This window comes from Silene latifolia, chromosome X, assembly GCF_048544455.1.
Source record: "Silene latifolia isolate original U9 population chromosome X, ASM4854445v1, whole genome shotgun sequence".
NCBI classification, from domain to species: domain Eukaryota; kingdom Viridiplantae; phylum Streptophyta; class Magnoliopsida; order Caryophyllales; family Caryophyllaceae; genus Silene; species Silene latifolia.
The window spans coordinates 29,510,529-29,580,977 of NC_133537.1; the positions used below are offsets into that span (position 1 = coordinate 29,510,529).

At 40.4% G+C, this 70,449-nt stretch overlaps 4 protein-coding genes and 1 non-coding gene across 18 annotated transcripts; 4 read left to right on the forward strand and 1 right to left on the reverse strand.

Annotated features, from left to right (window-relative positions):
- The first annotated feature begins 21,840 nt into the window (after positions 1-21,840).
- LOC141623176 (PI-PLC X domain-containing protein At5g67130) lies at positions 21,841-27,493 on the forward strand. Its single transcript, XM_074439260.1, has 9 exons — positions 21,841-22,145; positions 22,602-22,724; positions 23,032-23,169; positions 23,617-23,715; positions 23,843-24,146; positions 24,477-24,700; positions 25,111-25,197; positions 26,298-26,753; positions 27,250-27,493. Exons 1-8 carry the CDS (start codon positions 22,041-22,043, stop codon positions 26,484-26,486), a joined length of 1,269 nt encoding a protein of 422 aa, XP_074295361.1. The 5' UTR covers positions 21,841-22,040; the 3' UTR covers positions 26,487-26,753; positions 27,250-27,493.
- Positions 27,494-28,069: 576 nt separating this feature from the next.
- Positions 28,070-30,982, reverse strand: LOC141623177 (F-box protein At5g67140). Of its 2 annotated transcripts, none has more exons than XM_074439261.1 (5): positions 30,545-30,982; positions 29,870-30,016; positions 29,336-29,471; positions 28,642-28,740; positions 28,070-28,513 (listed from the first exon to the last, which is right to left on the reverse strand). In XM_074439261.1, exons 1-5 carry the CDS (start codon positions 30,652-30,654, stop codon positions 28,313-28,315), a joined length of 693 nt encoding a protein of 230 aa, XP_074295362.1. In that variant the 5' UTR covers positions 30,655-30,982; the 3' UTR covers positions 28,070-28,312. The 2 variants fall into 2 exon arrangements, with proteins under 2 accessions (XP_074295362.1, XP_074295363.1); XM_074439262.1 differs by lacking the exon at positions 30,545-30,982 and adding an exon at positions 30,151-30,283.
- A 1,708-nt stretch (positions 30,983-32,690) lies between these two features.
- Positions 32,691-33,454, forward strand: LOC141617115 (putative 1-acylglycerol-3-phosphate O-acyltransferase). Its single transcript, XM_074434290.1, has 4 exons — positions 32,691-32,827; positions 32,926-32,972; positions 33,157-33,275; positions 33,368-33,454. The coding sequence occupies exons 1-4, from the start codon at positions 32,691-32,693 to the stop codon at positions 33,452-33,454; spliced, it is 390 nt and encodes a 129-aa protein (XP_074290391.1).
- Positions 33,455-57,467: 24,013 nt separating this feature from the next.
- Positions 57,468-57,574, forward strand: LOC141624573 (small nucleolar RNA R71). The gene has a single exon (XR_012534378.1). It is a non-coding gene; the product is annotated as a small nucleolar RNA R71 (small nucleolar RNA).
- Positions 57,575-62,217: 4,643 nt separating this feature from the next.
- On the forward strand, positions 62,218-68,718 carry LOC141623174 (meiotic recombination protein DMC1 homolog). 13 transcript variants are annotated; one of them, XM_074439253.1, is made up of 20 exons: positions 62,220-62,411; positions 62,577-62,735; positions 62,830-62,875; positions 63,006-63,077; positions 63,175-63,213; positions 63,339-63,396; positions 63,494-63,539; positions 63,700-63,781; positions 63,867-63,962; positions 64,664-64,727; positions 64,857-64,920; positions 65,026-65,068; positions 65,342-65,426; positions 65,823-65,930; positions 66,014-66,132; positions 66,215-66,301; positions 66,523-66,588; positions 66,687-66,810; positions 66,951-67,004; positions 68,250-68,718. In XM_074439253.1, exons 3-9 carry the CDS (start codon positions 62,852-62,854, stop codon positions 63,948-63,950), a joined length of 405 nt encoding a protein of 134 aa, XP_074295354.1. In that variant the 5' UTR covers positions 62,220-62,411; positions 62,577-62,735; positions 62,830-62,851; the 3' UTR covers positions 63,951-63,962; positions 64,664-64,727; positions 64,857-64,920; positions 65,026-65,068; positions 65,342-65,426; positions 65,823-65,930; positions 66,014-66,132; positions 66,215-66,301; positions 66,523-66,588; positions 66,687-66,810; positions 66,951-67,004; positions 68,250-68,718. The 13 variants fall into 13 exon arrangements, with proteins under 13 accessions (XP_074295358.1, XP_074295354.1, XP_074295348.1 ...); XM_074439247.1 differs by lacking the exon at positions 62,830-62,875 and adding exons at positions 65,504-65,561; positions 65,651-65,726 and having other exon boundaries at positions 62,223-62,411; positions 62,577-62,685; positions 63,867-64,727; XM_074439258.1 differs by having other exon boundaries at positions 62,226-62,411; positions 63,651-63,781; positions 66,687-66,794.
- The last annotated feature ends 1,731 nt before the right edge of the window (positions 68,719-70,449 follow it).

Genomic DNA, 70,449 nt, shown 5'->3' on the forward strand with positions numbered 1-70,449 from the left:
CACCAGAGTCGGAGAAGAAGCCCTTCCCGCCACGGGGAGAGGAGCCGGACTAAGGATGCGAGGAGCCGATCGCCGCGTGTCATTCGACACGTGGTCAGACAGCCTCTCGATGCCTATGTCCTAGAGGTCCCGGTGCCTACTAAGCTAAAGTTGTCACCCATATCATACAAAGGAGAAGGCGACCCAACCGACCACGCCGAGGCTTTCGAGTCTTACATGTCGGTATGGGAGCAACCCGATGAGGTTTGGTGCCGAGTCTTCCCAACGACTCTGCATGGGATGGCACAAAGTTGGTATAAGGGGCTACCCGATGGGTCGGTATACTGTTATGCCGACCTAAGGGACACATTTTTGGCCCAGTATTCTTGCAATAAGAGGAGGGCCGTCGAGACATCGGATCTCCTGACTATCAGACATGAGGGAGGCGAGTCTCTCCGAAGTTATGTGAAGAGGTTCGACGCTAAGGTTCAGCAGATTCGTGAGCTGAACAGCGAACTGGCGGCCTTCGCATTGATGAAAGGCCTCCCGAGAGGAGACTTAAAAAACGAGCTCATCAAGTGCGGAGGCCTGAACCTAGACTCCGCCAGGAAGATGGCCGACCAAGCCATAAAGGTGGAGGACTACCACAAAACCCGGGTAGGCCCCGCCGAGGCCGGGCACTCGAGAGAAAGAGCCGCCGTGAGGACAACCGGATGAAGGACGCCGTGACAATAATAGGTCACGGTCTGACAAGTCTGCCGGGAAATGAGAACTCGGCGGGGCGCGGGGAGTTCAGGACCGTACTACCAAAAGCGGTTCAATGGTCACACCCCCTTGGTCGTATCTGCTGCCGAGGTCTTTGCCCTGAGCAAGAACGAGGGTCAGAAGTGGGAAAGGCCTCCCAAGGCAAGGGGGGACGGTGACACGAGCCAGTACTGTGAGTACCACGGCCACACCGGTCACTTAATCGACAATCGGCTCGGCATCCGAAGAATGCCATTGAAGAGCCGATCCGGAAGGGGAGCCTCAAGCAAATATGTTGCGGAGGCCAAAAGACTAATGCCGGCGGCTCAAATAAAAAATCCGTCTTTGAACGGATAGGAGTAATCCATGTTGTCATCGGGGACAACGAGAACGGTGGGTCCGCTCATGGGCACAAACGGCACACCGAACGAGCTATATCGGGCCATCAACTTTGTGCCCAAAACAGCGATCCCCGCTTCCAACATCCCCGACATGACTATTGGGAAGAAGGACTACGAGGGAGTCATCGCCCCTTTGGCGACCCACTTGTAGTCCACTTGGACATAGCCAACCACCTGGTCAAGAGGTGCCTGATTGACACAGGCGCCTACACGAACATCATGTTCAGGGAGTGCTTTCTCAACCTCGGTCTGAAGGTTGAGGACTTGAGCCCCTGCACCAATCCGTTGTACAGTTTTTCCGGGGCGGCACTGGTACCCCAGGGTCAATCAGTTGCCGGTGATGTTCGGCGAGGGGAATGCGGCTAAGAACGTCCCGTCGAGTTCGTGGTCATTGACGGCTCGTCCGCCTACAACGTTCTTATAGGCCGAGTCACTCTGAGCGAGGCCGATGCAAGTAATGTCCATCGGGCCTTGACACGATGTATGTCTCGGACCGGGGAAGCGCATAAGCTCGTCTCAAAGGACGAAAAGGACGAAGTAGTCAACGTCCGGATATCGCGAGAGGGTGCAACATGCAATCCCTCAAAGTGGCGAAGAAGTCGAAGAAGGGGAAAAGCCCATCCTTACAACAGGAGGGCGACCTCATGGATGCCACTGTCGGCATGGTCGAAGGAGCGGAGACCGAAGAAGTGGAAATTGACCCGGGCGCACCGTAATCGTCGGTGTCAACTTGGAGCCAAAATTCGGGCCGCTCTCCTAGACCTGCCGAGGAAGAACAAAGACGTCTTCGCTTACTCAGCAGCCGAGATGCCAGGGGTGAGCCGGGAGGTAATTGTTCACAAGTTGAACGTACTCTCCACCGCTCGCCTGTCAAGCAGAAGATGAGGAACTCCTCAGCCGAGAAAGATGAGGCCATCAAAGCCGAGGTAGATAAATTACTAGCGGCGGGCTTTATCATGCCTTGTACTTATCCTGAGTGGTTAGCTAATGTTGTAATGGTGAAGAAATCATCGGGGGCGTGGAGGATGTGTGTAGATTTTACCAATCTTAATAAAGCGTGCCCCAAAGATTGCTATCCCTTGCCTCGAATAGATAGTTTAATCGACGCCACGGCAAGCAGCTACACTATCCGAGCATCTTTGGACGCCTTCTCGGGTATCATCAGGTATTCATGGCCGAAGAAGACATGCCTAAATGCGCATTCATCACCGATAACGGCACATATATGTATAAAATGATGCCGTTCGGTTTGAAGAACGTCGGCGCAACTTACACAAGACTGGTGGACAAAGTGTTCCAAAATCAAAAAGGGCGAAACATTGAGGCTTACGTCGACGATGCTATTGTAAAAAGCAAGTCTGACAGCGAACACTTAGCCGATTTACACGAGACATTTTGTTCACTGAGAAAATACAAGATGAAACTTAACCCAATGAAATGCAACTTCGGTGTCCGGTCAGGTAAGTTCCTCGGCGTGCTTGTCAGCGCCAGGGGAATTGATGCCAATCCAGAGAAAGTCCAAGCAATCCTGGACCTGCCGGAGCCGAGGAATCGAAAAGAGGTTATGATGTTGACCGAGAGGATGGCGGCTCTAGCCCGTTTTATCTCTCGGTCAGCCGACAAGAGCACCCCATTCTTCAAAGTGTTGAAGGGAAATAAGGACTTGGTGGGGGGAGGAACGAGCACGGACTTTCAAGCAACTGAAAGCTCATCTTCAAACTCTCCCAACCCTGTCCAGGCCGATGCTGGGGGAGACGCTATATCTATACATAGGAATTACCTCGGCCACGGTCAGTGTCGTGATCATCAGAGAAGAAGACAAACAGCAACACCCAATCTACTTTGTCAGCCATACATTGTTGCCCGCCGAAAGAAATTACCCGCTGATTGAAAAAGCAGCCTTTGCTGTCGTCGTTGCCGCAAGGAAACTGAAACCATACTTCGACGCACATCCCGTGACGGTCTTAACCGACCAACCATTGGAGAAAGCATTGGAAAAATTTGAGCAATCCGGCAGGCTCATCAAATGGGCAGTAGAGCTATCCGGCTTCGGCATTCAATACAAGCCGAGGCCCTCGATAAAGGGACATGCACTTGCAGATTTCCTGGCCGAGTGCACATATCAAGAAGAGCAAAACCCCGGAGTATGGGAAGTATACACCGACGGGTCCTCCACGGCGAACACTCAGAGCCTAAGCATACTTATCATCAGCCCAAACGGGGACGAGTTTGAGTACGCCTTGAAATTTACCTTCTCGGCCTCAAACAACGAATCCGAATACGAGGCGGTGATAACCGGAGTCGAGCTAGCTAGAGCTGCCGGGGCGGAACACATCATTTTGAAAACAGATTCACTTTTAGTGGCTAATCAAATTAGAGGAGAGTACGAGACTCGAGACGACGGGATGGTAAGATACCTGGAAAGGGTAAAAGCTGACACTTCAAAATTGAAATCTTTCCAGATACAATGCATTCCCAGGTCTGAGAACAACCGAGCCGACGCTCTCTCAAAGCTTGCCAGTTCAACCATCAAGAATGTCAGTCGAACCGTGCTGGTGGACATCAGGAATGCCAAAAGCATTACTGAGACCGTCGGCATGGTGGGCGACATAGAGGCCGAGACGACGTGGATGACTCCGATAATGAAGTACAAACTGATGAATGAATTACCGGAGGACCGCAGTCTCTCACAGAAGATAAAGAGGATCGCAGCAAGGTACTTGGTGTTTGAAGGAGTATTATACAGGAGGTCCGTAATAAGGCCACTCTTGAAATGTGTCGGCCCAGCCGACGCGGAGCTAATACTGACAGAAATTCACGAAAACATCTGTGGTCATCACATGGGGGCAAGAACACTAGCCCACAAAGCTGTCCGAGCCGGCTACTTCTGGCCCACCATGCTTGAGGATTCCAGAGCCAAAACCAGAAAGTGCAACAACTGTCAAATGCATGCTCCGGTGATACATGCACCTTCCCGAGACCTGCAGCCGGTACTTAGTCCCCTTCCTTTTGCACAGTGGGGGATGGATCTGCTAGGGCCATTCCCAACGGCATCCGGAGGAAGAAAGTACTTGATTGTCGCCGTTGACTACTTCACCAAATGGGTTGAAGCTATAGCGGTACCTGCCAAGACCACGGCGGCCGTAAGAAAGGTAATCTGGGAAAATGTCATAACTCGTTTTGGGTTACCCCAAGTCATGGTATTTGACCACGGCCGAGAGTTTTGGAGTGACACAATAATGAACTGGTTGGAAGAACTTGGTATCAAATTTGCATACTCCTCCGTCCGCCACCCACGAGCAACGGACAAAGCGGAGGCGACCAATAAAACAATCCTCAACGGTCTGAAGAAGACAGTCGAAGACCTAAAGGGAAGATGGGCCGATGAACTTCCCGGCGTCCTGTGGTCCCTCCGGACCACGGAGAAAGAAGCAACGGGGTAAAGTCCATTCCACTTAGTCTACGGATCTGAAGCAGTCCTGCCAATTGAAGCAGCGGTGCCAACATTCAGAACGGCCACCTTTAACCCGGTTGAAAACGAGGAAGGTCTGAAAGCCTCCCTAGACCTGGTCGAAGAAAGCCGAGATACAGACGCCTCAACTTGGCGGTATACCAAAACCGAATGAGAAGAGCCTACAACCGAAGAGTCCACAAAAGGGACTTAAAAGTAGGAGATCTAGTCCTAAGAAAGTCGGCCGCCAGCAACAAAGGGAACATTCATGGTAAATTGACGGCTAACTGGGAAGGTCCCTACAAAGTGGTTGAAGAAATGAGGCCGGGTACATACCGGCTGACAGACATGGAGGGTGTGCCTTTGATGAGCCATTGGAACACTGACAATCTCAGGAAATACTTTGTATAGCGGCGGAGGTGTCCAAGACAATTGTTGGCACCCCGACGCGTGTTTATATCTAATAAAGAATCATCCAAGTTTTCCATCAAAGTGTTTATCCCCTCCGTAGTCATATCGAGGTAGACGCCACGGCCCAAGCCGGGCAGTCACCCCAAGAAGTAGATGCCACGTCAGTCACTACCAGCGCAGTTGATACTCGCGAAAGCGATCAACATACCTTAGGAACGTATAAGTACAGTTGAGACGCAATTCTAGCCGCCTCGGCCAACCGAAGGCCTGGCAGAGGAAGCGATCAATATGTCTACAGATACGAACGCTGTCGAGCCGTAACCTCTAGCCGCCTCGGCCAACCGAAGGCCTGGCAGGGGACACAACGGTCGATACGCTAACATGTTCACAGTGGCGGTTGGAAAACGCAAATCGGACACCTCGGCCAGACCGAGAGTGAAAGAGGAAGCGACCAACATGCCAACATGTTTAAAAAAAAACGTTAAACACAGTTGAGATACGCATTCTAACTGCCTCGGCCAGGCCGAAGTTAAAAACGAAAAAGCGCTCAATTAATAACGTAAGAAGACAAGTGAAGGATTGTGATCAAAGCCCCGGCCAAGCCGAGGGCCAATAAACAAGTTTTATTAAAAATGATTACAAGTAAGGAGAATACGACGACGACGGCCGTCCCCATAGGGATAAGCCAAAACACAACCTACCAAAGTTTTACAAAAAACAAGGAAAAGAAGAACAAAAGGTTACAGACATATCATTTGAAGCGCCAAAAGATGGCAGGGAGGAAAGGCTTAATAATTGGCCCCCGAACAGCTAAAGCTATCCGAGATGCCCGGTGAACCTGGTGACGACCGCCCGTCTCCCTATACTGTTCTTTGCTTGCCATCGGCGACGTTAGCAAAGATCGTCTTTGGTAGGCGACCCGGAAAGTCGTCTTGGCGGCTTCGGCCTCAAGCGACATCGGCTGCTCTCATTCTCTCAGCTTCCTCCTTGGCCGCCTTAGCCTTCTCAGCAAGGGCCGCCTTCTTCGCGGCCTCCTCTTCCTCCTTCTTCACCCTCGCCTCCTCAGCGGCCTTCGCCTCTGCGCCCTTCTCCTTAGCTTCGAGCTTGTCATCAAGCAGCTCGTCAAATTTTTGCCACGGAAAGGAGCCATCAAGAGGAAAGAGCTCCCCAATCACTTCCCTGGCGGCTTCTTCGGCCGGGTCCGTGATCGGGCGCACATGTTAGGGAGGATAACGGTTTGGAGCGTCTCAATGTCCTCCTCCCTGTGGGCGATGATAGCATCCTTATTAGGACCACCTTCCCCTGGGCACGAAACATGGCCTTCCATTCGTCCCTCTTCTTAGCATTAAAGTCGGCGGCTTTCTGAAGGTGGTCACGCCCCTCCGGCGACTTAGCGGCTTCGGCGCCGCGGCCTCGGCCTTGGCTCTCTCGGCGAGGCGCGCCTTTTCGGCGTCCTCCTAAGTTTTCTCTCAAAGACGGACCGCCTCTTCAGCCTCGGCCTTGGCCCTCTCACCTTCCTTCTTCGCAGCATCGAGTTCAAGCCTGAGCCGCTCGAGCTGTGGGGCAGCTTTAGCCATGGCCTTTTCTTGCTCCACAATAAGAGCACCGGCCGTATCAGTCCACTTCGACAAAGATCTGGCCAAACTCGGGCCCTCCGACCTAATCTAGACGGGGGTAGGCGGTAAAGGAGGAGACGACGGTGTCATTATTATCACCACCGCGCGAGACGCTTCTCGGGACGCCGTTCAACATTGTGTCCGGTGGACGGCGGCGGTTGATCTACAAAAATTCAATCAAAGCATCCGTGTCAACATACATGGACATACCGGAGAGCCTGTCATCGGGAACGCCTAATGAACCGAAGCTAAGTCGAGCCACGGGATAGATCCTGTACCGGGCTTGGCCTTCTTGGTCGGAGGACGCATTTCTTTGCCGGCCTCGGCGAGAGTGAGACGACGAGCAGTAGAAGCGAAGCATCGGCGGCGGTAGTAGGCTCTTTCCTCTTGCGGAAGAGAGGAGATTCCACCGCCAAGGTGACCACCTCCTCGGCGGTAATATCAACGACCTCCACCGTCTCTTTCTCGGATGAAGGGATGGGAGGTGGAAGCGATGTCGACGTCGTCGCCCGCCGAGGACTTTGTTTTCCGCGTTCGCCGCGGCATGTTACCAGCAACCTTCGCCTGGGCCGCCTTCACATCTAGGGCCTTCAGCTGCTGATCCATGAGATCATTCGGCGGCGGTCTGCGATCACGGGTCTGAGCCTTAGGATGCAAGTTAACAACTGTCTTGTCCTTGGCAAGTCCCATTCTCCTAAGAATATCTTCAGACAGGTCCGGGCCGAAATGGTCTTCAAAGGAAACGAAGCAAGGGTTAAGTAGAAGAAATAAATCAAAGTTCAAATAACAGAAACATTAAAAGCAGAGATGGGCCTCACACCGACCCCACTCACCCCATTCGAGGGCCGGTATGAGGCCGACGTGGTGAGCGGCTCATCTCGAAGAATGATCTGCGTCGGGGGCATCCATCCCTTCGGCGTCCCATTCTTCTCACCTCAAAAGCCTCATCGCCCGCTCCTCATCCGCATTAAGAGGGACCTGTGGCGTCCATCTAAAGCTTACTCCCGGAGACCCATTTGTCATGCTCGCCTTACTCTCGCACCACAAATTGACTTGGTCTTTGGAAGGACCGGGCGAGTGGATAATCCTCCGGAACCTCAACGTACACCCACCGCGCCTTCCGGTCCTTGCGGGAAGAAAGCTTATCAACGGAGACGTAACCGGCTCCGTCGCACGCTGTACCACCCAACGTGACCGGGCCGACGGCCGAAGGTGATGAAGCCGGCGGAATAAGTTAACCGTTGGGACCTCCCCTTGAAAAGGCAGAGCCACACAAAGCCGACTATAGTCCTAATGGCCAACGGGTGCAGTTGGGCCACGGCGACGTTCATGGCTTTAATTATGGCCATAACGTGTTCATTCAGAGGAAACCGGAGCCCATACTCCAGGTGTCTGATGTACACGCCGATCTGACCCGGAGGAGGGCAACAGACCGCCTGACCTTCCCCAGGAATAACAATACTATACTCCCTGCCGAAGGAGAAGTGACGTTCGAAAAAGTCAGGACCAGAACAACTGGCAAACTTGTGGGTCCAAGCACGGTCAGGGCAGACCTTACAGGCGTCGCCGTGATCCATGATGTACGGCCTCTCCTCATTAGGATGAGCCCTTTCCTCATCATCATCATCATCATCAACATCATCATCATCCTCCCAATCCTCCAGAGCTTTTGGATCAACTTCAGGAGAAGGAGACCTAGGGCCCCCAGACCTTATCGGAACGGCGGCTAGTGCCTCCTCTTCATCAAGACGCGACGGGGAACCCCCCGGCGCAAGGTTACTAGGTCCGACATCAGCAGAAGACATGTTCACAACAAAAACTTAACAATTAAAAGTTGGAAATTTGTTTGTTTACCTTGAAGAAAAAGTGCTACGCCGAAGTAACGATTCTGAAGATTAGAAGAGAAAGAAACCCTTGAAAATCTAAGAAAGAAATTTTTTTGAGAAGTTGAACTTTGTGCGAAAATTAAGGGGCATACTGCTCTATTTATAGAGCAAAGCCCACGAAGACAGACCAATCAGGGCAAAGCCCATGAAGCGTCAACCAATCAACAACGAGACACATGTCAAGCATGCAGCCATGGGATATCAATCGACAAACAGTTACAAAACTTCTCCAACACGCTCCTTGACAGAATGCCAATGGACATATCTTCTTCAACACGCCCCTTGGTATCTACTTGCCAAACGGCCCGCTGATTCAACCAAGCTTGACAACACCGGCTGGGGGCAATCAAAAGCACACGGCACTCACAACCTCGGCCTCGGCCAGCGCCACTCTCTTTTCCACATCTGATGTCCATTACACATCCATGTGGAGGGGAGATATGATACGGTACGGCCTAAGCAGAACCAAGCCGAGGTAGAAGAAGCCGGGGCACAAAAATTTTACCTTGCGCAGAATACGCTCAACACTCATCGAAGGTCCATACCACGGCATAAACTACGCAGGGGGCAAATTGATGGGGCATATTCTGCACCCGCTAACCGAGTTAACATATTGAGCAAGGTCAAAGATATCCACAGCAAGTCAACGACTTAGACAGCCTAACCGACGCAGCCTGTCGGCCTGTCTCTTGTGCCTCGGCTAGACAACTAGCAGTAGGGCACATATCCGCGTACTCATATCCAAGACCCCTCGGCATGGAGTCAACAGGGCCCGCCGGCCTGCCATGGGTCCCTCGACCGAGGGTAGATCAGTCTTTCCACCTGCTAGCCACTTGGCCACTACGTGACAAAAGGTGAAAGTCTATAAATACTCCTCAACCCTCATTGAGGAAGGGATCCGAAATATAACCTAAACACCTCATAATCTGGTAATATCTTCCTCATCTCTCTACAATATATACTTCGCCAAGTAACACACAACTTAATCCTTTTAAGTTTACTGACTTGAGCGTCAGAGTGAGTATGCTCGGTGCAAAGCCGAGCCCTTAGTTTGTTCATTGTTTCAGGAGACCGAAAAGAGGATTCAATCAAAGACATCATTCTACAAGCCACGAGTGGTAACAAATAACTGCTTCAGAATTACACCCGGAACAAGGTTAAATTTGAATAATCTAGTTTGAACATGTATTTAGATTAAAAGTTAAATATGCCAATCTTGTAAATAACAACTTTAAACAATTGTTCATTTTTTTTTATTGAAGGCTACGGCTGTTTTTCCAAAAGGAAAAAAATTGATTTTTTTTTGGTTTTAGGGTTTTTCAGCCGAGAAAAAAAAAATTTGTGTTTTTTTTTTTGCTGAAATGCCGAGAAAAAGGAGGAAAGAAAAATTCTGTTTTCTGTTTTACTCCAGCCGAGAGCAAAGAAAAAAAAATTGTTTTTTTGTTTTTATTTTTATTTTGCCGAGACAATTAAAATATAAAAGTTTTTTTTGATTTTGGCCAATTATTTATTGTGAAGCGGTTCATAATTCATAGATACCTAATTATTTTAAAGCAGTTTAAAATATTGATGGATTAAATTCATATTACAAGTCTAATATGAATTAAGATTAAATTTATAGTGAATAATTGAGGAATTGTCACTTAATTTAATCATTTAAATAGGTGGTTTGGATAAAATTAATCTACATAATTAAAGAATTATGTCTTCCATGTTTAATTTTTTTTTAGTTGATGCGTTTTTTTGTTGAATGAATCGTTTGAATGGTTTAATTTACGTATTTTTGCAATCGGTTTTAATTTGTAATACCTAGTGTGGCCTTAGTCAAATTATGTTTTCGTAATGATGGGAATATAATTTTCAATGTAATTTGAGATCTCGTATCTCCGTTTTGGTTTTCTTTATTTATTACGGTTTTGAAATTAGAATGTAAATAGGTTTATGTAATTTTAAATTGTAATTTTTGAGAAGACTAAAGATGGAGATTGGAGCTCACTCCCGCTACATGGATCAAGATGGAACATCAAGACAAGCTTCTTGGGTCCAAGGATGGATTCCAAAGTTGTATTAATGTTCATTTTGATAGGATAGGCCACACTAGGACTTTATTTTTGTTTTACGTTTTACCGTTCTTATTACTTTTCATTCACATGCTAGTTAATGCATCATATTCCGCCTAAAACCAAACCACCTACTAAAATGCATGAAAATTGACACATATAGGTTGTATGTTAGTTTTCATAGACATACAGATGTCACATGTTTATTAAGCCATCACCTTAGTTTATTCATTCACGCATGCTAGATATTAGTTCACTTAAAATGAATTAAAATAAAGTTGATGGGATCTTCCTCTAAAACGGAAATTGAGATTAGTCTTTATAAGGGTAAACAACTATGAATCCCTTCTTCGTCGGTAGGCATAATATGACCCCTTCTACGTTGGGTAAGTAGTTTGTGTTGACTTAGTTTATCTCAACATTATAGTCCGAAGAGTTTCTCGTGATTATGATGGACTAAAGATAGAATTTACAGAAATTTATCGACCAAGATTTCTAACAGTAGAATTAGCCAAAAGGTTGGCTTATCAATTTACAGATAATTGACTCTTGGGATCATTTATATAATTCTTGAGGAAGGTCAATTGTATAAATGCATGAGTCTTCGCGTTATAACAGTATTACATTAGACTTAAATTAAAATCGATGCACATGCTTATTATTTATTCTTCTTTTCGCAGTGTAGAACTCGTTTATTTTACTGTTACAACAAATGGCTGGAAATAACGAAATCCCAATGCCAAGTGCCACACTTGGACGCGAGTCCTGGCTGAAATTTTTTATGGACAACATGAATCAGTACACGCGACTGAAGAATGATGGGTCCAACTTTGCGGACTGGGAGGCAACACTACGGAATGCTGCCATTGTTGACGGTAAGCTCAAGTACTTAATCGAGCCAATACCGGAAACCAGTGCCCCAATGCGGGAGTTAACGAGTCACTTGCTTATAGTGATTTCGTTATGGAAGCGGGTGCGATAAAGAACGTACTCATCTTTGCAATGGAAACCAATTTGCAGAGACGCTTCATTGCCCAAGGTGTGAACAAGATTTTCACCATTCTCACTAACGAGTTCTCAAAAGCACCGAGGATCGTTACTTATGAGCATACCTGTCGCTTCTTTGATGCGAAACTCCAAAAGGGCCAACCGGTTAGCTCACACATTCTTAACATGATTGAGAATGTCGAGAAATTGGAGGCACTTGATTGTAAAATCAGTGAGAGCATAGTCATTGACCGTATGCTTCATTCTCTTCACGATGGTTTTGCCCTTTTCAGGGCGAACTACTACATGAATGACTTGAAAAAGAGTCCTCGTGAGCTACACTCCCTTCTCATACAGACCGAGAAGGATATGAAATTGAGTGGGAGCATGAAACAGGATGTTCTCACGATTTCCAACAAGGGTAAAGGTAAGGGCAAAGCTCCAGGGACCTAACTGTAGGTAACCCAAAATTCAAGAAGCCAGGAAACGGTAAGAGTGGGCCTGGTGAGACTAGTGGCTCACAGGGCAAGGCAAAGAGCAAGGGCGGTGACATTGAGTGCCACCATTGTCATAAGACTGGACATTGGAGGAGGAACTATCGCGTGTACCGTGAGGACATTAAAGCAGGCCGCGTCGTTCCTGTTGGTATGTCATCTTATATTCATATGATTGAGATTAACCATGCAAGTTTCGGAACTTAGGTACTTGATACTGGTTGTGGTTCTCATCTGTGTAATCATTTGCAGGGCCTAAGAAACATCACACCTCTCGGAAAGGGTGATGTGGACCTGCGAGTCGGGAATGGAGCTAGAGTTGCTGCTGTCTCGAAGGGAACATATGTAATCCAACTCCCTAGTGGTTTTGAGTTATTTTTAAATATCTGTTACTATGTACCCAGTTTGTCTAAGAATATTATTTCAGTTTCCGTACTTGATAAAGACGGATTTTCATTTTTAATAAAGGATAATAGCTGTATTTTCTCTTTCAATGAAATGATTTATGGCAAAGCAGTTTCCATGAATGAAATTTACATCTTAGATCAAACCACGGAAGTATTACACATGAATAATAAGAAATTAAAGGTTGGTGACAAAGATCAAACCTATCTATGGCATTGTCGAATGGGACACATAAATGAGAAACGTGTAAAGAAACTCGTCGATAATGGGACTATTCCCGCATTCGAATTTTCTACATATGGCACGTGTGAATCATGTCTCATTGGAAAAATGACTCGAATTTCCTTTAAAGGTGTTGGAAAGCGCGCTAGTGACCTATTAGGACTCATACATACTGATGTTTGTGGACCTATGTCAATTACCGCTAGAGATGGCTATAGATATTTTATCACTTTTACGGACGATTTGAGTAGATACGGATATGTCTACTTAATGAAGCATAAAAGTGAGTCCTTTGAGAAATTCAAGGAATACCAGAACAGGGTTGAAAACCAACTGGGTAGAGAGGTTAAAGCACTTCGTTCAAATCGGGGTGGCGAATATCTTTCAAATGAGTTTGATCAACACCTTAAAGACCGTGGAATCGTTTTGCAGTTAACTCCACCTGGAACACCTCAATTAAATGGTGTGTCCGAACGGAGAAATCGAACCTTGCTTGACATGGTTCGATCATGATGAGTCACACGGTAGTGCCTGATTCATTATGGGGTTTTTCTCTTTTGTCAGCTGCTCTTATACTTAACCGAAGTCCGACTAAAGCTGTCGACAAGACTCCATATGAAATGTGGAAGGGAACGGTCCCTAACTTGTCCTTTATTCGGGTTTGGGGCTACGAGGCTTATGTTAAGTGGAGAGACGAGGATAAGCTCAGCCCGCGATCGGTCAAGACATACTTTATAGGTTATCCAAAAGGAACGTTTGGTCATTACTTCTATTCGCCTACCGAACATCGAGTTTTTGTTGCGGCTAGTGCGACGTTCTTAGAGAAAGAATTTCTCGAGAACAAGACAAGTAATAGAACCTTCGAGCTGTCGGAGATTCCAGAACTAACAACCGAGGAACAGATGGAGGAAGTTGTTCCTCCAACTGATGATACGGTTAATATTCCTGAGGAACCTAGGAGGTCGGGTAGAGTCTCTAATCCTCCGGACAGATACATTGGTATGGTCGAGGAGAATGACGTTTTACTCCTAGAGAGTAATGAACCCGCTACCTATAAAGGTGCTATGGCCTGTTCCGACTCAAAGTTATAGCTCGAAGCCATGCAATCCGAGATGAACTCTATGTATGAGAATGACGTATGGGATCTTGTGGATTTACCTAATAAGGTAAAACCTCTACAATGCAAATGGCTTTACAAAATAAAGCGTTCTGTAGACGCGCAACCAGATACCTATAAGGCACGACTAGTGGCAAAAGGTTTCACTCAAGTGCACGGATTGCATTATGATGAGATTTTTGCACCTGTAGTCATGCTACGTTCCATTCGGATAATCTTAGCGATTGTCGCATTTAATGACTATGAAATTTGGCAAATGGATGTGAAAACCGCCTTCTTAAACGGTTATTTGGAGGAAGAGTTGTACATGGTGCAACCCGAAGGTTTCATAGATCCTGAACATCCTAAGAAAGTATGCAAGCTTAAGCGTTCCATTTATGGACTTAAGCAAGCTTCTCTGTAATACCACAGTTTTATGAGTCTCTGGGTACTCTATCGAGTGGGCCTTACTCTGTCGAGTAAGTGTGTTTTGCGTTTTAAAATAGTTTCTGACCTGTTGGGTACTCGATCGAGTAAGCGGCACTCGATCGAGTAAGCGGCACTCGATCGAGTACGTTAGTTACTCGATCGAGTAAGTGTGTTTTACGGGGTTGTTTTGACGGGTTTTGCTAATAACGCGAGTTTGATATAAAAGGTTTCCGTCAGTTTATTTCATCATTTTTAACCTTTCTAAACCTTTCAAAAGAAAAAGGAGTTACGTAGTTCTCTCTCGTCGCGTTGTTGGCAAATCCCCAAGGCTAGGAGGGTCGGATCATCTTGTTCTTTGCATCATAGTGTTCCTTGCGTCAAGGGTAAGATCTACATACCAATTTTATAGTATTTAGTTAACTTTGTTTAAACCCTAATTTTGGGAATTGGGGATTTGTGTTAGTTTTGTGATTGTGAGTAATTATGTGATTATATGTTAGGAGGAGGATTCGTAGAAGAGGAATTTTGATATAGCTGTTGAGACAATCCCGATTGTATTCTTTGTTCGGGTAGGGTTTTCCCTACTCAAGTATTAGTCCCATAATGCATTGTTGGTGTTTTGTGATTGTTGAATATTATCGTATTAAATCTTGTGATGTTCTTTGGTTTTGATTTCTTGGTTAATGGTTGTGATTGTTTGTCTCGGTTCTCGAGATGCGTTCTCGGTGAGTGGAGTCACTTGCGGGAGTGGCTTCACGCCCTAGTTTCGCCCTCCGTGGAACCCGCCACGGGAGGGGATGTGCACATTAATGGGACGGGGTTATCGCTCGGTATGATGAGCGGGGCTTAGGTGGGAACGGCTGCGTCCCCCACTTTGGCGTGGCTGGTCCGGTGGACGATCGGTGACGGGAGATTGATTGGAGTGGGTGTGATTGTGTGTGTGACCGTTTGAGTTTGCTTGTTTCTTGTGTTGTTGGTTATATAAATTGTGTGATTAGTACTGACCCCGTTTAATGATTTAAAAACTGTGGTGATCCATTCGGGGGTGGTGAGGAGTTATTGAGCAGGTATGATATGACGCGTATGGGATAGCTGGGATGAGTCATCACGTGGCAGTTAGAAATCTTCCGTTGTGTCAGACGATGTCTTGTAGCTTTGATAGTTTTAGCAGTAGACCATCTGAGAACCTTGTATATCAGTTTCACAGTTTTGGTTTTGATCATGTAATCACTTTAAGTTATATTGTTATTTAAATTATGTTTCTTCATTGTCTTATGATTATTATTGCCTCGGAAAACCGAGATGGTAGCACTTCCATGCCTTAAGTGGTCCTGGTAAGGCACTTGGAGTATGGGGGTGTTACATTCTCGGAGTTGGAATCATCGTTTCGACCAGGTGATAAAAGAGTATGGTTTCACTCGATCGGTCGAGGAACCATGCTTATATATCAAGTCGAGTGGGAGTAAGATTGTATTCTTGATATTGTATGTCGATGACATACTCTTGATTGGGAATGACATTCCTCTCCTATCTTCGGTTAAAGAATGGTTGAAGAACCATTTCCAGATGAAAGATCTGGGTGAGGCACAACGTATTTTGGGAATCCGTATCTACCGAGATAGATCACGACGGACGTTATCACTTAGTCAGGAGTCTTATTTGGATAAGATTCTTGAGAAGTTCAACATGACCAACTCCAAGAAGGGGAACCTTCCAATAACGTCTGGGATGCAGTTGAGCAAGTCTCAGTCACCCACGACGCCTGAAGGGATTGAGCGCATGAGTCTTGTTCCTTATGCATCTGCAATAGGATCAATCATGTACGCCATGATATGCACACGTCCAGACGTGGCATATGCATTGAGTATGACGAGTCGGTACCAAAAGAATCCAGGTGAAACACACTGGATAGCTGTTAAAAATATCCTCAAGTACCTACGGAGGACTAAGGATAGGGTTTGACTTATGGAGACGATACTAAGCTATGCGCAATCGGTTACGCATATGCTAGCTTCCAAACGGATCGAGATGATTATAAATCTCAGTCCGGGTTCGTCTTCATTCTTAATGGTGCTGCGGTCAGCTGGAAGAGTTCCAAACAGAGTGTTGTAGCAGATTCTACTACTGAATCCGAGTACTATGCCGCTTCGGAGGCAGCAAAGGAAGAGATATGGATGCGTCAATTCTTACAAGGACTTACGATAGTTCCTAGTTCGAATGACCCGATCACCATCTATTGTGACAATAGAGGTGTCATCTTCCAGGCTAAGGAGCCAAAGTCTAGCAACAAATCTAGACATGTACATCAGAAAGCTCACCTGATCCGTGATTACGTGGAGCAAGAAGAGATAGTGATTGACAAGATAGCTTCGGAAGATAACATCGCGGACCCTCTCACTAAACCGTTGAATTTTGATAAGCATGAAGGGCACGTTATTTTGTTTTGTCCGTAATCGCCTTAATGAGCTGATAACTCTGGCTATTATATTGTGCAGTCGATTGATGGTGGGTTCAACGAGCCATAAGTCAAACGGTTGACTGATCGATCACAGATGCGAGATCATAACGATACCTCGTAGGACAAATTTTTGTGACAACGTAATGGAGTCCTAAATGTTTAAAAACATTCGGTGCCAGGTCGTGGATAGGACATCCATTGTGTTCCTAGAGTCGATTCTTTTGACTATCGGCTGTCTCTTGAGATTAAGGCAGTTTTTGGGTGACTTTAGTTTCTTTCTCACGGTCTGCCGTAACTGGAGGCTAAGTAGATTTTTTCTAGGTCATTTAATACTGTGCTTATATCAGGTATAGTTATTTCTCAGGGCCACTCGAGGAGTTGTAACTGAAATGCATGGCCATGCTCGAATGATGATTCGTTTATCAGTTAAGTTACTCTCTAGTCGGGGAAACCACTCTTGATAATGATCGCTTGTAAAATATGACCTTTGTGAATACAAATTTTGCAAATTGTTTTACATTGAGTGGGAGAAATTTTAGGATATGAGAATCGGTTATCGCACATACACTTGTGAGGACAAGTGGGAGTTTGTTGGAGCTTGTGTCCTCCACAAATTAGTGTGATAACATTATAAATCTCTTATAGGTTCACAAGGGTATACTTCGTATTTTATCAGTTGATTAACGATTACCTAATAACGGTTGGCTTGCTAGAAAGTTTGACGTTATTATCATACTGATGGCGGTGATCAACTGGTCCTTAAAGGTCACACCTAAAGGATGTGTTTGAGAGATGTGGTTATGGAAATGTAATCACATTGATGCCTTATATGACTAAACAGTTAGTCAATGTGTTGATGAGACGATTATTTAATGCCGATTAAATAATATTAGGCGAGATTTAATTAATCTGTCAATTCGTAAATTGAATATAATAAGTTATATTTAATTAATGTATATAATGTTAGCTTTGACGAATTAATATGTTAATTCGTAATTAAATGTAATCAGTTATATTTAATCAGCAAGTTAAAGTATATATTATACGATATTGTCACAGACCGGCATTAATAAATCCACTGCAAGCTGTTGTGTATAGACTTATTAATACGGAATGATATAAATGACAATTTATAAATAATACATTTTATACTTGGTCGATCGACCGGGTGTGTCAGTCGATCGACTGATATGCCTGTTTCGTATGTATGGGCCGAGATTTTGGAAAGAAAAATAAATCACCCTAATTCACCCTAATACACGGTTATAAGGGAGAGGGGAGATTATTTTTCCTAACCTAATTCTAACCTATTCTTGCCTCTCATCTAAAAACACAAAAACCGAAAACCCTAAGCAATTTTACAGAAAATTTGGGGATCGATTCTAGCAAAAGAACAATGGCATATCTCATATCGTCTTGGGTGCAGCTGATAGGTGAATATCATTGCGATATTGTTCTTAGGCCGTTTTTGCTAGGACCGAAGGTTGATTTCTTTATTCTCTACCTTTTTGTTTATGTAATTTATTTTATGACTAGCATTCATCATTATATATTCGTTATAATCCTTAAAGTTAAATGGATGCATACAGATAAATCCCACACTCATAGTACACAAATACTATCCTACAACCAGTTGTATAGTAGCATTGTACAACCGCCTCAAAGTTGTTGAACTTTTACACAAATTTGTTGAGCTATTTTACAAGTTATTGAGCTATTTTACGAAGTTATTGAGCTTAATAATTATTGTGTTAAGCTCAATAATTTTGTATCATAGCTCGATAATTTTGTTAGTAGAGCTCGATAACTTTATAACAAAACTCAACTACATTGAATAAGTTGTATATACAACCAGTTGTATAATACATTAACTGCTCATAGTATAAAAGTGTATTATGTGTGACGAAATTAACGTGATGTATGCAAAAATTAATGTATGCGAAAATTAGGTTCATGCTTAATTTAATACGGGGAAGGGAGGCAATGAATCAAATCAATGGTTAATTATGAGCAGTCTATTTGCAAGGTTTATATACACAAAATATCTTGCGTGGAAGTGTTTGGATGTGAGTATGTGATCTAAATGATAATAGAAGTTGATTATGTCTACACTTGCGTACAACTGGTTTATCACAAACATATAATCAATTTTATATCTTTTGTAATTGTATTTAAATATATTTTCATTTGTAATTATCTTTAAATATATTTTCACTAAATAATTATTTTAAGTAGTTCGCAAAAGTTGGGGTCTTTAAAATCGCTCGAAAAAAACTTCCTTTATTAATATAGATAGATAGATATTGATTGATTTAATGGCATTTTATAAAGTCTTAGTTTTGTTCACTTATGGGATTCAAATACATATCACAAAAGTGGTGGCGGACCTGATTGAGCCGAATGGGAGGGCGTGGAATGAGACGATGCTTAATCATTTCTTTCTCCCGTTTGAGGTAAGGAGAATTCTAAACACTCGTATCAGCCCAAATATGACGAAGGATGCGTGGTTCTGGAGCTTGGAAAGGGAAGGAGAGTATACGGTGAAGACGGCTTATGCGAGCCTTGTTGGGGACTTAGATGTTGCGGGTGGTCCGTCAAGTTGGGAGAGAGAAAGGTGGCTGTGGAATTGTCTGTGGAAAGTTCGGGTTTGGCCTCGCATCAAGCTATTTTTCTGGCAGCTGTGCAGTGGAGCTTTAGCTACGATGGAAAACATTGCTAATCGAGTTCGAGGTGAGTCCTTTTCTCCTTTTTATTTTTGTTCATCTAACCCCGAGTCGTCTTTACATCTCTTTCGAGACTGCAGCGTGGCTAGATGGGTCTGGGATGCATTAGGCGTGGACTGGCAGGATGAGGGGGATGCAGCGGGGGGTGTGGGTGAAGTGCGTGAATGGGTGGAGGGTATTTGGAAGAGTTTGGAGGTAGGGGAGTATGATAAATGCATGGTGGGGTGTTGGGCAATTTGGGAGCACAGGAACAAGGTGATCTTCGAAAATGAAGCGATGAACCCGACACGGATTGTTCAACGTACGCGTGATATCCTAGCTGAACTTGCCACATGCGATATAGAGCGACAAAGTAAGGTTGGCAGGCGCGGGGGTGATAGACGGGAGTGTGAAAACGAGGGATGGAGGCCGGCAATGGGAGGATATGTTAAAATCAATGTGGACGCAGGGGTAAAGGAGGGGGAAGGGGTGTGCACGGGTGTGGTATGTCGTGATGACCTTGGGGCTGTGTTGTGGGGGCTTACGGTGGCTCGAGAGACGGACTGGGATCCCAGATTTGCTGAGGCGATGGCGGTTTATGATGGGCTGGAAGAGGCAAAGATGCGTGGAATTCGTAATGTGGTGATAGAGAGCGACTGTCTTCAAGTTGTAGATGCGCTCAAGGAGAGATGCAGCGGGAGGAGTCCCTTTTCTCTTTTAATTGATGACATTTTATTACTTTGTAATAGCTTTCATTCGGTAGTATGGTCTCACACAAGTCGCATTAATAACTCAGTAGCTCATGCGCTAGCACATGTCGTTCCTAGGTCTAGTGGTAAAACTGTGTGGTCAGATTTGTTACCTCCGTTGTGCAAACTCGGCAGCGGTCTATGATTTATCATTAATGCATTAATACCCTTCGGGGTGTTTTTCTTCAAAAAAAATACATATCACAAAAAATTTAAAAAAAGAAATGGTTTGGATAGAGGAATTAATAAATGTAAATAAATTTAGATTTTGGTAACCTTATAATAATATGTATGTTCAATTTTCGGAGTTGATAGGTTGTAATAATTACAATTTACGTTGATTAAAGGTGGATAAATCACCTAGGAACGATAGTAAGGGGTTGTTTGGTTGCCCTCTTAAATCATGGAAGTAGAAATTCCCATGAATTGCTTAAATATGATGTTGTTTGGTTGCCCATTTTATGGGAATTAGAACTTCTCATGGAACTTCAATTCCTCCATAATATAGGAAGTTGCTTACCTAGCCCCCTCTTGATAAGTGCAACTTCCCACATGAATTCATTTTCCACATGACAACCAAACAACATTTTTACAATTCACATGAATTACAAATTCACATGAACTTAACTTCCTAGGAACTTTATCTTCTCATAGTGAACCAAACAACCCCTATATAACAAAGAAGATAGATTTGCTAGAGGAAGAAGGTGATAAGTCTGATGACAATAGATTTATTGTTAAACCGTATTCTTCATTTCCTCGCTAAATGTAGAATTAGGCTTATATAACTACTAGGGAACGAAGTAAATAAAATTAATGGAAAATTTACGCAGTACCCCTAAACCTTGTCAAGTTGCACATGGTAGTCAATATTTTAAGTTTGTGTACATTATACTCTCCGCATTTGATTTTCGTGCACAACATGGTGGGTAGGGGTGTTCATTGGTCCGGGACCGGACCAAACTCTCTGGACCGAAGACCAAAGAAGGGTTAAGAGGTGGACCGAGGACCGGACCATATTAATATTGGTCCGGTCCAGTTTGGACCATAAAAACGCGTGGACCGGACCGGTCCAAATGGACCAAAGTGGACCAAATATTATTGTCATTGACATGCTTTAGCATATAAAACTAGAACTCGAGAAATTCGTAACGATCAAAATAAACATTATTTTCTTACTAGATTTAACTATATAATTACACATCTTATAATACGTGTAAACAAAGTAGAAAATAAAATCAATAATATTACAATTTAAAAAATTCTTTTCTTACATAACTTCGGTCCACTATCGGTCGGTCCGAGCGGTCTATTCGGTTTGGTCTTAACTTAGGATCGAAGACCAAAGTAGAGTAAATAGGTGGACCGTGGGACCAGGATCAAATAAAATTGGTCCGATCTGGTCCGGATCGGTCTAATCTTTGTCCAGGACACTGAGTGAACAATGACCCTAATGGTGGGGTGTTCGTCGATTTCTAGACAGATCAATCGGACCACACTCCTTAAACCGAAGATCAAATAAAGGTTAATCGTGAAGTGGGGACCGGACCATATTAATATTGAGGCATGGGATAAGTAGTTTAATAAAATTGTTGCCAATTTAAAGTAATTCGTCGATAATGTCTAACAATGGGGTCTGTCCAAGCTCTAGCCGATTTCGAGAGTTGGTCGAGCCGGCCCACCGTCCATGCCTATAGTTCTATAGATCGTCAGTGGTAAAATAAATGACATCTGACAAGGCAGTAGAGTTAGGAAAGTGGGAGATGGCCACTTGTTGGTGGCATCATTGCATCAATCTACCATTCTACCCCTACAGAGTAAAACACACTAGAGAGTGACATTAGTCCACAATTAAAGCACTTTTGCTCCCTTTTCTTTGGTAACTGACTTGAAGTCTCCAATTTTCTCCCCATTTCTTCGTATCCCACTTCCCACACACAATTGTCGCCCATGTTGCTGCTCAACTTCCTAAACCATCCTATTTTCCACATTTTGTTACTCTTTTCTGCTCCTTTTTTCAATGCCTCCTTAGCTTGCTCTAACGGCAACTGCCAGGTGATCTCCTTGCATTTTTCTTTTATACTACTTAATTATAGGGTCGTCTAATAAATTTGAGAGACCCGGTTTAAATTATCGATTTGTAGCCCCTTTATCTATTGAACTCTTTATTTATGCAGTCTTACCTCAAAGTTTTATTTTTTGAACACGGTTCTGGGAACATTCTGAACTTGTTTAGCGGTTTCTTATTGAATTGCCACTTATACGCAGTGGCGGAACCAGATTTGTAATAAACTATAAATGGAATAAGGTAAACTGAAAAAAAAAAAAAAAAAAAAACCCGAAAAGTTTTCAAATTTTTGGACCACGCTGCGAGGCCCCTTAGTTCCGCCACTGATTACATGCATATATATTCATACAAGATCTATGTAACGGAATACTGTGAATAGAAAGTGTTGGGTTAATTGTAATATTATCTGAATTTCTGTTTGGTTTTAAAACAAAATTACACAGCTTTTGGAGACATGTTCAGCACCTACTGATTGTGCACCTGGAATGTACTGTGGCAACTGCCCTTCTGCTAATAAACGTCAACCTGTCTGTACTAGAGGCCAAGTTACCATACCAACCTCAGTTGTAAGTTTTTGCTGGAATATTTTTCTGTTTTTTTGTATCAATTTAGTACTCTATCCGTCTCAATCGTTTCTTTACCTTTTATTAAAATAACCCTTACAGACAATGTCAAAGTTAAACAAATGATTGGGACGAAGATAACAGAATGTTAGATTTTTAGGTGATGGCTGTTCTTAAATGGTTTGTAATTGAGTGTAGGGTAAGTGAATGTGTGGTAAATATGTTCATTTGGTACTGTTTTTGTGAATGATTATGTCAATTATTGGCGGATGTTGTATCTGGTTTTTGCTGAGTGTGGTGGTGTGAACAGATAAGTGGGCTGCCTTTTAACAAGTACACATGGCTAGTGACTCACAATGCATTTTCCAATGTGAATGCACCGTCGTTGCCTGGTGTTCAAAGAATCACATTTTACAATCAAGAAGATACAGTGACTAATCAGTTAAGGGTATGTAGTGTTTCTGCCTTTTGGTCGAATAGTCAAGTTGCCTGTATTGGTTGGAATTACATTTTTGTGGATCTTGTTTGAACAATCCCAATATTTATTATTTCTCATTTATTAAATGGTTGATGGGTTGGATTCATATGTAAGACCGTATCATGACTCTCATATACTCCCTGTTGTCCTTTTCCATATGGGGGTGTCTCACTTAGTTGTTGTCCTTTCTATTTTAAGAATGAACTTGATGAACAATTTGATCATTCACACTCAATTTGTTCCACTTGTCATTTAGTAATTGGCCCCTTCCTCTTTCCTTGGTCTTTGTGCCAAAACCAAAGGACAACAATTGACCGGGACGGAAGGAGTAGGTTTTTGTATTGTATATTTTAGGGAGCATCTGTTATAGTAGGTTATGGCGGTTATGCTGATGGTTGATTTTCGGCTATTGTACAGAATGGAGTACGAGGATTGATGCTGGACATGTACGATTTTCAGAATGACATTTGGCTCTGCCATTCGTTCCAGGGGCAGTGTTACAACATCACTGCATTTGTAATATATTGTTCTCTTATTCACTTATGAATCTATATTCGATTAACTTTGCATAGTATTTGGAGCTTACATAGTTACATGTAAAGCTAGTCATGACATGAATATTATTGCCATGTTGATGACTCAGGGAACGGCAATCGACACTTTGAGGGAAGTGGAAGCATTTTTGAGTTCTAATCCCTCTGAAATAGTGACCATTATAATTGAGGATTATGTCCATGCTCCAAAAGGGTTAACTCGTCTCTTTGCGAATGCTGGACTGGACAAGTATTGGTATCCAATGTCCAAGATGCCTAGAAAAGGTGAAGATTGGCCAACAGTGAATGATATGGTTCAAAAAAATCATCGGTTAGTGGTTTTCACTTCAGATGCTTCAAAGGAGGAATCTGAAGGAATTGCTTATCAGTGGAGATATATGCTGGAAAATGAACGTAAGCTCTTCCTGAATGCTATTCTTGTACTCCATTTCATTTGTGTTGTCCACATTTGATTCGGGTTGTAAAATGATGTTCCTTAACATTAGCCATTGATTTCTCCACATATAGGTAGAGATACTAGCTAAAGTTTGTAACATTTGATTTATCGAACAAACTATATTCATATAATTTTCTTTAAGCTGTAGCTATTGTATATTGTGAAAAAAAAAATGTGTACTCGAAGTCGTATTGGCAATACAAATGGGATGGAAGGAGTAAGAAAGTGGAATATTGGATGGTAAAAGTGTCGTATTTAGCAATTTTCGTTATGTAATGGTTTTGCAGCTGGAGATCCTGGAGTGAAAGATGGTTCATGTCCCAACAGAAAAGAATCAAAGAAGCTAAATTCAAAGTCTTCTTCACTCTTTTTGATGAACTACTTTCCAACATATCCTGTTGAAGATGAAGCTTGCAAAGAGAACTCTGCCCCTTTGGCTGAAATGGTGGGAACCTGCTATAAAGCTGCAGGGAATGTTATGCCTAACTTTGTCGCAGTGAACTTCTACCTGGTAGGTTATTATAGTTCACAAAAACTTATACTCCCTCCTATTCACTATATTCTTCCATATTTCCTTATTCGGATTATTCGGGTTTTCTTCCCTATTTCCTTTTTTGGGTTGATTTGTGTGGTCCAAATTAAATTGCATGTGGGGTAGTGTGTTTTGTGTGGTCCAAATTCACTTTCTTATTTCTTGTGCAAAAAGGAAAGGGGAAGAATATAGTGAATAAGAGGGAGTATGAGATGGTTTCACCTTTGAGATCTACTCATCAGCCTTATAATTTAATTATGAATACACGAGAATTTAGGTCGGTCTCACGTGTGATACTGTATTACTGTCTTGTACAAAACTCATTCATTACGGTGTAATTAGTGTCCTAGCATCATAATCCTGATAGATGATTTGTTTAATTAATGCAGAGGAGTGATGGACCAGGAGTTTTCGACATTTTGGATAGGATGAACGGTCGGACATTGTGTGGGTGTAACACCGTGACTGCCTGCCAGGTTTGTTCATCTTCTTTTTTTGTAGGTATTTCTCCAGGAGCCATATTCTGGACTTGGATTGTATGCTCCTAGATTGGTATTTAGTATAAGGTTCTTCAGTCTTGTGCATCTGACTGAAACTTCACTTATCTTTGTGTCTGACTTTCTATGAATTTTTCCTGACCTATGTTAATTTTTTCTTTCCGATCCTCGCCACTGGCAGATCAATGTGAAAGCTAGACGGGGCCTTGGCCCAGATAGCTCCTTAGAAATGTGTTTATTTTGTATGCAAACCTACCATTCCTTGCTCCTTGGCTCAGGTGGTTCAAGTAGTAGCGTCTATTGCTTTTGGTAGTAGTGGCTCAGGTGTCGGGAGGTTCAAATAGTAGTGTCGATTCCTGATTACTTTCTAGACGCCCTTGCAACAGAATACCTGCTGCAAGTTGGCTATAACATGGTATTGAGATTGGAAATCATTATTATTTCTTTTCCAGTCTCCTATAGCATATTCAGTTATGGTTCGCTGATGGAGCTTTTGATATAGAGGTGACAGACTGACAGGTCTTAAATATCTTGGTATCTTGAAGTCTCAATCATTTGACTACTATAACAGCCATAACTTGTTGCTAGACAAGCCTACACAGTTTTGATTATTTTCTCCGTTGATGTGGGTCAAATTGCTATATAACACCAACATGTATTTGCATTCTTCCATTTTTGGCTTATACGGATTCATTTCTTGCTACATTGAGATAAATTATAGCTTGCCATAGGGCACCAGGTAAATTATGTTGACTGTTGGTTTCTGGCAGCCAGCTCTCTGCATTTATATGTGACAAAACTTGTTTGAGAGCAATTTGGAAGCTTGCTTTCACTTTGGTTATTTTCAGTCCCCGATATGGGGTCTGAGCATTGACATGGCTATTTGTAAAACAGTTTCATATTTCTGGTCCGAATCAAAGTGTTGTATCCAAATGTTTAAGACATGCAACAAGCAACCAAAGTGAAGTGTCGAAGTGACACGATATAGCATCCACCCATTTGACTCTGCATCATCTTTTTAACGTTCTTGAACCTTGGGAATTAAGAGAGCTTTACTTCTATTCTTTTACATGTTGCAGCCAGGGTCGCCTTTTGGAGTTTGCAAAAACATACCAGCTCCAAGTATAGCTACGCCTACTACCCCAAGTTTCACTGGTAGCTTTTCAGGATCCGTCCAGCTATCTGGATATGCTCCTGTTGCCTCTTACCCGGACTTATTACTCACTTGTTCAATCCACTTAGTGTTGTTATTTTTAGCATTTCTATAGCTATATACATGTAACTTAGGGCAAAAGTGACAGGGAAGTAACAAATTTATGCTGATTACTTCATAATGCTGTAGTACTTGGAAGTGTCGGAAATAATTGTGGAGGTAGGGAAGATTTTACCGATTATTAGTACGTGGAAGCCGAATGTTAGGTTACATCAAAGGTTGAGTTAATAGAGAAGGATGAGACAAAGAGTTCAAGACTTACTCTTGAGATAGATTGCCTTCTGAAGACGAAAGCACGGGTCAGAGATGATTAAGTGATCAGGTACACTGCTAGTCAAGTCATTTTGTTGAATTTACAATTTCATTCGTTTAAGTATTGTATCCCAAATCATTGTGGGGCCAACGTTTTGTTGTTGTATCATAAAAGAGTTGTTCATGGCGCTTGATCATGATGTATTCAAACTAGGCTGGAAGTGTCAAACTATGTGTCTCAATGCCGGACTGGGATATTCCGTGAAACGAGATGTCATGTTTTGCAGTGTATAACACAGATACATATCGATGATATATATATTTATTTAGTAAAAGAGAGGAAAATTTTTCCGTTCTTTGGATAATTTCACGTTATAAAAGTTCATGGCATGAATTTTACCATGATTTTCATTTAGTCAGGGGTCATGACTCATGAACCCTATTGACTGTCTTTTTGTGTTTCATGTGCTCACATAACCCTAGTCTCTAGACTTTCACTTATGTCTCTTCTTTTCCTTCTCCGAGTAAATGACTGTTATTTCAGCTACTTCTCTATTATTTCGCAGGCCGTGTAGAAGAGAGCAATGTGGAGGACAGCAGGTAGTTTTAAGGGAGAAATCAAGGCTGTCATTATGGTAATACGTTCTGCAGCTGAGGTTTCTTAGCTCGCTCTGTAATTCAGGGACACTTCTGAAATGATCACCTTGTCAAATTTTACTAGTAGTATTTGTTTTATAGACTTATAGCTATATATATGCCTATATATTATTATTAACGGAATGGAATATGCAGATAGGTGTCCTGTAATCATTTTCCGTCTTCATTGTCGCCACTTTCGCCCCCTTCCTCCCTTATGAGCAGGTCATGAATTCACTTAACTCAGCTATGGCCCCTCCCTCCCTTATAAGCAGATCATGATCTATCCATATTTCTTAATCACACGCCATGGGAACGCTCCAACCAATACTGGTGGATTAACCACTACAAAAATCGAGAGAGGGTGACAATCAACTGTCTTATGTCTCAATCAAACTTTATCTTTCAAAGCTCTTATCCTGGCCATGACCCCGTTTCCTCCCCTTTTTGCCACTGGCAGTAGAAGAAACATCTATACATCGTTCCAGATTGAAATCTGGACTGCTGGAAATGAAGAGGATCCATAGCTTTTTTTTTTTTTTTTTTTGATTAAGAAGGGATAAAACCCGGAAACCTATCGCGAGTAGAATCCCAAAGAAAAGTTAACAAGGAAACGGAAAAGTATCAAAACAACTAAAACATTGAAACCTTGCATATTCGTATCAGGAATTTACCTTATCTGTTGGAGGAAGAGGATCGATAGCTAACGTGTGAAAAGTGAAAATCCTCGAGGCAAACACTAAAACATACTTGTACATGAGATGGTCTCACGTAAGAGAACCACCCATCAACCATATTATTAGATAAATAATATACAAAATATTCATTTAGACCTTCCATTGCCCTTGAGCAGATGAGAAATGGTCATCAACCACGGAAACAATCTGTACACACATCCACCATCTTTTATTCTCGAAAAAAAAATACAACCTCCTTCAAGTAATCGAAGGTATGAACACCAATTGGTTAAGCAAACCCAACTTAGCCGAAAGTTCATACCGGAATGGCTTCTGCATTAGGCAGTAGACTAGTAGGCCTGATCTGCAGAGCAGGGCTGATAGTAAGCAGGCCAATGAAAAAGTCTAGAGGAACTCTCGTTCCCCACACGTTTATTGATTCAAGCTTCCTACACTTATTTACAAGGAAGAGAAGTCCAATCTCGGTCACATGGCGACAACTCCACAGGACGATGCTCTGAAAAAAAAGGAATTGACATCAAGTATTAGGGATTATGGTATTCTATTCCTCCTCAGATAATCCAGTAATATCGTTTTTATCATGATATCATATCATAATTTTTATTCATGCCTACTGAGGACTACCTTGAGATGGATGCAGTTATTTCCGATAGCAAACAGGGATTCGTCAGTGATGAAAGTCCCGCCAATGTTCAGGTGCTGCAAGTTAGTGGCTCTTGAGACCTGCACCAAATGGTCCATCTTGAGGTTAGAACAGAAAATGGGGTACACTTGGATTTTAACAAGTCGTGTCCTTAGCGTCTAACAATGGCTACAAGCCTACAAGAGTATGTGATGAGGGACTACTATTTAGCTTTGGTAGAACTCCATAGAAAATTGTCATCTGAGCGAATTTGTAAGCATTAACAAATATTTAAGCTCTTTGGATTTTGGACGTAATAGAAAATTGATCTCATTTTCCCTTCGCTACCAGCCTACAACCCCTTGCATCCAAATTCCAAACAAGGGTAAAGCAATCTCAATCATGGTACCAAATGTCCAAATCACAGTATTAGATACGGTAAGTCGGTAACAACCGCAGGTTTAACCGTATATCACAGATTATAGGCCCTCACTTTGTAATTGAATCATCCTTGTATAGTTTGCATAGGTCAACTGGTCAAGTATCAACTGTATCCACTAATTGGCAAGCATTTATTACATGATATTGATACAGTGAACTGAAAACCTTTCACTCCTTATATAACATTTATTTCGACATAATTGAAATGCACTGTGTAATGTAGAAATAAAGGAGGTAGGGATAGGGATGTTATACCAGTTGAACAACACCCTTGTCTGTGATTCCAGTCATACCCCAGAGAGAAACTGAGGTCAAATTTCCAGCACATTTTGCCATTGATATTTGGAACAATCCATTGTCAGTAATTTGACATCCCCATCGACTCCTCGATCTGAATGTTAGCCATACAAACAAGTGAATAATAAACGAACTGAAGTAAAGACATTGCAGGAAAATGTTTCATCTCAGAAAGTTCAATCAACAAACTATTTACATTATAATTAGTGGTTGGCTCATTCGATTCTCAAATCTATTTTCATCGCAAGTTATCTCACCATAGACAGGCAAAGCCTTTCTCAAACCCAATCCCGCCCGAAAATATTCATATCTATTCAATATATAGTCAACCCTCAACAATCGGAACTTATGCAGTATTTTAATAAAAGACAAACAAATGCTTCACTAGGCCAAGGGACAACATACATTAATTAATTCACGGTTTATATTAAGAAACAGGCATCAAAATTGAAAAGAAATCAAAGAAATTAAAGAGTGTAGGTTAGGAAGTACATGTCAAGTTCCGTAAGGGAGAAGGCAAGATGAACAAGACGAGCAAAGGAGACGTCATCAATGATACAACCTGAAAAGTTTAGACTTTTCCTCCTTCCTAGTGACTGTTTCACCCCTTCCCTCCATTTCTTGCTTACACAGCTCGCCCTGTCATATTCATAACACACTTTTATTTTCAACAAAATCCACAACAATAATATCATTTATCGATATCTCATCAAATAATCATGAGAATATTTCTACATATAATGTGTGCTCTTACAACCCACATTAAAAAATACCGTTCTCTAAGAATAAGAGTTAGCTGTAGTGCGCTCATTTGACGAAAAAAAAAAAAAAAGTACGGTCCTCTATTTTTCTTAAATGCGTAAAGAAAATATACAAACTGTTAAAAGGACAAAGGCATAATTGCATAAAGCACGGTCCTACCCTTGGCGGAGCTAGGATTTGTAGTTGAAGTCTTCAGAAAAATGTAACGAATGAGTAATAATGCAATAAGATAAACTCAGAAAAAAAAAAAAAAAAAATTCCGAAATTCCAACTTCACGTTTTCAAAATTCTCATTGGTTAGGAGCAAGCGCCCCTTTTAGCACCCTCTTGACTCCGCCACTGGTTTTACCCGAAGTTTCGGCCCAAAAAAAAGAAAAACATAAAAGTGAAAAAAGAGAGGCTTACTGAGCTAAATCAGGAAAGGAGGAGATGAAGAAGAAGATATGAGAGAGGAGATCAGTAGGAAGAGTCTCTATGTCTCCTTCTTTCTTAAAATCCCACATATTATTTTGCATGATCAAATCCCTTAAATTAAATATAATAATTGGGAATAAAATGAAGAAAAATTATCCAAAGAAGAGATTGATTGTTAAAAGAAAGAAGAAAGGTGTAATAATTATAATTATTATATTGTAGCGTAATAAATTGATGGTAACGTTGTATAGGTCGTCTTAGTTTCTGGAACTAACAAGACAAGCAAAGTAACATCCTTTAATACACTATCAAGTTACTCCGTATAACTTAACATAATTTAATTATAATTTTGATTTTTTTGGAGAAAGAGATGGACGAGGGATGTGGTCATGTGGCCTCATAGAATCGTCATCTGAATCTCATATTCTCATCCACGGATTCTCTTTAATTTTTTGTCTTTACATTTCGTTTTTTTTCTTTTGTTTTATAAATCTTACACCTTATATCTAACACTTTTATAAAACAATTGGTCTCCCTTGTGACGGGTTACCATTTGTGGCGGATATTTTGTGAGATAAAATGGTAACAAAATAGGTTAGTGGAGAAAGGGGACCACATGAATAGTGTTGCAGATAGAGAAAAAGTGGGTACTTTGTGAGGTAAAATGGTATCCGTCACTCAAGAGTGACGGATATGTGCCGTCACAAACAAGAATTTGTGTTTATAAAATGTGAGATCACTCATATTACTATTCATCAATGAATAGTAATCTAACACCTTTATAAAATGTGAGAGTACTCATGTTACTATTCATCAATGAATAGTAACTTGCCTAATGAATAGTACCTACTAAACGGATTGGGCTGGATGTTTTGTGCGGTTTTGGGCTCTTTTTTGTCTGAGTTCTGAATTATCCTCATAATGGCATAGTATTTGCGGGTATGGGATGAGTGTTTTGTGCGCGATTTGGATGGCTAACCTTTATAAAATGTCAGAGCACTCATGTTACTATTCATCAATGAATAGTAACTTGCCTAATGAATAGTACCTACTAAACGGGTTGGGCTGGATGTTTTGTGCGGTTTTGGGCTCTTTTTTGTCTGAGTTCTGAATTATCCTCATAATGGCATAGTATTTGCGGGTATGGGATGAGTGTTTTGTGCGGGATTTGGATGACTATTATTTGGGCCTCACTTATTACCTTTCCTCCTTATATTCATACCCATCATTCCTCTCATTTGGGCCTGTTGAGACCTTTCCTTCATACGAGTCTCACTCTGCTCACTCCAACCACTCATTTCTCATCAACCATTCATTTCCCTCTCCTCTTCTCTTTCCTCAACCACACACACCCCTTCACCTTTTCCCTTCACTTTCACTCTCACAAATAAACACTGTATTTGATGATCGCGAGCACCTCAACCATGCAAGCGGAGATATTGGAATCAACGTCGCCGTCATCATCGTCTTATCACCGCTACATAAAACTCCCTCGTTTTTATTGTGTGAGTATCCTTGCCATCGATTTCCTTGATTTTATTTTGGGTTTTTGTTTAGGGTTTAGACTCTTGATATGAAGTTTAATTTCGTTCATTTTGGTGTGATTTCATATATTTGAATGTAATTTTTGGTGGATTTTTGATAGATTAATGAGGATGTTGCTAAAGAAATCATTAAGATCTCTTCATTCTAACATTATAAGATTTAAAAAACTGAGTTCAGATAAATGAGGAAACGATTTTGAATCCAATTTTTTGTTGTTTATGCTCAGATTGATTTCGTTATGTGCTCGTATTTACTCATTTTTACAAGCGATTTTGAGTCTTTTTTTTACGTTTACTTTGATTTGCTTTCCTTATTTACTGGTATTTTTTCGCTTTTAACAAGCGATTTTGAATCCCAAATGTTGTTTATTCAATTTCAATTCGTTATTTTTCGCTGCGCAAGATCCGAAGCCGCTGTTTTTCTTTTCAATGAAGGAGAATTTAACTTGGGATTTCAGTTTTTCCCGACCAAATATTGGTGAGAACTTTGATTGTGGGTTTGTCCTCCATTTATTTACCTTAAAAGGCGAGCGATTAACCGGCGTATTTATCTTTGGTTTCAAGTATGTAAGCAATGAGCCAGGTTTATAAATATGGTTACCTTTGACAGCAAGGATGATGCCCCCACCATGGCTATGGTTCATGGATATTGTACCTCTCATGGCTTCTTCTTTCATAATTTTGATGCATTGGCCCGTCAATTTAGGGTTATTACAATTGATCAACTTGGGTAAGCAAGTTGGATGGATTACACGTTGTAAGATGGGTTTGAAAGTAGAAGTCCGATTCGATATTAAAGTTCTCTGTGCTTTCTCTCTTGCCTTGCAGTTGGGGTGGATCAAGCATGCCTGATTTTACATGTAAAAGTACAGAAGGTTAGGAATCATTTACTTGTCATATTCAACTCTCTTTTCTCAAATGCTATATGTAGTTGCCGACTGTCGTCTTTGTGGTCAATCAAACATGCATTGAAATTTAAGATGGAGTTAGATAAATATTTGGCTTCTTGAAATTACGCGGCACTTCTTTAACGCCTTTTGTTTTGTTACCACAATGCAGATTCAGAAGCATGGTTTATCGATTCTTTGGGGGAATGGAATAAAGCCATGAAACTCAACAGTTTCATTCTTCTTGGGCATTCATTTGGGGTTTACATTGCTTCTAAATATGCTCTCAATGTTTCTATTGTCACATTGTTAGTTTTAATTCAGTTGAGCAATTTTACTCGATTTTGTGTCTAATTAGTTAATGCATAAATATGTTTCTGTAGCACCCTGAGCATGTCCAACGCTTGATTTTAGTTGGACCAGTTGGATTTGCAGCACAGACAGAAATAAGAGTTTCTCAGAAAATTTAGAGCATCGTGGAAAGGGGTGTCTTAAACTATCTCTGGGAGTCTAACTTCTTCATTCCTTCGGAGGTTTTGAGGTATTTTGCTTTCTCGTTTTTCCTTTTCTTATCGTTCATCAAAATGGCAGCCAGAGGGATTTATACGATACTTTGAGAAGAGTCATCTTGTAAGGACGGCTTTCTATGCATCATCCAAACTCTGCAAAGTAGATTAAGCTTATGTTATTCCATTTAGTTTTCTAATCGATTTTTGTTATTATGCAGAGGCATAGGGCCTTGGGGACCAAGTTTGGTTCAGAATACGACACAATACGCGTTACTAACGATTTTATATACTTAGTTTTAGACCAAAGAGTGGGGTAACAACTATGAAAACTTAATGGCTTAGAACTTTTAACGCAAGTAACTTCTTCGCACTGTTACCAACATCCTGTTGGTTGCAGGAGTAAGACGCAAGTAATTATTTTGTTAATTGTGATCATATAGTAGCTTAATAATGATGTATCGTTGTATTATATTGAAGGTATTTGACGACATCATTTTGCAGTCGAAAGCCGAAGAAGGATTATTATGGTAATTACTTATTTCATCATTCAATTAGAATACCTTCTAGAAAATTGTGGTGTTAAATACTTAAATTATGCAAGTTGGTGTAATTTAGGGTATTTTTGATTTTTTTTTTGTGTTTCTAATGGAAACTGATTTGCGAATTATGGTATTTATTTATTTCATCTTTTAATTATTTAAAATTTAGAAATTTGTGGTGTTAAATCATGCGAGATTGTGAAGGTTTTGTTATAAAAGGTGAGTTGCTAATGGTAATTGGTAAATTGAGTTGTTAATGAAATATGCGGTGAACAAGGATTATGGTATTGTTCTTGTAGTGACTTTACAATTATTAAAAATGAGGTGTAGGAGTCCCATTTGTTGTTAATTCGAATCAATTTTTTGCTGTTAATTTGAATCAATTTTTTGATGTTATCCCAACAATTTTTTGATGTCATCCCAACAAATGGGACATTTTGATGTTAATTCGAATCAATTTTTTGTTGTTTGCAACTTTTCAGTGTGTCTATTCGCCTATCCCTGTGGTTCATACTGCATTTGTCCCTCCGATTTTGTGATGGCATGTCAGCTGAGTGAACCCATTAAAAATAAATTTAGTTATGGGTCCTTTCGAGACAATCATCTACCTGATTAACACGGAGAGAGGTCGGATATGTTTGATCGCTCATACTATGACGTATAGATGAGTCTTTATTTAAAAAGCATATCAAATTGTTGTACGTCGACATTCACATTTTAATCAAGTGTTGTTTGGTGAAGTTGATCATCCTTTACTTCTACTAGCTATATGCTTCTTTGTTATAGACTGTTTTGGAGGCGTTGTAGTGAAAAAACTGTATTCTGATTTCAGGATAAGGATTCATGGGATATGAGTAAAACTGAAAAAATAGAAGCAACATGCTAGAAAAAGGAGGAATGCAGTGCATTGTTCAAGTTCAAGGCCGGCAAATACGTGAGAGCTTCAAAGAGATATGCAAGGTACAAGGCGTTTTCTTTGTTAAAGTGATCAAGTTTCAACTTAATTGTGCTATAGCTTATGTCATAAGAAGTCGTCAGTTATGACTTATGATTCTCTTCAGTGCAGGCTGCAAAATACATAGATTGAATATGATACTTTCTTCAGTACTGAAGATAACTTGCAATCTAGGTCTAACAATTGAAATGAACTGTGTTTTATACAATTTGTTGATGATAACAGATGCTACACGGGGATTAACTACACCTTTGACATCCGTGAGGACTGGCAGCAATAGGATTCTCAAGCTGTTGATCCATGCTTTTTCGAGTAGCTTATAAGTTCCATGTTAAATTGAGCTTGGCCTTCCCATGTCATTACTTTGTGTCTCTTGATTTGTTTACATTCTTTTCCCAGCATACTCTGTAATCAATGAGTGTGTAATCCGTGAGTTTGATTAATCCATTATGGTGAACCTTATAAGATTTTGTTGAATAGGAGTAGTCAGTGGACCAAGTAGTTTTGGTGATTTAGTCGTGTCAAAGTGTGTTGAATATCATGATCCTTACGATCTATGAACTATCGGACTTCAGCTCAATGATTGCTATGCGCTCATAGAATTTGTGGGAGTATCAAACAATATATAAATAGGACAATTAAATGAAAAATTTGCGGATCAGGAGCTCCTATAATATTTGATATTTTGTAGCTTGCGCCAACAACCTTTATATTAGTCATTTCAAATTGAATTTAAATTTATCTTATTACCAAGTAATCACTCGTATTTTGTGTTTTAAGATAATGTTTTAAGCCAAGGAGGATAAGTTTAAGGAGGATGAGGACGAGGTAGCAACGTCAAAGAGAAGAGAGAGGGAAATAATAGAACGAGGGAAGAGGGAGAGGAATGGGGGAAGAGAACGAGGAAAGGCTATGAGTAGGAGGGGAAGGGGAAAGAGATAGAGGGCCGAGAAAGTAGTTAAGGGAAAAGAATAGGAGATATGGACAAGGAATGGAATGGAAGGATGTGAACAATACAATGAAAGGGGAGGAGGGGAGGGGAGGAGAAAGTGTGTGAGGAAAAATGGAAGGAGTAATATGAAAACAAGTGCAGGACGAGGGAAATTGGAGGATATATAAGAGGTGTACTAAAAAATAAAAAAATATAAGAAAACTCGACTTAAAAAAATAGATTTTAAAAGTTTATCGAACTTTCTTTTCGTAATGTATTAGTAGAGACAATCCTAGTCACGATCTCACTTTCTTAAAAGTTTCAAAAGGAAACTGGACGAGACACAAGAGGAGGCGGGGAAAGAGTAAAATAAAGATGGGAGAAGGCTAGGAATAGGAAAAGAGGCAAGAAAAATGATAATAGGGAAAGAGCAGAACAAGGGAAAAATAAAGAGGAGGGGCGGGGGAAGATGGGGGGAAAGCGGATGAGGACAGACAGTAGGAGGAGAAAAAGAAGAAGAGAATGCGGATGGGGAAAAGGATGGAAGTCGATAAAGGGAATGTTGAGAAAGAAGATAAAGTAAGGCTAGAGGAAAAGGGAAGGACGTGAACTATTAAAAGAAAGGGAAATGAGAAGGGTGGGGAGAAGAAAGGGGACGGGGGAAATAAAGAGTATAACGAGAAACAATGGATGGAGTAGTAGTAGGAAATGAAGTGATATAGTGAAGAATAAAATAATTATAAATAAACTCGAAAAAAAATACAATATACTAAATTTAACTGTACTTCATTTAATTGAGAAGCAATGTTTTGTACTAAACGATTTGTCTAAAACACGTTTATTTGGACGGTGTGTGTAGATAAACATAAGTTTTGAGTGAAACTGTTTAGAACTTTCAGAAAAACAGTGTTACAGAATATCTATGTGTTGTTGGACAGAGTCTGGTCTACGTGTTTATGTTACTTTACAAGCTACAACATAATATTTAATTGTAGATACCTCATTTCTGCACCTCTCGCAAACCACCCGGTGATGATTGGGCCGCATGTTTGCTACGCGGAACGATTTGTGACAGTTCATAAGTTTATCGTTAAGTGATTGCTCAAATACTAATGTCTACCTCAGTTGTCATCTACGCGCCGATATGGTCGTTTTGACAGTAATTAGAGTACATTTGGAGTCCGGGCCTAAAACCGTCTTCATTTTCTGATAACCATTAAATCCCGAGTCAGAATGTTCTGGAATGTTCCGGATATTTCTATTCCATATTTCATAAATATTTCACAATCTTTATCCTTTGGTAAACAATTTCCCGTAATATTCACATAAAATATTAAGGAAAACCGAATTATTCCGTCCTTCTATAACTCAAACACGGAAATCTTTCTTCCTTAGAGGAAACCCTTGGGAATAGACGCAGCAGGTGCTGCGCCTCTTCCAAGAGACGCAGTGACTGCTGCGCCTCTTCCCAGTTCCTTTTCTGCGTATGTGGACATGGCCCACCAGCGTATGCCCAGCCGATCTGTGGACAATGGCAGCGATCTTTTTGAAAGCCACGCTCGGCGGCGTAAAGGTGCTTTCGACCGGATCGTTTTAGATCGGCCGGTTTCGTCTCGGTAAGGGTCTCGAAATGATTAGAGATGTTCGGAGTCGCCACCAAGCATTTGTGGGATGCCTGGAACCCGTTCGAATTCCACTTTATACCTCGGTCAAATCGAAGCACAAAGCAGCGTTTGACATAGGTACTAAAGATAAGGAAATCGTCCCTCTTTAGCATCCTATCTCTAGAATGACTCTCGTACGCCCTGGATAAGGTCGTCCACTATCCAAAGTTTCTGAGTAAGAGGTGAAGGTACGTATTGGGAAGCCCTTTAATCAGACACCCAATCCCGCCCGCGTTTAGCGGCCTCTACTGATCGATCTTGGTTGGTTGAATGCAAAAGTTGATAAAACGGTTTAAATGCATGAATGCGCATCCAATGATTTAAACCTAACATGTGAGAGCTTTATAAGTCGGTTTGATTTAATCCAAGTATCAAGTATAAGATGTCGAGTTGGATTAATGATTGATTTGCATGCAAGACGGAAATTAAACATCCATTTACCGTATTAGGTTTAGGGTGCATAACATGATCCATTTGTCTTAGTAAGGCATTTGGCAAATATGGTTTGAATAATCATCTGATCCGTCCTATATCCGGGTTAACCGGAGTCGGGATCGTCCTAGATTAATGCTGGAAGGGAACAGACCCTGCACCAGACGGCTATAAGAGGCGCGAGCCAGCCGGCGGTGTAAGGGGCCTCCCTCTGGTTTTGAAAATGAGAAAGAAAAGACCTGCTTGAGGCGCGGGTTAGCCAACGGCTGGCTGTTTAGAAAACGTTGTAAAACGTGTTGAAAGTGGGTATTTGAACCCGGTTTGATCTTGAAAGGGTCGTTTAGACCACATTTGTTAATTTGAAGAACTAGACTCGAATAATCATCATTATTTGATAATATTCGGTGTCGGGTTCGGTTTTGACAAGCTTGACATGGATAGTTTTGAAAATGATTATGGACTAATTGTTTTAAGTCCATTTTGAATGTAATTAGTCGGTACTCATCATCGTACCCGGGTTAAAATCCGGCATGGTATATAGAACCAAGGATGATTTCGTGTTGGTGACTAATATGCTTGTTTTGAAAATGTAAAGAAATGATGAAAGACTTTAAAATACCTCCCAAAAATGAAATAAAAGGCTTTAAAATACCTTCTAAATGTCATTAACCAAATATTATCACCGAAACACGGATTTAACCGTCATGGTATAAAGAACCAAGGGTGAAGAATGCTTTATGGTTAAAACATGTAAAATGAAACAAAAAGGTTTCGAAAATACTTGAAATGGTAAAAACCGATTAAAAATATGAAAAATGGATTAAGGGAAATGACGAGAACAAACACGGTTGATCTCTGGTCTGAGCACCCCATTTAGGCGCGAGCCGCAGGGCGACCTAAGGGGCTTTCGCCTCGGACCAAAAATCAGTTTTGGCTCGTTTATTCCATGTTTTGGTTCATGTTATGCATGTTTTAGCATGTTAAAGTCATGAAACGAATGAAAACATAATAAAAGAGGATTTTTACACCCTCATACTTACATGTTTGGTTGTGGCGAGTGACCGACGTAAGTGTAACAACTTGTTTGATCGGAAAAAACTCGGTTTAAAACCGTTTTGGTAAGTAAAAGAGTGTTTTAAAAGTTTAGTGATGGTGTAGTGGTCAAAGTGGTCGGACAAGTAGTTTAATGCTCGATGACGGTACCAAACAATGTGTAAGGCTCGTGTTTACGATCGGTAGGTCGTAAACACGCGTCGGATTGTGACTTTAGAAGTCGAGTCGAGAATTTTAAGGGAGAAAAGAGGGGGCGGACACTCGCGTAAGTCTCAAATGGGCGACATTTGAGGGGTATTTATAGGAGAATGAGTGGTTGTGTGAGTTTTGAGCGACGTGGCCACTGGTCGCTTCAAAGAGGCGCGAGCCACGTCGCGGCACTTCGAGTTGTGTTGTCACTATCACAACAAACGCAATCATGATTTGTTCTATCCCAGGTTTTGTAGTCACATGTTTGGTACTTGACCATTCATGAATCCGGGAAAACTTAGTATAGAAGGCTTGAGATATTTTGTTTTTGTGGTTGACTCGGTTTGACTCGTTGTTGGAGTCGGGATTTTGAATTTTCGAGTCGGTTTTTGGCTCGGTGTCGGTTTTGACTCTAGTTAGTGTCATTGCGACCCCGTCGTTGTGCATTAAACACTTCAGGTATTTTTGAAATGTTTTGAAATGTTTTGTTTTCGAAATCGTTTTAATTTTCCGACGTAAAGTTGTACACAAACTGTCGATCAAACGCCGCGATCCCAAAACATGTTGTAGTCCGATAATCATCGGGTGTTTGTTGGAGTCTCAGCAGATACTGGGTATCTACAGCGTAATTTTCGTATCTTTTTCATATCTTTCCGAGATTCACTTCCAAAGACTCTCCGAAACCCTAATTCCTTCACGTTATTAGTATAAATAGGAGCCTTCGCTCCTCATATTTCTCACGCGAGTGTCCGCCCTTCTCTTCTCCCTTTGCATTCTAGACCTTTGTTCTTACTTTTTGGCGTCTACGTGCTTGAACATTTGACCACGTAAGCTCGGATCCTTCTGAGTACCAGCCTCGTTTGCATGACCGACCAATTTGACCAACTCCACATCAATCAACTTAATTAACTTAATCGTTTTCCTTTTACGAGGGCACTTTCATATTTGCATTATAGTTCGAGTCGAGCATCGCTAATCGATAACTTAGTCCTTCTCGTTTCGTCAAACATGTAAGTCTGAGGGTGTAAATCTCTCTTTTATTATTGTTATTTACTTTTTGTATTCATCATGTAAGGTTTATGTCGAAAATACTTCTTAAAACCGATTTGTAAAACCTTGCTTTAAAACCCTTTTTGCGGATTATCGAAGATAAACGTGAGAAAGGACGCAGCAATCGCCGCGCTCTTGAAGGAGCGCATTCGCCGCGCCTCTTCGTGAGGCGCCAGCAGATTCGCTTCCTTTCTTCTTCCTTCGTCCTCTCGTAATTGTTCGTCAAAATTTGTTTCGTTTGTTTCTGTTAATTCTTTGACATAATAGCTTATCATCTCACATGTATATTATTTATCATTCATTCACATGTTTAATTCGTCATTAAATTCGACTTAAATCCCTTATAATCTCATATTTGCGGGTTTTCGTCACTAAATTCATTCCGGGTTGTAGGAATTCGATTCGTTCATATCGGGTTTCTGGAATTCGACCTTTTGATATATTTTCATCTGTCTTTTATCATGTTCGCCATTAATTTGTCATTAATTCATCATGTTTAGTTTATTTCATTCACCTATGTCACTAATCAATCATTCTTCCATGTAATTAATTAGTAATATTCCGTCTCATCCATGTTTTGTTGCTTTATGACCTTCAATCACATGTAAATAACCTGATAATCACTTTCATCCGAGTAAATATTATAAATCAATCATTAAATTAACCCACGAACATTAACGATTTTTGCGATTCGGCTACGGCACCAGAACTCACCCTTGGGAACAGACGCAAAGATTCACGCGCCTCTTCCAAAGGGCGCAGTCCTGCTGCGCCTGTTCCAGGTTGAGTTCTGTCTCTGAACTCCGTTGTTGCTTGACTTAGTTTAATTAGCTTATGTATTAATGGACTATTATCCGTATTGTCGCCTTAATTTCTGTTCGTTAATTCTTTCTTCTTTCTTTTCCCAAATTATCCGTTTTAAAGGTATTTTCGACATAAATCGCTAATCCCGATGTAATTATTATAATTTCTTATTATTGTAATTTTATTCCTTGTATTTTGTATTATTTGTATGTTTTCACATGTAATTGAGCATTAAATCTTACTTCGACCCAATTGATTGTTAAACTATGTGTCAACCGACTTAGTTAAATTCACATGCTAGGATTAAAACTTGGATGTTGCATTGCATGCATATAATCGACGATATATCGAGTATGAATAACTTCCCTAATCATTAGTAGAGGCCGCTATCGAGGCGGGCGGGATTAGGTGTTCGACCAAAAGAGCTTCCTAATACGTACCCTCACCCCTTACTCCAGATCTCTGTGAACATCCATGTTCATTGGCATCCACGAGAGTCATTCTAGACATAGAATGCTAAGGGTAACGATTGCTTGGTATTCATGTCACTACTTTGTGTCTTGACATGACACGAGGTATTCGAACGGTTCCAATTTCCCATAAAAATTGGTGGCGACTCCACAAATGCAAACGCTTGTTTCCCAAGCGCCCCCGTGGCCCATGTCCACAGTTTGGCAACTCCGTTGGGGATAATACACTTACGTGTAGCCAATGGCGAAACTTGAACAAGGTTAGGGAATAGTTTGTACAAGACAATTGTCGGTTTTCATAACTCGGTCTTCCTAGATCGTTTATTCGGCCTTCCTAGGCCCAACCCAACCAATTCGACCAATCGTCCCGTGTAAACGGTCCTAATTCTTATTTGGGCCTAAGGATGGATAGCGATTGATGTCATCCATACCATGGTACTTACTCTTGTTTGTATCAAGGACTTTCACTACTTGAGGAAATGGACTAGGAATCGGCCTTACTCTTGTTTGGTACGAGCCTCTCCACAGACCCCGGGTTTGATTGTTTGGTATGGCAACCCACCCTTTAAACCAAAACCCTTCTAAATGCACTCAGCGTCCCGTTATAATGCATGTATGTATGTATATACGTGATCACCATTTTGGTTAACAAAACCATGACGAAATTTTGTAAAATAAAAAAATCCTTTTCAAAATATAAATATTTTCAAAATAGCGCAAAATAAGTCAAAACTCTGTCCATATGCCGAGTCAAACTTCAGGCCTAATACCCATTTCAAAATCCGTGTAAAATAAAAATCCAAAAAAAAAACAAAATATTTTCCAACATGTAAATGTAAATGTGTGAATTCAATTGGGCTAAGTTAGAGTCAAAGTTCAAACCGACTATGTCCTAGTCGAAACTCTGTCAAGTCATTAACCCGTCTCTCTTTACATTTTGGGTCTTTTCAAAGTTCAAGTCAAGTCCTAAGGTGTAACGCCGTCATTTTGGACTCCCTACCCCAACTCAATTAGGATCTAAACATTTCCACACCTCGACTCACACATCGAGTCATTCCCATATCTGTTTCTTGAATTCCCCTAGTGACACGTTCGGGACACACATACCCGAACCTCGAGTCAAGTCTGTCTTAAAAAACACAAATTAGAATTAACATGTGTCATCAATTCCGTCAATAAGGTCAATCACATTAGGGTCACTCTGTCAAAGTCAACACTCGAGTCTAAAGGTCAAAACACCGTGAATTCAAACACGAGAAGTCACTCACGACATTTCCTGGATTCACAAGTCAAGACTCTAGCCATCTCGTCTCGTCGTATCCTTTGTTTGTTGCCTTAGTATGCGTGATCCCATGTCAAATCAAGTTGTAATGCGCATCATTTTCTTCTCGGCAGGAATTCTGCAATTTCCAATGAAAGTGTTCAAGAACGTTTATTTGTCGAAGTCGAGGGACTAAGTGTTGCAGTCATTAAGCTTCAGGCCACCGTCGAAGATTTGAGAACTCGTGTCACCAATATGGAAGATAGGATAGACATGATGAAACCTTTACCATCTTCTCATACCCCAAGGCCAAGTTATAGCTTCAACAGAACTCACCCATCTAAAAAGGCCAATGAAGGCAAGGGAGTTAACCTCTTGCAAACTCCACCCAGAAGGCCGGGACGAGCTCATAGGGAATTCTATGACCTCGGAACCACATATGAAGTAGCTCTACAAAGACTGATTTCCCAAGGAAAACTTCATCCAATTGGTCCAACCCCAGACCCTGAAAATATATTCCCTAGATGGAAGGGCGATTCATATTGTCAGTACCATAGAGGTAGGGGACACGATACGGAGGAATGCTTTTGTCTAAAGCATATTATTCAGGATATGATCGAGGATCGCAAGCTTCCTGTGCCACCTTCCGCCAAGAAATCCAAGAAAATCGACCCTCTTGGGTCTAATATCATTAAGCATGATGAAGAACCATCTCTAGATTGTTCTCGTCTGCTCAATCATCATGATGATAAAGAAATCAATGGCCTCGAAGATGAAGATATCCAAAATGGAATGCTCATGCTTTCCATTACCTTCAACAATAAATTCTCCAAAATAGAAGGAGCCATTGATAATCTAAACTTCCGACTTTCCAACATGGAGAAACAGTTTGCTGAAATGAGTAAGAAGCTTGATGCCCGACCTCTCAAGATGAAAAGTGTCCAAACAAACCCTCAACTTGACAGTCTTAAGGAGAAAGCAACAAATGGACAATCTATTCCTAGTTCTTCTCATCCAAGAATCAAAATCAACAAAGGCAACCTCATGGAGCCTTCGGGGTCATTTACAAAGGCTTCCGAAAATAAGGGCACACCTCTTAGGAAATTTACCAACATTGGTATTACATACACCGATGCCCTTCAGAGACTCATGGAGCGACGAATGTTGAAGCCTATAGGACCTACGCCTAACCCAGAGAAGAAATCCAAGTTTTGGGATGAGAATGCCTACCGCAAATACCATAGAGGCAAAGGGCATGATACTGAAGAGAAATGTTACAAATTAAAAACGACATTCAGGATATGATCGAAAGCGGGAATTGTCCCTTGACCCTTAACTCACATGGCAAAGTTAGGCAATCCTCATGGATATACCACTTATCAAGAAACTTTTCTTGACTATTACCCTTTCAATGTTCCCAATGACGAAGATGAGGTGCTCAAATCGGTGAATGCTCAAAGTCAGATGCCGAAGCCAGTTGCTGGAAGGGAAAATGCTCAAGCATGGGCCGATGATTACGAGTCTAGGTCTAAGATCGCGTCAAAGTCCGGGTCCGAGTCCGAGTCCGAGTCTTAGGCTTTCTATCTCATATTTGTTCTAGTATCTTTCTCCATTTTCATTCCTAGTGACAACCTGGGGGCTGTCCCATGAGTCACGTGTCTTCTCATATCTATGTTAAATACATTTATTATCCATTTCAATAAAAGCACACTTTTCAATCCACATATTCTATCATATCTCTTCCTTTACCCTTTTCCTGTGACAACAAGAATTGATTTGAGACATTTTAAAAACAAACAACAACAACACATGACAGTCAATGTGAGTGCATTTATATGATGTTCCGTTCAAAGTTATAGAGGACCTGAAACTCCGTGTTCTTTTCTTACCTATTCCATGTCTGGCAATAGAAACCACAATATAACCCTAGTCTAATACGAGCATATCTCAAGAGATTCTAGGACGAATCCAAACCGTCTCCCTTGTTAATGATCCATGACGGAAAGCAAGCCCATTCCCCACAATAAACAACCCGTGTTACTAAAAGACCAACCCATTTCACACTAAAGGCGCTAGTCTGACCCAAGTCAAATCCAAGACGATATAAGCCATGATCAAAGACAAATGCTCAATCAAGAGAAATAACCAAGATCCATATCCAAGATAAAAGAGTCGAAATAAAAAGGCTCGATCAAGCAAGTTAAGTCAATATCCAAAGTCAATGTTATCTTCAAAAACCCGAATCAAGAATCTGAGCAAAGGCCGAGATATATTCCAGACCGAGAATCCGAGTCTGAATCAAGAACAAGCCTGAACTCAAATACAGAATACTGCTAAAACCTCAGACACCAACAAATATGGTTAGCTAGCAACCCACTTAACCTTCCACACATCACACACCCTAAGTCCTTCTCGAGACCGTTACAGGGAGATAGTTAGGAATTTTGAGAATCCTCTCAAGCTTGTCAAGTATACCCATCCTTTAGGGCCAAGACATAGAAACTTGATCCCACGTCATTTTAACCTACCTTTATGTGCTCAGGCTACATCAAGCCAAGAGACTCCATTTCCAAGCCATATTACAAGCCATAACCCCATCAAGCCTTAACTCCACAAAATCAAGCTCCAGAGATTTGTTCATCAAAGCCTCTTATGTCCAAGCTCCACATTCCAAATATCTAATCCAGTTTAACCTTGACCCAGACACGGAGTCTTCAAATACTTTGCTACCTAGAACGGGACTTGCCCATATCCATCCTTAGGGTCCACTTTTGAGTGTGCTCACATGACAAGGAAACTTTTACAAACTTAGTTATACCTCTTTGGTCTATGATCAGAGGGAGTTATCTCAAATCGATTCTTCGAGTCACCAAAGGAATATTACCCTTGTGACCCATGCACTTTAAGGTCCTAACAACATAGCTTAGGCACACACTTGAAATACGATCTGGTTTGATTTCACCTTTTCAGGTGGATACGTAGGCAGTCCTTTCTTACACAATAAGGATACAACCACAACACCCAAACAAAATTAACTAAACCTCAGAACTACGATCTGGTTTGATTTCACTTCACGTGAATACGTAGGCAGTCCTCAAGGACAAAACCATCTCAACCATCCCCGCTTCCAACTTTCAATCTCAATTAACATCCCTTCCACAACCAACACCTCTATACTGGGGGCTCCTTATTGTCGCCCAACCTCTTTTTTACCAAAATTCCAGAATCATCTTCTCATCCTGGGGGCTTCTCTTCCGAGATGCCACCTTTCCTTTATTCCTCTAAGTCTAGCCAGTACTCGGTCTGGACAATGACAAAGATCTTAGATCAATTCTCCAAGTCATCGTGCCTCAAGAGGGGTCTCTTTTACAGCAAACGGTGGTGAAAGAAGTCCTGTTAGACAGCTGATCCATGGCTCATGCCTTACCTTTATATGCCTTCATCATTCTTGCAATTCTTATACTTTTGGAACCGATACGCATTGTCACCCACACTTGGTTAGGGGTTGCGCATACTTAAGCAAAGTTCGTCAAAGTCATCCCTGTGTCGCGTCAAATCTAAGTTAGTGTCGCGTCAGTCATACCTAAGTCTACATTTCGCGTCGCGTCCTAGTAGGTCGACGCCGCGTCAATCACGTGTCTAAAGCCCATTTGAATATGCATAACGCATTACAAAACGACAAACTCCTTTGAACAAGTTTTAAACAACTTTTATAAAGAAACGACTTTTGAAAACCTATGTGTTTCCTTATTCGAGGTCCATATGATAATTGCTTACGTGCATATATTAGATTGCATTCTTGTGTGGCTACTAACCATGCAGGTAAGTATCAGAAGCAGTACTTTATAAAGACCTCGCTTGCCACAACGAGCGAATACTCTTTGACAGGTGTTTCGACACACCTCTATTCTGTTCCCCCAACGAGAGTTTGCTTGAGGACAGAAACATGCAGATTCCTTAGAGTAATCACCCAACGAGAGTTTGCTTGAGGACAGAAACATGCAGATTCCCCAAAATCATCTTTTTACTCCCTAGTGAGAGTTTGCTTGAGGACAAAGACAGGCAGATACCCACAGGCGAACCTTCATCCCTTTAGGTAACCCTTTTCAGGATAAACCTTCATATCTTTTAGGTAACCCTTTTTCAGGATAAACCCTTCATATCTTTCAGAAACTTACCTTCATATCCTTCAGCCAACCCTTTAGATAACCTTTGGGATAATTCTTCCTTCAGCCTTCCTCCCTTCAGATAATCCTTTATTTCTTCAGACACTTCAGGATAATCCTTTCAGTAACCTTCAGATAACTCCTTTTCAGTTAAGTCCCCTTTCAGTCCTTTAGAGAGAGTTGTCCTTCAGCCTTTCCTTTAGTGAGAGATAGCCTTCAGAGTTAGCCTTCGGAAGTGTTAAGAAGTTTCTTCAGAATCCCTGTGACCCCTAGATTCTTAGATCCCAAAATGGTTTCCCATAGGTTCATAAGCCTTTAAGCTCCCACACCAACATCCTTAGGTTCATAAACCCATAAATCCTTTTGAGGTTCTCATACCTCAGAAAGCTTAAACGCACGCGTTTAAAATAAGAATCAGTAACCCAGCAGTTCCTAAACTTAACCCTAGGATCCCAATTCCTATTAGGTTCACAAGCCTTTAAGTTCCCATACCAACCGTCCTTTTAGGTTCATATACCCAAGTTCACACACCTAGCTTCATTTAAGTTCCCAAACTCCCTAGAGTTCATACACTTCTACCCTTAGGATCATATTCCTTTAGGATCACCTTTTCCTTTTAGGATCATATTCCTTTAGGATCATCACTTCCTCTGAGTTCCTACACTCAAACCTTGATTACCCCTTAAGTTGAACTTATATTTGACCCCCTTCCCGACGATGCTTTCCTTTAGGGTCCCACACCCTAGCACAATCCTTATATATCTTTTAGGTATTACCCTTAGCTCCTACGCTTACCCTTAGCTCCTATGCTTACCCTTAGCTCCTATGCAACTCCGGAAACATCTCGAGAAAGAAGTCTCAGGTATGGTCTTTTCTTATGGCTGGCGAGCTTCCTTACGTAGTCTAATGGACTTTAAACGACCCTCCCCGATAGTCGACAGACTCTAAAATGTTCCCGACGACAGGTCCTTGGTTCAGACCCCTTGAACCGCCTCGCGTCGCCATAGTCGTCAGGTTGTAATCTTCAATTGACCTGATGGCTATACTTTGACTTTCGCCTTGTCCAAGCCTCAGTCAAAGTGGGGGCTCTATAGATACCTCATTTCTGCACCTCTCGCAAACCACCCGGTGATGATTGGGCCGCATGTTTGCTACGCGGAACGATTTGTGACAGTTCGTAAGTTTATCGTCAAGTGATTGCTCAAATACTAATGTCTACCTCTTAGTTGTCATCTACGCGCCGATACGGTCGTTTTGACAGTAATTAGAGTACATTTGGAGTCCGGGCCTAAAACCGTCTTCATTTTCTGATAACCATAAATCCCGAGTCAGAATGTTTGGAATGTTAGGATATTTCTATTCCATATTTTATAAATATTTCACAATCTTTATCCTTTGGTAAACAATTTCCGATAATATTCACATAAGATATTAAGGAAAATCGAATTATTCCGTCCTTCTATAACTCAAACACGGAAATCTTTCTTCCGCAGAGGAAACCCCTGGGAATAGACGCAGCAGTCGCGCCTCTTCCAAGAGACGCATGGATCGCCTGCGCCTCTTCCCAGTCCTTTTCGCGTAATTTTCGTATCTTTTTCATATCTTTCCGAGATTCACTTCCAAAGACTCTCCGAAACCCTAATTCCTTCACGTGATTAGTATAAATAGAAGCCTTCGCTCCTCATATTTCTCACGCGAGTGTCCGCCCTTCTCTTCTCCCTTTGCATTCTAGACCTTTGTTCTTACTTTTTGGCGTCTACGTGCTTGAACATTCGACCACGTAAGCTCGGATCCTTCTGAGTACCAGCCTCGTTTGCATGACCGACCAATTTGACCAACTCCACATCAATCAACTTAATTAACTTAATCGTTTTCCTCTTACGAGGTGATCGGTCCGTTTCGTGTTCACAATTTAATAGATGTTGTCGTTGGGTCACGTCCAAATCAAAACACAATTTATAGCTTCACAAACAACTCTACAATTAGTAAAGAGGCAAGTAAAGGTCGGATCCCAAGGGACGGGAATTGAGATGAGATTTCTATTAAAACTAGTGGTGTCGTAGGGGTGTCACAATTTGGGTTGATGTAGAAGGTCACTAACTAAATAGCAATTAAAGTAAATAAGCAAGATAAATTAAAAGGGTTGTAAACAATTTATAAAAAGCAATAGGGTGTCATGGGGTCATAGGGGAATCATGGGAATTGATCATACAAACATGTTCTCAAATTATAAGCAAGCAATTATTGTTGTGATGGATTGAGTTGGGTTATATCTTACAATCCTAGGAAAGTTTGGGTCCCGGAGCCGAATCGATTAGATTGTACAACACCTACAAGTCGACTTAGTCTTCCCTACTCAACAACATGCATGGTCTAATGAGACTCGAGTTGGTTTATGTCTTACAAGTCTCATTGAAAAGATAGGTGATGGGTAAAAAATGCAAGGATTCATAGGCTCACATTTCATCAAACATAACATGTGCATGAGTTGAGATCAAAACAAGCAAGCAAATAAACCATGAAAGCATATTAATTTAAGCATGAATCATTCCCCATGTTGGTTTCCCCTAATTACCCATTAACCCTAGCTAGGTCACTACTCACTCATTATCATGTTGATCATGCTAGCAGGGTTGTCAATCATACCAACAAAAGGAAACATGATGAATAAATGAAAGTAATTAACAATAATTAAAAAGGAATTAAGAGAATTATACCTACTAATGATTCCAATAATAAAGCAAAGAATAAAAAAAGTACTTGATGCTTGATTGAGAGGTTGTCAATCTCCCAATAATAACCCAAATAATCTTCAATTACCCAAAATAAAGGATGAACAAAAGAGATATTAAGGAAATAAAACTTGTATTAGAACTTGATTAATTGTTGATTACAAAACTAAAGAGAGATTTGATTGATATTAACTACTCTAAATATTGATAAGAAGAACATTCTCTTCTAATTAGACTATTGGAGTATTTATAGTGGAAATTAGGTGGATGCATTAGGGTTAACTAAGGGCTAAACTAGTAATTACACTTTTTAGATTGAGCAGGGAGAAGCCGATATTTTTCGAAGGAAGGGCTTCTTTCTTTGTAGCTTGGAGAAGACGAAATTTCATTTGCATGGAATCCGTGCGTATTGGAGTCGGGACGGGCGGATTCAGGCAGGGGAAGACGGGCGTCTTCAGGGGAATCCGGGCGGATTCTGGGGGCTGCTAACCCGGGCGTCTTTGAAGGAAGACGCACGTATTGTGCTTGTGGAGGACGGGCGGATTCAGGATAATCCGCTCGGATAGTAGCTCAGCACTATTTCTTCTTCTTTTCTTCCCTTTTCTTCATAAAATCCTTGGGGATTTCCTCGGAGATGCAAGGATCCTTTCTCAACATTGCTCATCTACTATCATATGTACAAAGGCCTTCTAATCTTTTCTCTCCTTGATGCTTGGTCATTGAATTTAATCAATTTAGTCTCTTTTTGCCATGAAAATGCAAGATTTACACTCCTTTCCTACCAAGAGATCAAAATCTCAAAGAATATGCAAAACAAAGAACTAAAGACAATAAATGACCCAAATATGCACTAAAAAGCATGGGAACAAGGCTAATTCGGGGGCTAAATATGCGCTAATTATGGTCACATCAAATATCCCCAAACCGAACCTTTGCTCGTCCCGAGTAAAGAGGTGACAAAGACTAGTACCATTATTTAAACTAACCTAATAACATAGCCGATATGAGACAATTAGCGGGTCTCACTCCGCCCCTTCAACTCACAACAAGACAACCATGAGGTAGGATGCCTTCTTGCAAGGCAAGGTGGGTTTTGCCAAAATGGCGACACATCCAAACATTAAGCACTCAAAATCAAATAATGGATGCATCTACAAAAGGAATAGCCACTTCCTCATCAAGTGGCGGAGGCAACCAAGAGAGAACAAATTTAAGAGCATATAATCCTTCACAAATACTAGTTCAACAAACTACTAAGGCTAAGAGGATGGCACTAAATCACCTCCAAATGGTGTTAAACTAGACTACTTTCGTCCTCAATTTCCAAATGCTTTCGTCAAGAGCGATCGGATGGTGGTGGAATGATGATCCCTATGATGCTAGTAGCATATGACATGACAAGTCTCGAATTCTCTACAAAAGTAAAGGTCATGGATCGTCCCAAGCTCGATAAAGTGGTTTGACAAAAGGCTTTTTGGGAATGAAATGCTCAAATCTTTATAAACAAAGGGTGGATATGACTAGTATTCAAAATTTGACCTCATTCAACTTTCACATTTCAAAAATTTAAGATGGGGTTTGTCCCTTCCGGGCTAGTGTCCTTTGCTTTCGCCAATCGCTTATTAGGCAACCGGTTAACCTCTAGACAATAGTTTTTCGGGGTGATAGTCACTCTGTCTCTAGGCGGCCGAATTCACAACCGTGTGGGGGCCCAATTCAATGGATCCCTCTCCAAAGCACATCGAAGTGGCACGCCTCCATCAAAACAACTAAATTTCTCAACATTTCATAACATTTGAGGTTTCCTTGGCATTAAATTACTTCCACATGACAAAATTCTTTGAAATGAGCACTTGAAACTTATTGATAGAAAGTATTTTTGGGTTGCCTTACCACAAGGTCAATCAAGGTCACCTAGACAAGTTAACCAAGTCCACATCGCATCACGGGGTTGGATAGGTGACTCACATGCAAACCCTTGACTAGGCTTTGGGTCATGGGTCAAAAGACACTAGTATGACACTATCTAGGGTGTTTTACAGCCATTCTAGTAGGCAAAGTCTTAAGTTGAAAAAGTATTTGTAATGGCTTAGTTGCTCTTGTCAAAGTTCTCAATTAGGCACTTTTCAAAATGTTTTATCTAAATGCAACTACATGCAATGATGCAACTAGTATATACATCCTAATGCAAGTGATTCTATCAACTAATATGACATATAAACTAAATGCAAGTCCTAAGTTCACATTGTTATACCGCATCAATCAAAATAAAGCCACATAGTCATTAACATAAAGAGGAAAAAGGAGATTGGAAAGATCATACCATGCGGTCTTCATGATCCTCATGTCTCGGATGTGGCGTAGTCATTCAATGTGAACAAGGATAGAACAAACACAATATATACAATATATATACATAACTACACTACAAAGGAAATAAACATGTTTTTGGGTTTTTCAATTTTCAAATTTTTATGGATTTTCGAAATTTTTCAATTTTTTTGGATTTTTGAATAAAAGTTAAGTTAGAATTCCCCATCCCCACACTAATATGGACATTGTACTCAATGGCCAAAATGATGGGAAATTATGCAAACATGATGCATGATTTCTACACTAAATGCAAGCTACACTAATCTATACTACATGATGCATGGTTTTTGTTTATGACGGAGAGGATAATTTAGATTACCTCCCGTTGTGTATGCATTAACTTCCCCAAACCAATCTAGACATTATTGCTAATGTCCAAGGATGGGTGTAGTTCATGCACACACTATGCAATGCATGAAACTAATTTTGTCAATTTGGATTTTGAAAGGTGGGAACAATAAAATGAGAACACCTCAATGGTACCGAGGTGTGAGTCCTCTATGGTGCTAGGACTACTCCAACAATGATCAAGAAAAATAAATAAATAGAACAAAGAGAGAAATAGACAAACCTTGAGAGAGTAGGAGCCTCCAAAGCTTGCTAATCTTCCATCATATCATCACTATCATCATCTTCCTCATTAGAAGTGGTCTCATTGCCACTTCCCTCTTCACTTGCTTCTTCACCTTATTCTTCACCTTGTTCTTCATCCTCTTCTCCTTCTTCACTTGCTTCCTTATCAATGTTATCATCAACCTCTTCATTACCAACAACCTCATTATCACCCGGAACAACCCTAGATACACTCGGAAATAGGACTTCCTTATCCGCCCAACTAGGCAAAGGACATGATGGGTCGAGTAGTCCTTGCCTAGCTAAGTGTAAGAGGGGTGGATATTGAGCTAAGTAAGCATTTTCCGATCCTCAAAGGCTTGCTTGTGCATTGCTTGCATGAGAAGAGTCAAATAATCATTTCTTGCTTCAACACCTTCCGGCTTGAACTCTTGGTACTCAAAAGGGTAAGGTGGTGTGACAATGGAAGAGGAGGGTATTTCAAGTTCACCTTTTTTTTGTTGGATAATATACTCGGCCTTTTTTAAAAGGGGAAGTAGATAATTGGTCCGGTGGACACTCAATCGACAAATCTTTGAAGGCAAAGTGAAAGAACTAGCCTCACTAGTGAGCCATCCATACTTGGTGTCAAGAGGGTTATGGGTAACCCACTTGTACTTGTGTATCATAGTATGCATATCAACGAGATGACCACCTTCTTTCGCCTCATACTTGTTATCTTTGTTGAAGTTAGGATCAAAGTATTTAGCTAGGATAATGATTAGGCCGCCATTCACAATAACAATAGTGCCTTTCTTCCCACAATCAATATTTAACCATCTATCCACCAAGAGCCTTAGAAAGTTAAAAGGCTTGGTGTGTTCCCTACCAACGTTCAAAACCGACTCAAGAAGAACAAAATCGAGTTTGGTGAAATGGTTGGTGTCTTTTCTTGCATTGATGGTGTTCCCTACGACCTTGTGCCACACTCTAATGCCCGGATGGTGGACTAATAGAGCGCGACAAGCATGAAAGTCTTCAAATTTCCTTCCGGAAATCGCCTCCCAAAGAGGGTCGGGGTCATATTTGCCAACATTCTTAAAATAACTCGGAGAATCACTAAGACCCAAAGCTTTACCCATTTCTTCAAAGCAGATGCGCCTACTAACATTAGCTAGACGAAACTCGATGGTCTCCATGGTCTCAACCTTGTTAACTTTCAAAGAACTCAAAAATTCTAAGGTAAGGGAGGGGTATGTCAATTCTTTTGATTCAAACAATTTCTCCAACCCCATGGCTTTGAAAAAGGCTCTAGTTTGCTCAAGGACACCCAATTTTTCTAAGGTATCTTCACAAATAAACTTGGTGGATTGAAATTATTTTCTAGCAAACTTGGCAAAAGTGTCCCTATGGGATTTGGAAATGAAAATTACCTCCGGATAATTTGCAAGTTGATCAATTTACGGAGTAGTAGATGTTGTTGCTCCCATGGGAGGTTGTTGTTGTTGTTGCACTTCCAAGTTTGGGTTTGCTACCACCATAGCCAATGCTTTCTTTGCTTGAAGAGTCTTTTGCCTTAATGAAAGTGTCTTTGCCTTTGGTGCCTTTGCCTTTGTGGCCTTTGTTGCTCCCTTAGTCCTTGCCATTGATGAATTAACCAAGAAAAGAGTGAAAAATCTTCAATTTCTAGTGCACCCAAATCGATTTAAAGATGAAAGGCTTTGCCTTTGTGAATTCAAAAATCGACTCAAAGGTTGAAGATTTTGTGCTTGGTTTTGATTTTTGTTGGAAGAGGAGTGATTGATTTGTTGTTAAAAGGATGTTTTGATTTGATTTTGGTGAATGTTGTTGAGGAATTTTGTTTTTGTGATGGAGAGGATGAGGGTTTTGAGGATTTTGAGTAGTGTTATGAATGAAGGAATGAAGAAATGAAGGTGGGAGGGGGTTTATAAAACCCGAAAATTTTGAACTGCAGGGGCAAGATGGGCGGATTCTGCTCGGGACGGGCGGATTCTGCCTTTTCTGGGTTTGGAAAAACTCGCCTAAAGACGGGCGTCTTTCAGTGAAGACACTCGGATTTGCAAACACGGGACGGGCGGCTTCTGCAGAAGACGGGCGGATTCCTTTACAGGGATTTTTCTTGTTTTCCTCAGCCTAGAAGACGGGCGTCTTCCCTTCAGGACGGGCGGATTCTTGAAGACGGGCGGATTAGGATGCAGGACGCCCGGATTCGCTGACAGTCAAAAATATCAAAAGTTCAGCTCATTTTAGGACGTGCGTCTTCTACCCAATACGTCCGGATTGCTTGAAGACGGGCGGATTCTCCTGAATCCGCTCGGATTCGACCCCTTTGTACCCGGATTCAGTTCCATCAGTGTACAATGCATATCCCTTGTCATTTTCCATTCTTCTTCATATCTCGTGTTCTTCATTGTGGGAGCACTACTAAGGCATGGATAGCCTAGGCAATTGCCATCCCCACACTAAGCTAAAGCACTACACATTAATTGAAATTATTAGTCCCTCCCTCACTTCTCTCAAACATGATAATTATCTTGATCAAAGTATAAAAATCCAAAAATAACAAAAATGCAATACAAGAATTGAAATGCAAGTTAGGGAGTTAGAAATATTTACAAATGATGGTTTAGGGAGGACTCCACCAAACTCTCATTCTTGATGAGATGTCAAGGGGGCATGTTCAAGGTGTTGTTGATGTTGCTCAACACCTTGAAAAAGTAATCAAAAGCTTGTTCATTATCATGATAGAAGTCTACAATAGACCTTGGCCCTTGTTGTCGGTCTTGATCGATGGCATTACCAATGTAGGGATTAAAAATCCCTTCAAATTCGTCGTCCCAAAGACCACATACTTCATTAAGTTGATAATTGAAAATCTCTTGATTTGATGGAGACAACATTCCCATTTCTTTTTCTTGGCCAATGAGGCCATCTTCTTCATTGCTTGTCTTTGATGAGCTTTGCAAGCTCTCTTTGTCACAATTCACTTGCTCTTTGAATGGAGCATCTTCAATTTTCTTCTTCCATTGGAGTTCCGACTTCTTCCTTTCATCCTTCCGACTATAATGATCGATCATAAAACACGGTTCATGTAAACGGGGAGCTCTCATAGTCTTGTCAAGATTAAAAGTTATACTCTCATCTCCCACTTCTAGAGTGAGCTCACCATGTTTTACATCAATCACCGCACCCGCGGTGTGTAAGAAGGGTCTTCCTAGAATGATTGGAATGTTGGAATCTTCCTCCATATCAACAATGACAAAGTCCACCGGGATGAAAAACTTCCCAATTCGCACGGGGACATCTTCCCATATCTCTAATGGTGTCTTCGTCGATCTATCGGCCATTTGGAGTGTGATATTGGTGCATTTAAGCTCTCCCATCCCTAACCTTTTACTCACCAAGTACGGCATAACACTCACACTAGCCCCTAGATCACATAAGGCTTTGTTGATCGTGGTGTCGCCAATGGTACACGGTATTGAGAAGCTTCCCGGATCCTTTAGTTTTGGAGGTGAACTCCCTTGAAGTATTGCACTACTCACCTTAGTGAAGGCGATAGTCTCAAGTTTCCGGATCGACTTCTTCTTTGTGAGGATGTCTTTCATGTATTTCGCATAGGCCGGCACGTGATTGATTAATTCCGTGAAAGGAATTGAGACTTCCAAATTCTTCACAATTTCCATAAATTTTCCAAGTTGGTCATCAAATTTGGGCTTGGCTTGACGACTTGGAAAAGGAAGTCTAATCACAATGGGCTCCTTCTCCTTGACATTGTCTTCATTTTTCTTTGAAATATCTTCTTTTGACGATTCTCCATCTTTGGAGTTTTGCACAATTTCTTCCTTATCACTAGCTTCCACAACTTTATCCTCAACTTGCTTCTTCGGTGCTTCATACCTTGTACCACTTCTCAAGTGAATGGCACTAACCGTTTCATGTCTTGGGGGATTACTTTGAGGTGGTAATTGCCCCTTTTGTCTTTGTGAGCTTGAAGATGCTAGTTGAATCAATTGTGTTTCCAACATCTTGGTGTGAGCTAGAATGTTGTTGATGGTGGTTTATTTTGCTTGGCTATCTTTTTGCATTTGAGTGAAAAACTCTTGTTGATTCTTTTGCATTTGGAGGACCGCTTTTTGAACATCAAAACCTTGGTCATTTTGGTGATTGTATGGATTTTGGTTTTGGTAACCTTGGTTTTGGTTGAAAAAGGGTCTTTGATTTTGGTTTCTCATGGGAGGTGGGGTGTATGTTGTTTGAGGGTTTTGAACATTTTGGCTTTTGTATGAGAGATTTGGATGGAACTTGGTGTTTTCATTGTAATAGTTGGAATAAGGGGTACCACTCTTGTATGCTTGGAAAGCATTCACTTGTTCATTTGTTCCCCTACATTCACTTTGGTCATGTCCTAAAGTTCCACAATTCTCACATATCCCACTTGGGATTGATGAGGATGCCGTCATGGCATTAACATGATGCTTTGGTGATTTTGTGGCTTCTTCAAGTCTAGCCATAGCTTGTTCAAACTTCAAATTGATTGTGTCAATGTGAGCACTAAGTTGAGCACCCAATTGAGTAACGGAGTCCACTTCATGCCTTCCTCCTCTAGTAGCCTTGCGAGGTCTACTATATTGTGAGTTATGGACCGCCATTTCCTCAATCTTGTTCCATGTTTGATTGTCATCAAGTTCGGTGAACATTCCATTTGATCCCATGTTGAGAATGTTCTTTGAATCTTCATATAAACCGTTCCAAAATTGTTGTACCAAGAACCATTCGCTAAGTCCATGGTGAGGACATGAGCGACAAATTCTCTTGAACCGCTCCCAAGCTTCGTACAAATATTCTTCATCCCTTTGCTTAAAACCCGTAATTTGAGCTCTTAGCATGTTAGTCTTTTCCGGTGGGTAGAACTTTTTGTAGAAAGCTAGAGCCAACTTCTTCCAAGAATCTATTCCGAGAGTGGCCTTATCAAGGCCCTTCAACCATTGTTCGCAGTGCCGATTAGAGAAAAAGGAAATAAGACCCATCGAATTTGGTCTTGAGTTACACCGGTTTGAGAAATCGCATCACAATAGTCACAAAAGGTTTACATATGAGAATGAGGGTCTTCACTAGGCATCCCCCCAAATTGGCTCCTTTCGACTAATTGGATAAAGGCGGATTTGGCAATAAAATTTCCGGTCAAATGTTGTGGTGTGGGAGTACCATTGGGTAGGTTCTGCTCGGTGGGTACGGAATGTGATGAAAATTTAGGCATTGTAGGTTGATTTTGTGGGGTATTTTGTGTTGGGTTCTCCTCACCTTCTCTTGCAAAAGGGTTGATGAACTCAATAGTTGGTTGAATATCCACTACATCACTAATACCTCTCAAATTCCTCCTAGCAAATCTCCTATTGTTTGTCAAGGTTCTTTCAATTTCACGATCAAAAGGTAACAAATCACTTTGTGACCTTCTAGACATGCAAAATATCAAACAACTTGAAAACAATTAGAACAAACTTTGAAGAGTTTTACTTCCCCAAGGCAAAGAAAGACACAACTAATAACAATATAAGAAAATCTAAATCAAGTTAACACCGTCCCCGGCAACGGCGCCATTTTTTATCGGTCCGTTTCGTGTTCACAATTTAATAGATGTTGTCATTGGGTCACTTCCAAATCAAAACACAATTTATAGCTTCACAAACAACTCTACAATTAGTAAAGAGGCAAGTAAAGGTCGGATCCCAAGGGACGGGAATTGAGATGAGATTTCTATTGAAACTAGTGGTGTCTTAGGGGTGTCACAATTTGGGTTGATGTAGAAGGTCACTAACTAAATAGCAATGAAAGTAAATAAGCAAGATAAATTAAAAGGGTTGTAAACAATTTATAAAAAGCACTAGGGTGTCATGAGGTCATAGAGGAATCATGGGAATTGATCATACAAACATGTTCTCAAATTATAAGCAAGCAATTATTGTTGTGATGGATTGAGTTGGGTTATATCTTACAATCCTAGGAAAGTTTGGGTCCCGGAGCCGAATCGATTAGATTGTACAACACCTACAAGTCGACTTAGTCTTCCCTACTCAACAACATGCATGGTCTAATGAGACTCGAGTTGGTTTATGTCTTACAAGTCTCATTGAAAAGATAAGTGATGGGTAAAAAATGCAAGGATTCATAGGCTCACATTTCATCAAACATAACATGTGCATGAGTTGAGATCAAAACAAGCAAGCAAATAAACCATGAAAGCATATTAATTTAAGCATGAATCATTCCCCATGTTGGTTTCCCCTAATTACCCATTAACCCTAGCTAGGTCACTACTCACTCATTATCATGTTGATCATGCTAGCAAGGTTGTCAATCATACCAACAAAAGGAAACATGATGAATAAATGAAAGTAATTAACAATAATTAAAAAGGGATTAAGAGAATTATACCTAATAATGATTCCAATAATAAAGCAAAGAATAAAAGAAGTACTTGATGCTTGATTGAGAGGTTGTCAATCTCCCAATAATAACCCAAATAATATTCAATTACCCAAAATAAAGGATGAACAAAAGAGAGATTAAGGAAATAAAACTTGTATTAGAACTTGATTAATTGTTGATTACAAAACTAAAGAGAGATTTGATTGATATTAACTACTCTAAATATTGATAAGAAGAACATTCTCTTCTAATTAGACTAATGGGGTATTTATAGTGGAAATTAGGTGGATGCATTAGGGTTAACTAAGGGCTAAACTAGTAATTACACTTTTTAGATTGAGCAGGGAGAAGCCGATATTTTTCGAAGGAAGGGCTTCTTTCTTTGTAGTTTGGAGAAGACGAAATTTCGTTGTACTGGAATCCGTGCGTATTGGAGTCGGGACGGGCGGATTCAGGCAGGGGAAGACGGGCGTCTTCAGGGGAATCCGGGCGGATTCTGGGGGCTGCTAACCCGGGCGTCTCTGAAGGAAGACGCACGGATTGTGCGTGTGGAGGACGGGCGGATTCAGGACAATCCGCTCGGATTGTAGCTCAGCACTATTTCTTCTTCTTTTCTTCCCTTTTCTTCTTAAAATCCTTGGGGATTTCCTCGGGGATGCAAGGATCCTTTCTCAATATTGCTCATCTACTATCATATGTACAAAGGCCTTCTATTCTTGTCTCTCCTTGATGCTTGGTCATTGAATTTAATCAATTTAGTCTCGTTTTGCCATGAAAATGCAAGATTTGCACTCCTTTCCTACCAAGGGATCAAAATCTCAAAGAATATGCAAAAGAAAAGAACTAAAGACAATAAATAACCCAAATATGCACTAAAAAGCATGGGAACAAGGCTAATTCGTGGACTAAATATGCGCTAATTATGGTCACATCACGAGGGCACTTTCGTATTTGCATTATAGTTCAAGTCGAGCATCGCTAATCGATAACTTAGTCGTTCTCGTTTCGTCAAACATGTATGTCTGAGGGTGTAAATCTCTCTTTTATTATTGTTATTTACTTTTTGTATTCATCATGTAAGGTTTATGTCGAAAATACTTCTTAAAACCGATTTGTAAAACCTTGCTTTAAAACCCTTTTTGCGGATTATCAGAAGACAAACCGTCGAGAAAGGACGTAGCAACTGCTGCGCCTCTTCGAAGGAGCGCAGTTCCTGCAGCGCCTCTTCGTGAAGCTGCCGCAGTTCCTGCTTCCTTTCTTCTTCCTTCGTCCTCTGTAATTCGTTCGTCAAAATTTGTTTCGTTTGTTTCCTGTTAATTCTTTGACATAATAGCTTATCATCTCACATGTATATTATTTATCATTCATTCACATGTTTAATTCGTCATTAAATTCGACTTAAATCCCTTATAATCTCATATTTGCGGGTTTTCGTCACTAAATTCATTCCGGGTTGTAGGAATTCGATTTGTTCATATCGGGTTTCTGGAATTTGACCTTTTGATATATTTTCATCTGTCTTTTATCATGTTCGCCATTAATTTGTCATTAATTCATCATGTTTAGTTTATTTCATTCACCTATGTCACTAATCAATCATTCTTCCATGTAATTAATTAGTAATATTCCGTCTCATCCATGTTTTGTTGCTTTATGACCTTCAATCACATGTAAATAACCTGATAATCACTTTCATCCGAGTAAATATTATAAATAAATCATTAATTAACCCACGAACATTAACGATTTGCAGTTCCGGCTTCACAGCCAGAACTCACCCTTGGAACAGACGCATCATCTGTTGCGCCTCTTCCAAAGGGCGCAGTCCTGCTGCGCCTGTTCCAGGTTGAGTTATGTCTCTGAACTCCGTTGTTGCTTGACTTAGTTTAATTAGCTTATGTATTAATGGACTATTATCCGTATTGTCGCCTTAATTTTTGTTCGTTAATTCTTTCTTCTTTCTTTTCCCAAATTATCCGTTTTAAAGGTATTTTCGACATAAATCGCTAATCCCGATGTAATTATTGTAATTTCTTATTATTGTAGTTTTATTCCTTGTATTTTGTATTATTTGTATGTTTTCACATGTAATTGAGCATTAAATCTTACTTCGACCCAATTGATTGTTAAACTATGTGTCAACCGACTTAGTTAAATTCACATGCTAGGATTAAAACTTGGATGTTGCATTGCATGCATATAATCGACGATATATCGAGTATGAATAACTTCCCTAATCATTAGTAGAGGCCGCTATCGAGGCGGGCGGGATTAGGTGTTCGATCAAAAGAGCTTCCTAATACGTACCCTCACCCCTTACTCCAGATCTCTGTGAACATCCGTGTTCATTGGCATCCACGAGAGTCATTCTAGACATAGAATGCTAAGGGTAATGATTGCTTGGTATTCATGTCACTACTTTGTGTCTTGACATGACACGAGGTATTCGAACGGTTCCAATTTCCCATAAAAATTGGTGGCGACTCCACAAATGCAAACGCTTGTTTCCCAAGCGCCCCCGTGGCCCATGTCCACATTAATGTTTTATGTATTCCATGTAATGCTGTTCTTTAACAATTAACCATCTAAGCGCGTAGTTATATCCGGATATTCATGTTCTTAACAAAGTTAAATACGAATTATTTACGAATAGTTGTAATTTGTTTTTTTTTTCAATTGATTCAACTATGAAAACAATATAACAAGAGTTCAATGTGATCGACACTCAACATGTATAGACAGTCGAACCGAATAAACATACGCTAGCATGCACATAAAACATCGTAGGTTAAAATATCTTGGGGGACCACACGCTTTCGCGCGCGGTGCAATGAACTAGTATTATACTAAAAGTGTAGCCTCCATGTTACTATTCAGTAATGAATAGTACCATCTCTAATGAATAGTGTATAATTTTTTTGGTGGGCTGGTTTGTAAAATGGGTTGTACGGGTTTAGGATGGTTTAGGATGTCCATTTTGGGCCTGAAAACTACAATCTACTTACTTCTTGTCATTTGGGCTATAGTCAAACTTTTGCAATACCATGCTCTCATCTACCCTACTACGTTTGGTTTAGATATTTCCTCTCTCTTGCGATACCATACGATACTGTCATCTACAACTTCTTCATTTCCAGCCATACATTTTTCACCTCGCTAAGTCGCTATCACGTGCCTTTAATTTCTCCTTCATTATCCTTTCTCCATTCTCAGCTATCATCTCCTCCCAAGCCACTCTCATAAGTCATAATCATCACCTTTTACCTTTGCTTCTGAAACAACATTGACGAACACCAGGTAACTATCATCCCCAAAATGAAATTACTTTTCCCCTTTTTCTGATTCGATTCAATGTTTCTGTCAATCTAAAATTAGGTTCCCTTTTCACCGGTTTATTTCTTGATTTTATTAGTTTGTTTCTTTGTCTAAATTTGATGATGATGATGATCTCTCTTAAATTAGGGTTTATGTTATGGGTGGACAAGGAAGGGATGAGATGGATGGATCAAAAGATTGCATAAAAATGGGTCTTTGGAGAATTGGAAATGGGTACACCACGACAGTTTATTTGGTATGGCTCCTTTGGCTGCTGGTGGTATTGTTGTTTATGACACCGTATTGGTTAGTCCTATCTATATTACATTGGAATTTTCATGTGATTTCGATGTTAGTTTTTGTACGAGCCAACCAATTTTGAATTTTTATTTGTGTGTAGGGTTTGATGAAAGTAACTTAAGATGTGTAAAATTGGGAAGAAATGGGTAATCGTATTAGTTTATTTATTTATTGTGTAAATCGTGGGTAATGTTTACTGCTTTGTTTGAATTATGTCTGGGTTGGTTTGATTTGCTTGCTCATATCAGTTTAGTAATTTGACAATCGCATATTTAGAGTCTAACCGGAATCAGAGGACTATTAGAGGCCAAAGTCGACAAAATCTGTGAAGCTGTTGAGAAGATAGTGGTTGGTAGACGTTATTGCTTTCAATTATTATTATTTGTTGTCACTGGATCGTGTAGTGTTGAAATAATTATGCTTGCACTGATATATTATGTATCAGAATTACGGATACATTACTGGAAGCAACGCGTTACTCAAGGTCCGATACTAATTTTTTTACTTTACTCTAAGATTCTGATTCTAAAAGCATGAGTAAAACTATAATTGTAAACTATTTTTTTCAGTTGTCTCACTACCAACTATTTTAATCATCATTTTCAATAGAGAAAGTCAGTAGTCCGCATTACCACTGGAAGCCAGGCATTAGACGAGCTACTAGGGGGTATATTATTCTTTGTACATCTAAATATCTAATTGTTACGAAACACAATTATACCTCTTGAATGCATGATATTTGACGAATTATTGTTGAATTGAAGGTGGAATCGAAACTTCTGCAATTACTGAGACATTCGGAGAGTTTCGGTGAGAAACTCTCAAAGTTTTCTCTTAAATAATGTCTCCTTTATTCTGTTAATGTTTGTTTGGTTTTGATTGCTTGGTTTTTCATTGATTAGGGTTTGCTTTAGTTCTCAGTTGTTTTAGGTTTTTTTCGATGTTATTCAAGAGGATACATGTCTGCCAGGTCTGTCATGGGTTTTCTATCAGATGTATATGCCACTGCTGCAGACGAAGTTGGAAAGATACAGTTGATTGCAGACGAAAGGGTGGGTTATGGGTGCTTTTTATCTGTTTTTAGTATTCAACTTTTTATTTTGATGTTTATGTTATTAATGTCTGTCTTTATTTCAGGTGCAAGGTGTTGTTTTTAATCTTCCTGAGGAAATTGCTAAAGAGCTCCTGAAGAAAGAATTGCCACCAGGGAACACTCTATAGAAGATCTCTAAGGTCTATGTATTATCTCTTAACACTTAATTTAAGTCAATTATACCCAAGTTCTCTTTTTAATATGATAGGAACTCGACTTCTTTATTTAGTTTCTAACAACATCCACAACTGTACCGTTGTACTAGCTCCTTTCCAACTCTTACTATTGTCGCATCATATCACTTCATTGATTTAAAGGCCACTCGCAGCTTGGGAGGTTTGTATTGTTGAATTACACACAATTGGCCAGTGGTTGTACATTGTGTACGATGTTGTTTAGCAAATTGTGGTTCTGGCTTCTGATTTACCAAAGATCAGTTGTAGCAGAAGCAAGTTGTTGAGCATTTGTGTGCATACTACCATTATATAACACATTGAAAATGGGCAAAGTCGGTATAGGATGTGGGTAGATAGGGTGGTGCAGTACACAACACTATACTCGAGAGATTGTTATCGATCTCGTTAAACTGGCTGATTACTATACAGTAGGTATCGTTAAACTGGTTCGCATCTTTGGGATGTTTGAGTTGGGTATGATAGAATGTGGTAGAGTGAATGCAAATTGTACCTTGAATAACATCTCCTTGACAGGGGTACTGCTGAAGTTTTAGTTTAGTTTTGGTGCACCTCGTGATTTGCTTATGTATACTCTAGGTTACCAGTTATATTCTGCTGTGTAAAATTCATTGTGAAAAGTTTCAATTTTTTTTTTCCTATTTCAGAGAAAGCTTGTATGAAGATGAAGAATTCTCAGAGAGGAAACTTGCAGCCTTAGTTGTTTCTAAGGTAATTATCAGATCAAACAACCATCATGTAATACAATGAAGAAACTTAGAGGATGAATTATCATGTAGTCAGTGTATTTGTATGCGTTCATTTTTAATTTATTGCATTCTACTCTATTGTCTATTGCAGGATACCTTGTTGTTTTTTATACATGTGATGACATATCTCCAGAAACGTCACTTAGTACTTCGAGGTGAGCAAAAAAACCAATCTGAAACTTAGTCTGGAATCAATATAGGTCTGCGGGATGTAATGGCTTATATTCTTCTTGTAATAATCTAGAGTCTATGTTTTGTAGGCTGATTTCACCTTTCAATATTATCAATCATCGTATAACATAGGTAAGTACCTTAAATAACATCAGTCAAGACGATAGCTTTAAATTCATTGTTGCGTGCTTAATGTGCATAATTTCTTATAGTTATCCTTTAAGTTTATGCCCCGTTATATTAGTAAGAAAATGCACATTGATCTAGAAAATTTGGAGCTTTGAGGCATTAAAAGGCAACAACGTATAAATAAGTATAATCATCCTATCAGGATTACCATATTATTTGTTTCATTTCACTTGGGATTATTCAGTGCGACTTATGATCGTTATTATTTGATTTAAGTTTTAGGGAGCATTGATTGGAATCAGTCACGTTGCCATTCAGTTCCCTATCTATGAGCAAATCAAAGGCTATTTGGCAAACAAAGGTACCTTTCTATGCAGTTGTAAATTAAAATGGATTTAATAAATATCTGATTTGTAACTTCTTACTTATCGAATATAGTGGTGGCGGGTTTCAACACTAGGTTGGGATAGTAGAATTGGAAGAGGAAGTCATCGCCGTATGACCGCTACATAAAACTCTCTTATTTTATTTTGTTAGTATCCATTGTAAACCATTTTCTTGATTTTATTTTGGGTTTGTGTTTAGGATTGACACTCTTGATCTCCTCAAGGTTTAATGCTATTTTGGGTTTGTGTTTAGGATTTACACTCTTGATCTCAAGGTGTAGCCATTGTGCATACAAGCAAATCATATGTGGCTGAAATGAATGTGGTTGAGTATTTAGTTCCTAACTCATATGTATCCTGTTTTTGTCTAGATTGAGCGCTTGCGGAAGATGCATGAAAATAAAGAATCAAATCTTGAAGCTGAGCACCTTCAAGAAATGAAACGCATCAATCACCAAGCTGAGAATGATTCGAGAGAGGTCAGTAGGCTTCACTTCTAGACACATGAGCCTCGAGTTCTTATTGGAGGATAGTCTTTTTTCTAAGCAGCTCAAACTTTCAGAAAATGGATGCACTAAGGGTCTAAGGGATGAGCATGAAGTTCAGTTACGAGCTTTAAGGTTGAAACACGAAGATGAATGCAGACAGCTTCAGCAAGAATTGGATCTTCAGAAATCAAAAGTGGGTATACGTTAATTCTCTTTTCTGTGGCTAGATTATTATGTTTGTGTTGACTATGAAGCGTTACCTCCTCAATTCACAGGAAGAGAGGCAACGAGCTTTGTTGCAACTACAGTGGAAAGTGATGAGCGATAAGCCTCAAGAGGAACAAGAAGTAAACTCAAAGAAGGTTGGCCCTAATCTTTATCTTTCTTTCCGTGTGAACTTGAGAGCTTATGTTGTGTTAACCTTTTGTGCTATTCTGTACGCCTGAATCTATAGTCGGAAAATTTCCAAACCAATCTTATTGCAAATGCTGCAAAATGATATCTGCATAATGTTTTCCGTATTCTAACAAATTGTATGGCGGATAGTACAGATGATCTGACACTGTCATTTTTCTTTTCTCAGAAGTACTCTATAACGACGAAGAGAGTGAAAGAACCAAGCGATATGAAAAAAGTGAAGCAGACCCCTGTAAGAGATGCTAAATTTCGCAGTTTGGTGTAAGAGATGTGTGACGTAGCTGACGTTTGACATTTACCATCTTGTGCTTGACCGTGTTTATATCCCAGGAATTGCCTTATCGAGATGTACTTCAGTCTCTTGTATCAAGATTGCTACAGAAAGTGGAGAAGGCAAACTCCGGAAACATAATCGAGATATCTAAGCATGGAAGGAAGGTGATATGTTTTTCATGTATGTTAGCTCTCCATTGCAGAGAAGATGTGTTAGTGAGGCTATTCCGTCAAAACCTTCTGCAGTGTTGATTGGGTGTTTCATATCATATACAAGTTTCTCAAATGATATTGACTGACTAATATATCCGCCACGCGCAGGTAACTCACCGTGAGTATGAAGTGGAAACTTGGTAGCGGAAGCTGAGTCTTAAGGTTAGGCTCTTTATGAGTTTAAATATTATATTATGTGTTATAATGTTAGTTTCTGATAAGTACTTGGTTCCTAATCTTTTATAGGTAGGTTGTGTATATATGAAAAAAAGATGCAATATAAAGAGAGTAGGCATGATTCTAATCTTTTGATCTACCGTTAATTTCTTGGATATATTTTCAAGCCAATGCTCATCCAATAGCCCACCTTGACATCGGAAAGATCCACATTATTTTCTGTAAGAAAGGCAATGAACTCTTGGAAATTTTATGGAGTAGGCCTATAGTAGCCATTGTGAGACATACCGCCTGTTCAAAAAATGAGATTATTAGTGTCATTGATCGTGTTAAATGTGTGCCTATTGTTAATTATTTACTTGCTTGAGCTTAAGGTGCGAGTAAGAAAAGATCGCTACTCTATGCTGATTGTAGATATAAAGGGCAGACTTTAAGTTAAGAAATTTGAATGGTTGAAACATGTATTAGTCTAGCTTAAACATCTAGCCTACATTTTAGTTTGTGTTATATTATGATCGAGGGGATAGGTATGTGGGCATGTGTTTGTCAAGAATCCACCTTGATTGACTGCTACTAGACAACTAAGGCTACATAAATTCGATCCCCTTACCTTACTAAGAGCAGGCCTTTGCGGTACTAGATAATTTTGTTGAGAAAGCCTGAATGCTTTGAGCTACTGACCATTTAGATGTGTAAAGCAATGAATAGATTGGAGGCCGCTCAAAAAACAAATTGGGGTATGATATCAATATAATTTTGAATCACAAAGTTTGGAGGTCGGTTACTTGGGTATCTTCGGTTATGTTGTGTTTAATTATCGTTTAGAGAAATCATGATATTCGAGTTCAGTTTGAACAAACCTGAACATACAATGATTACTGAACAAACCTGAACATGTATCCGTTACTTTCTTCCCCTAATCAAAACGACATTGAAAGTTTTTGATCAATCTTTATTAGATAATCTTGGAATAATTTATTGGTGCCTTCTTACTTCCTCATCTTGCCAGGTGTTGAAGTTTTTCCATTTTCCTTGCATACCTTTATGCATGAATCGTGATGTATATGCGTATTTGGTTTCTTATCCATAGGTTGGGCTGGCTTCTGTCGGTTATTTAGTTGTCACCATACCGGAGATTTATTTTTTGGAAGTGGTCATTTGTATATTCCTCTCTTCAAGGTTTTTTTTAGTATATACGGAGTATTGTATAATTGTTGAACTCTTTTGCAGATTGAACCTCATGACTAAAGTCGCAATAATAAGAGTTATCCGAATACTCATAATACTCCCTCCGCCGAATATGTTGCTAACTCGAATACCTTGCTTCTGATGATGGGTGTTGAAACTCCACCTTTGTCCTCTTGGAAACCTGAATAAATGCAGAGGTAGTGGTCAAGACGGACTATAAGCGTTTTTCTTCCGAAATAAACAGTCCCGTGGTGTTTTTTTACCCCGTTGGTGGTAACATCTTTTGATTATCGGGTTCTGTTGTATAATACACTACTCTCTAAATTCAATTCATTTTTCGGACGTTTGATTGGAAATCTCACATATGTTGAACAACCGTACAAATAGACTTCGGTATCAAAGTAGTAGAGACCATCACTAGCAAACAAGATCGATTGTGTTGTAAATCAGTGCCATTTTCTTTTGTTTCTTTAAGAATTGCATTAAGAATACATGATTCTCTTTGGACTCATATCACTTTTTATCACTTACAACCATGCATGTTTTGGTGCCCCTCTATTCCTAACAACCTTTTGTGTTCCCCATGTCTTGAGCCTCCTAACTGGTGCGCCTAGGGATGACAATGGGTCGGATATGGATAGGGTGGAGCCATATCCATTTAATTTATGGTCATCCATATCCCACCCTCACCTATTTAATATTTTTTCATCCATCCATATCCATATCCACCGCGGGTGGAGCGAGTATCCATTAGATATTTTCACAGCTTGTAAAATTTAAAGATAATATATCGTAAAAAAATTATGGCGATAAAATTAAAAGGCATACATAATTCATGTAACAATATGTGTTAGCAAATAACAACCCAGTATATATCTAACAACAAAGTGTATTTGCAAAGCAATTGACCATACAAATACGCCACGTCAACTACAAAGAAACCACCAATAATGCATTATATTATTGATTAAATAACAAAAGTTACTTTGATTAGTGAAAATAACAATATCCACATAAACACAAGTTTTACTTTTCCTAAATAACAGTATGAAATTAAAATTAAGTAAAATTTCTGATAAAAAAAATATACTTTTGAAGGAAAATCATTAATGACCTAAATAATTATTAACTTAATAAAAAATTAATTATAAATATTAATTTCGGATATCAACGGGGTGGTTAAGCGGGTGAGAGACGATAATCCATATCCCACCCTAAATTCACCCATATCCATATCCTACCCTAAATTCGAAAAAAATTCGTCATCCATATCCCACCCATTTAATTTCGGATGGATGGATATCCACAGGGTAAGGGTGGGACTGCCATCCCTAGGTGCGCCATGAGTCTCCTTCTCACATGGCTAAACCATCTTAGTCGATTTCCCAACATCATGTTGTATAATTAATCAAGTAGTGGAGGATGCGAGGATGTTGGAAAGATAAAGAGGATGACGGGGGGGGGGGGGGGGGGGGGGAAGGAGTAGAAAGGGGTAATGGGAAAATGATGAGTAGTATGAGGAAAAAGGGGAGGAGAAGTTGAAGTAATAAGAAGAGAAGTTCTTATAATAAAAAATTCAAAAAAAAAAACAAAAATCAACATTTTTTTTATCATTTATTAAACTTTTGAACTTCCTTTTTCGTAAATGTATAAATTAATTAAGACAATCTATATCACGATATCGTTTTCTTGGAAGATTCATAGGGGAACTGATAGAGGAGACAGAAGAGGAGGCGTGGAGACAGGGAATGGAGACAGATAAGAGTTAGGTAAAGAGGAAAACAAGGGGGAGGGAGAGATCAATGGGGGAAGAGAAGGATGAAGAGATCACGAGAGGAGGACAAGTAGTAGGGGATGAAGAGGAAGGCGAAGAATGCGGATGTGGGGAAGGGAAAAGGGATGGAGGTTCAGCTAAAGAATAAGGGGAAAAAATAGAAGGATTGGATAGGGAAAAATATAGAAGGATGCGGACGATAAGAGAAACGAAACAGAGGAAGGGCAAGGAGAAGATGTGGGACGACATGGAGGAGTAGTACGAGGAAAAAAGAAAGAAGGAGTAGTTTGACTAAAACTGGTGATAAGGGGGGATAGAAGATATAAAGGATGAGGATATGAGACATCTAAGGTACAGGGAAGGATGAAGGGGAAAGGGGAAGAGGAGGACCACGATGATGAAAAGGGGGTGATTTAGGATGTAGCGACGTTGGAGAGAAAAAAGGGGAGAGAAAAAGGGTAATGGGGG

What these genes read in the sequence shown, in the direction of transcription:
- LOC141623176 (XM_074439260.1), top strand. Translation starts at nt 22,041, where the DNA reads ATGTTGCTGCTCAACTTCCTAAACCATCCTATTTTCCACATTTTGTTA. An exon ending in TTACCATACCAACCTCAGTT is followed by an intron (nt 22,725 to 23,031) that starts GTAAGTTTTTGC and finishes TGGTGTGAACAG; the next exon opens with ATAAGTGGGCTGCCTTTTAA. An exon ending in TCGCAGTGAACTTCTACCTG is followed by an intron (nt 24,701 to 25,110) that starts GTAGGTTATTAT and finishes TAATTAATGCAG; the next exon opens with AGGAGTGATGGACCAGGAGT.
- LOC141623177 (XM_074439261.1), bottom strand. Translation starts at nt 30,654, where the DNA reads ATGCAAAATAATATGTGGGATTTTAAGAAAGAAGGAGACATAGAGACT. An exon ending in TCCCTTACGGAACTTGACAT is followed by an intron (nt 29,472 to 29,869) that starts GTACTTCCTAAC and finishes GCTAACATTCAG; the next exon opens with ATCGAGGAGTCGATGGGGAT. An exon ending in ATAACTGCATCCATCTCAAG is followed by an intron (nt 28,514 to 28,641) that starts GTAGTCCTCAGT and finishes CTTTTTTTTCAG; the next exon opens with AGCATCGTCCTGTGGAGTTG.
- LOC141617115 (XM_074434290.1), top strand. Translation starts at nt 32,691, where the DNA reads ATGGTTACCTTTGACAGCAAGGATGATGCCCCCACCATGGCTATGGTT. An exon ending in ATTACAATTGATCAACTTGG is followed by an intron (nt 32,828 to 32,925) that starts GTAAGCAAGTTG and finishes CTTGCCTTGCAG; the next exon opens with TTGGGGTGGATCAAGCATGC. An exon ending in CTTCTAAATATGCTCTCAAT is followed by an intron (nt 33,276 to 33,367) that starts GTTTCTATTGTC and finishes ATGTTTCTGTAG; the next exon opens with CACCCTGAGCATGTCCAACG.
- LOC141623174 (XM_074439247.1), top strand. Translation starts at nt 62,587, where the DNA reads ATGGGTGGACAAGGAAGGGATGAGATGGATGGATCAAAAGATTGCATA. An exon ending in AAGCTGTTGAGAAGATAGTG is followed by an intron (nt 63,078 to 63,174) that starts GTTGGTAGACGT and finishes ATTATGTATCAG; the next exon opens with AATTACGGATACATTACTGG. An exon ending in AGTTGATTGCAGACGAAAGG is followed by an intron (nt 63,782 to 63,866) that starts GTGGGTTATGGG and finishes TCTTTATTTCAG; the next exon opens with GTGCAAGGTGTTGTTTTTAA.